General features: G+C 36.4%; 3 protein-coding genes and 1 long non-coding RNA gene across 4 annotated transcripts; 3 read left to right on the top strand and 1 right to left on the bottom strand.

Moving 5' to 3' along the window:
- The first annotated feature begins 6805 nt into the window (after positions 1-6805).
- LOC132144757 (uncharacterized) lies at positions 6806-9721 on the top strand. The gene is made up of 4 exons (XR_009434399.1): positions 6806-6838; positions 9092-9393; positions 9477-9493; positions 9588-9721. It is a non-coding gene; the product is annotated as an uncharacterized LOC132144757 (long non-coding RNA).
- A 16651-nt stretch (positions 9722-26372) lies between these two features.
- LOC132144756 (iroquois-class homeodomain protein irx-4-A-like) lies at positions 26373-30339 on the top strand. Its single transcript, XM_059555328.1, has 5 exons — positions 26373-26869; positions 27811-28050; positions 28195-28307; positions 28420-28739; positions 29395-30339. The coding sequence occupies exons 1-5, from the start codon at positions 26753-26755 to the stop codon at positions 30003-30005; spliced, it is 1401 nt and encodes a 466-aa protein (XP_059411311.1). The 5' UTR covers positions 26373-26752; the 3' UTR covers positions 30006-30339.
- A 4252-nt stretch (positions 30340-34591) lies between these two features.
- Positions 34592-37935, bottom strand: ndufs6 (NADH:ubiquinone oxidoreductase subunit S6). The gene is made up of 4 exons (XM_059555327.1): positions 37746-37935; positions 37508-37561; positions 36565-36687; positions 34592-34755 (listed from the first exon to the last, which is right to left on the bottom strand). The coding sequence occupies exons 1-4, from the start codon at positions 37887-37889 to the stop codon at positions 34687-34689; spliced, it is 390 nt and encodes a 129-aa protein (XP_059411310.1). The 5' UTR covers positions 37890-37935; the 3' UTR covers positions 34592-34686.
- A 3619-nt stretch (positions 37936-41554) lies between these two features.
- Positions 41555-66780, top strand: LOC132145549 (lysophosphatidylcholine acyltransferase 1-like). The gene is made up of 14 exons (XM_059556656.1): positions 41555-41772; positions 50089-50228; positions 53623-53837; positions 54558-54670; positions 54815-54875; positions 59449-59507; positions 59781-59815; positions 60025-60079; positions 60344-60426; positions 60614-60739; positions 65192-65345; positions 65476-65568; positions 65770-65911; positions 66302-66780. Exons 1-14 carry the CDS (start codon positions 41650-41652, stop codon positions 66496-66498), a joined length of 1596 nt encoding a protein of 531 aa, XP_059412639.1. The 5' UTR covers positions 41555-41649; the 3' UTR covers positions 66499-66780.
- The last annotated feature ends 2852 nt before the right edge of the window (positions 66781-69632 follow it).

The following is a 69632-nucleotide window of genomic DNA, read 5'->3' as shown; positions in this document are numbered from 1 at the left end:
ACTCTCCCATTCATTGCTCTTGAAGTTAACCCATATCTAACTTCCAATGCTGAAAAACCCGGAAATGTGAAAAAGGTCTATAGCAACATATGAAGTCACTGTCAAAACAAATGCATGAATTCTTATTTAAAGGGGTCCTATTATGCATTTTCACTTTTTCCACTTTGGTTAGTCTGTAATGTCGCTGTTTGAGCATAAAAAAGACCTGCAAAGTTACAAAGCTCAAAGTCCACTTCAAAAGGAGATATTTTATTTAACAGAAACCACTTTTCAAAAACTACAACAAACTACACATTTGGACTAGGCTACGATGCCTATTTTCCGGAATTTGTGATATCACAAATAGCGACGAATGGGACGAGACCTGGTTGAGCTGCACTAGAGAAGGCAATGAGTGTTACTATATCGGAAACGCTAGCTTTCACAAGACAGACGAACTTAGAGTGGCTACAATCATCTGGATTTTAAATCGCACTCAAATTGATTTGATAAGTATAGGTGGTTATTGTAAGAGGCATGACATTTCCTGACGAGGCACCAAGTGGAGCCAATCACAACACATGCTAGCTCAGCTAACCAATAACAGCACATTTCGTATTTCAGAAGGCGGACCTTCATTTGATACATTTGAGCAGTCCAGGCCAGACTGGGAGAGAGGTGTTGTAAAACAGTGTTGCCAACTTAGCGACTTTGTCACTAGATTTAGCTACTTTTCAGACCCCCATAGCGACTTTTTTTTTTCCAAAAAAGCGACTAGTGACAAATCTAGCGACTTTTTTTGACTTGTTTAGTTTCTGAGACTCACCGGTACTGCCGCACGAGCACGAGCTCTCTCTCTCTCTGCATCTGCTCTGTTCAGCGAGCGCAGAGAGGAGCAGCACTTTCAGTTAAAAAATATATATTCTGTTGCTTCTAACTCTATTTTACATGGAAGTATAGCCGAAATCACAGTACAACCATTGCCTTAATCTTGTGTGTATTTGATTTCATTAGACAATGTCGTGAATAGGATTTTAGTGCAGAGATTAACATCTTTGAGAGCTGGTTATGTAGTCTTAAAGGGATAGTTCACCCAAAAATCAAAATTATGTCATTAATAACCCTCATGTCGTTCCAAACCAGTGAGACCAGTGAGTTTATCTTCGTAACACAGTTTAAGATATTTTAGATTTAGTCAGAGAGCTCTCAGTCCCTCCATTGAAACTGTGTGTACGGTCTACTGTCCATGTCCAGAAAGGTAAGAAAAACATCAAAGTAGTCCATGTGACATCAGAGGATCAGTTAGAATTTTTTGAATCATCGCAAATACATTTTGGTCCAAAAATAACAAAAACTATGACTTTATTCAGCATTGTCTTCTCTTCCGTGTCTGTTGTGAGAGAGTTCAAAACAAAGCAGTTTGTCATATCCGGTTCACGAACGAATCATTCAATGTAACCGGATCTTTTTGAACTAGTTCACCAAATCGAACTGAATCGTTTTAAACGGTTCGCGTCTCCAAAACGCATTAATGAACTGAAGATGAACACCGAGCCGAGCCAGATAACAATATATATAATAATAAAAAAAGTTTTATTGAGAATTTGGCTGCATTAAAATGCAGTACATGAGCACAGAAAGGGCAAGATAATACGAAGCACTTATGTCATGAATATGCTAATTAGCATATGCTGTCATCTAGCTACATTTAGAGACTTTTCGGGAAGGGTTTAGCTACTTTCCATTGTAAAAATTTGACAACACTGATTTAAAATAATTAAAAATAATAATGTGTTTTTCAAATGAAGTAGTATGAGAGCCTGTTATGATACACCCCCAAAACTAAATCAAGACTTTGTAAAAGAGCGTAATAGCAGCCCCTTTAAATGATTTCGCCCGCGAAAATTCCTGGCGCGTGATGCCTTTGTGAAGTGGAACGAGCACGTCAAGCATGCTCTGATATGCTAATTACCATCTACGGAATTTCAAATTCAACTCAGTATTGCCATTTCTGACATATTTATCAGTAATTATTCCAAATAAAAAATGGTTGAAGATGCACCATCTGAATCTATTTGATCGCGTGTGCATTATTGTTAAATGTGCGACTTCAAAAATAAAAATCACACCCACACGATGCAGACAAAGCTAACAGCGAGTCGCTCGGTGGCATTCGATTCATTTCCGCACTCCTAACTCTCCCGCGCAGACACAGGGCCTCTTATAAACGCACAAGCGCCTTTGTTCTTCCTTTGAAAAAAAAATGTGGCAAGAAAAAGGGGAAATATTTATAAAGCTCAGAACGATTGTGTGTGTGTGTGTACCACCGCTCGTCCCTGAAGATCGCCACAGAGACGAGGGTGATTATAGGAAATAAAAACAGCGGCGGCAGGCTCATTAGCATAATGATTTCCCCTCGCGCTCCAGTGCGCCAGAGAAGAGGAGGAGAGAGAGAGAGAGAGAGAGAGAGAGTACTGTGAGAGAGACTCCCAGCGCTCCTTAAGCATTTGAAGCATGTTCATAACCATTAAGTGTTTAGAGTAGAGAGGAGGAGAAAAGAAATCTGCGAGGGTTGACTGGTTGCTTCACCTGGGCTGGACCAAATTAACCTCTCACTTCCTTTTCCGCCTTGTTGCCGTCCCGCTGCCATGAGGGACCTATTAGCGCATGCTTTTAGCTGGGAGAATGTTAGTGCTACCCTGCTATTGGCTGTGGCCATCAATGGCAGCTATTGCTTTTAATATAGCCTAACTAACGCTGCCTCTCTCTCTCTTTGGAGATGCTAATGGCCTATCCTGGGAGATTAGATAAAACAGTACAGAAATCAGCTCATTAGCAGACACAGATGCTAAAGAGTGTGGTGTGGCATATCAACACTGTGCATGACACCCATGTCCTGTTACTAGTCCCGCCAACCTAGCATTCGTCTCTGTCTCAGCTTTGAGAGTTGCACACAAGGTTTATTAGTTTGTACATTTATTTTTATGTGACAGAATTGATCAGTTTTCAGTTTAATTTTGTATCTGACCCTTCTTATTAAGTTGTGGACTGGTTTAACGGTGCGTAACGTACAGTAGTGGCTGGCAAAAATCAATTAGACTTTGATAATCGGATACGATTTCTCATTCCCAGCAATTATGGTGGGTTTCATTTTGCATTATGGATAAGCAGCTGTTCATAATTTCCATGGCAACGACCCTGCTGGTTACCATTTGACCTTCATGTCTCTGGGCCAATTTAAATTGGCTCTTGTATCAAATTAAACGGCTGTGACAAACTAACCGTAGCCAGACGAATCAACACATGAGATGTTCGTGTATATTGGAACCAGTGGCTCAAACCATTCAACATGAAACCCAACATTTTTCATCTATCCAGGGAAATGTTGAAGTTTTTTGAAGTTTGGAAACACAGGAAGGAAATAGCTTGGCTTATAGTAGGTATTTGCAAGTGTTGTATTTTGAGTATTTAGGCACCGACTTCACAGACACAACACTGCCATAAATATGATTATTTTTATATGTGTGTATAGCTTTCCTCTTTGTTAAAACTCAAGGATCAGGCCTCAGTTAAAAAAAAGAAATAAAAATAAGAGGAAAGCCCCATACCTAATGTGCTTTTCCCCCTCAGCATATAACCAATCATATTCAAATGATGGAGTCCGACCCACATGAGCTTCTCTGTGACGGTAATGAAAAATCTCACTCTCATTTCCAAGTCAAACTCCTTTCAATCTGTCTTCCCTGATATTCATTTCCATATCTGTATAGTAAATATGGATGCAGATATGAACTGTATTTTGCTGTTTTTGTCTGTGGAAAGGCAATGATCGGTCTTATTCTTTCTAGCAGGCAGGGAAAGACTAGTTTCAGTGCAGACTCCCACATGTGACAGTTTAAATTAAGTTAAAATACAGAATATTAAACACAGGCCTCCCTTATGTGTTAATCTCAGCAAAATATGACCAGATGATATTTAATTAAAAAATTTAATTAAAAACAGTATATATATATAATCTGAATTACGTAATCAGATTTGTAATTAGATTTAATTATACACTTACTAAATTACAGTTACTTTTTTATTAATTACTTGATTACATATTATTCATAACAAATAATGCAAAATAGACTCAATACAATTCTAAATACATAGGCTAAATATATTTCCTGGCATTCATCCCTTACTTTTTATTTATTTGATTACATTTTATAAAATTTTTTAAAGCTAAAAACAATGTTTAATTAACGAGAGTTATATGCAGAGAGTTATATCAGGTGTTTAATGTTTTTTTTCATCTATAAACACACTGTCACACACATTAACAGTCAGACTTTCAGAACGGCTTAGGCATGCCTTTCATTGAGATTCATGTATCATTCAACCTGAGGGTCTCCATCTGACATTCCCTTTCCTGAGCATCTCCCCAGCATCCCTCTTTCTCTCTCAGAGCTCAGCAGTGGGGACTGAGATTAGCCTAACCAGATTAGAGTGCTCTAATGCATTATTCCTCAACCCTTCCCTCCACTGCAAACCCACTCATGTGAAAATAATACACATCCCTGTGTCAGTCACTCTGGCCTGACCCCACTGTGCCCAAAGTAACCTCAGCACCACTCCACAGTCATTACTAACTATAACAAATGCGACCTCTGTAAACAGGGATGAATTCGGAAAAACTTCGAGGAGCGTTGTGCACAGTCATTTGGGGTAATGAAATTGGCTGTATATTTAATGCCAAAGGATGTTGAAATTCTGCCATGCAGCACAGAGATCTACTGACATGAGGTTGCCATGGAAATTAAGTGATGCCATATTTTGCCATGATAATGTCCTGCACTGGCTGTCTGACTTGGGGTTCAGAGAGGGGGATAATCTATTCCTTCCCTTTGAGATGCTGGCCCGGGGGGTGGGGGAGAGGAGCGTCAGGAGAGCTCTTCTGTCTTCAATCATATCAGAGGAAAGCTCCTCCATTAGAGGCAGAAAGACATCTGAAGTCCGAGAGAGCGCAGAGGTCTCCTCTTATTTCCTGTGTAATGTATTCTGGGAAAGCGTCTGGATTTATTCCTCCTGCAGAAGTCAGGAACCTGCGTGGGTCTGCTAGAGTCACTGCGTGAACATTGATATTGACACATTTGGACACATAACCTGGCTGTTTGTTATACTTTAGCACACACACGCACACACACCTGTATGGACCCCACAACCGACCGCTGTGTAAAGACATTAATTATAGATAAGAGACAGATGAAAGATTGATGACTGGTCAATAAAGTGTGTGCCGTTCCCGTCGGCTCTGTAAAGACATCAGGAAGGAGTCCTGACTGCTTGACAAGACGGTCCAGAGGGAGCAACAGCCATAGGTGATGACATTTAGCACATACATCTTCTGCTTTCCTGTCTGCAGGAATCAACCTAACAGCTGATGAATATAAAGGCTTCGTAGTTTCTTAGAATACATGATAATATGCTTTTATTTATTTTTAATGTTTGTTTTTTCAGTAAAATTAATTGTTTGACAGAAAAAGTCGATGTGAGGTAAAAATTTTACCTATTTACTTTTGGAAATTCTAAAGTTTACAAAACAATTCAGGATTCTTGTAGTAGGCTTAAATATAAATGTTTTAAAACAACAGTCATACAAAAAAAAAAAGTTCAGAATTCTGTCTTTCACTCACTCTCATGTCTTTCCAAGCCTGGACTTTCTTTTTTCTGTGGAACCAAAAATAAAATATTTAGAAAAATAAATTTTTTTTTTCATTCAGTGGAAGTCAATGGTCACCAAAATTGTTTAACTGCCAAAATCTTCTAAATATATTCTTTTTTGTTCCACAGAAAGTCATTCATGTTCAGAAAAGCAAACGGGGGAAAATAATGACAGAATGTTTTTTTTTTTTTTTTGGAGGTGAACTACCTTTAAGAACTAACTAACTAAATAAATAAAATTGATACTGTCATAAACTCAAAGTTAAATATTATCAAGGAGTTAAATACAAAACTAACCACATAAACACTGTTTATTACCCAGTTTCACTCATCTCATGTTGATTCTTTGCTTCTTTTAATATGACACTTTAGATTAGAACACGAAGTGTAATTAACAGAATGAAAAATAATTAAATACCTTTTCTATAGCATAATTAAACCCCATGACAGTTCTCACTGAAGCAAGAAAATTATCACCTGTTTACAAAAATGTGCTTTTGTTTTAAAGAGACAATCACTTAACTCTCAGTGTTTTGCTCTCCCCAAATATTGCATGACACATGGGAATCATTTTAACTTTATCTTTGGTTTTAAGTGTGAGTGTATACAAAATTGTCTTCCATCAGCAACAGAATAAGCGAATGTTTATTTATTTATTTATGTAGGCCTATATTACAGTGTGTGTGTGTGTGTGTGTGTGTGTGTGTGTGTGTGTGTGTGTGTGTAATATATATATGAATATCAGGATAGGCTTTCACACAAACCAAAACAGGTTTTCACTCTTTTCTGTCATCCTATTACAGGCAAGGAAAACCCTTCTGAAGACTTCACACATTCAATTACAAAACCTGTTTACTCTGAGCCTCCCAAAGTCCCACAACTCTGACGTATTAACACAGTTGTTTTGCTCTTCATGAGGAAAAAACGTGTCATGAAAATTATTTATATATTTAAAAAACAAGAAATCAATGTCATTTTTTAAAATATGCATTTACTTAAAAACATAAAAACAGCTTCCAGATTATTAGCAGCACTTTGTTGTGGTAATGAGGAGCAGTGAGCAGCGTTTATTGATTGTGCCATAATTGCATAATCCTAAGTGAGACTCGGCAGAGAGGATCATGGGAAGGGAAGTTATTTCACGCGGGCATAGGTGAGCAGCTTTCCTGGACAAACATCTGTACAAGGCTCGTTTTGTTCGTTACAAAACCAGAACATTCAGAGCTTTATTGCTATCCTGATTAAATGAAAACAGGCCCTAATCCGGCGGCGTCTGCTGTATCGGTTTGCCCACACGTCTCTGTTAGACATTTGTAACCTAATTCTGTTTTGTTTCAACTGCAAGCTTAGCTGCAGGGTGTCTTGGCCAGGTTAAGCTAACATGACGTATTGCCAGGAATAGCTGCAAGGTGTGATACTGTATATATTGAAATTCACTCTACTGACATGAAGCTTTAATTAACTTGCGAAGAAAACAAGTCGGAAAGTTTTAACTCTTCCCAAACTTTGTTTGGTTGACATTTAGCATAATTTGTAATGTAACAATCATTAATACTCATTTAAAATAATTGCTTTTAATTAATACGTTTTATTTTATTGAATAACTAAGCTGTCATATATAGAATTACTATTCAAAACCTATTCGTCATCAATCCACATCCGCAGAGTTTGCATGGAAAAATGTATTTGTCAGGATGTAGGCTATTTAAAGAAAGTCCATATTGTAAACAGCTTGAAAAGGTGCAGTCATTGACTCGTCCATCGATTAGCTGCTGAGGAGAGCTCAGTGTGCTGCGACATCAGACTCCTCCTCTCAAAGAGAAGATCTGATGCTCCTTTATAGACACATCTCATGTGGGGATGACGGCAAATGCTATTCCTCAATTATTTACACTGCTTAAATGGCAGCCACTGCAGGGTTTCCATTACATGTGTGTGTTTGAATGAGAGATTTTTATATTTGAGATTTTTTTCTTTTCTTTTTCTTTTTTTGCCGAAAATAAAAATGTTAGACCTAATCACTTCAGATATGGGTAAAGATAAATTAGTAACCAATGTTTCAAAAAATATATGCAGTTGCTATTTGCATGCATTGTCGTGGTTTCTAATTGTTTACTTGTTTGTTTGAGGAAGGGATATTTTTCATGAACATAGAAATAGTAGCCTACACGTAAGAATTATTTAAAAATGAACGCATGTACATTGTATTTAATAATACTGGGCATGTTTTATGTTTGACGATGGACAGTTTGACAGATCGCTTACCACCTGACTGTTCTTGTCGCAAGGCTGCCCTCTATCTTTCAATTTTGGAAATGCATAGTTTCTAATTCTGTATGAGGTTTAGAGACTTTTACCCGAATAATTACAAATTACCCCCTAAATTTTACTAAATTTACTACATTTTGAATGTTAGAGAAAATAGATAGACATACATTAAATTGTATGGTGGAATTGACAGTTATATTATAGCCAATTGGCTGTGCTGTTTGACAGCTTGCTTGTGTAATAGCATGCAAACATTGTCATTATGGATATGAACTGAAATTCCAAAGCTGTAATGTAATTGAAGGCTTTAGACGCTGTTATGAATGTAGAGAGTGTGATCTGAGTGAGATGTTAACAGAGAATCTCCACATGGTGGAGGTCTGGTGCTTAATGATTGTAATAAAGACAGTTCAGAAATGAATTAGCTGAAAATGACTGGATTCACTCAAACACAATGAAAGATTTCCATAGCTTATTAGAGTAATATGTTCTCATAACTTTGGCTAACATTCTATTATTCTAGCAATGTTCTCTCAAACAACTGGAAGAACAAACATTCAGATAACATTAATGGAATGTTCATTTAGAATGATCTGGTCTTTTGTAATGCCTTCAAAATGAAAGAACAAATAAAAAAAAGAACATTTCATTTTTGAAAAGTTTTAGTCAGACTGCTTTCAAAAAGTTTAGAGTACATTCAAAAGTAATGTGTCCATCATTTTTGCGAAGTGAAAGAAAACGTTCCCTTAATGATCACATAAACAAAAGTTTTTAAAACTTAAAAAAAAAAACTAGAATTTTTTAACATTTAGACAACACATATTTGACATGAGATATATTTTAATATATTTATAACTAAAATATATAAGATATATTTATTTAGTTAGTTAATAGATTGAATAGGATATACTTAATATGGACATAAGCAAAACTTTCTTAGAAAATATTTTTGTCAGCTACATCTAAGATTTAACAGCGAAATATATTTAATTTAAAATACTGATTTATACTGATATATGTCTATCAATGGTTGGCTTAAGAGAAGACAATTAATTTAAAATATGCATAATATAGGCCTACTGTACATTAATAATATAATATAACAATTTAATGCCCGGATTGTGTTTTACATGTAAAGCTGCCAGCGACACTGATTGATTACTCCACACCTAATTTCTCATCTGGAGTAACTACATCTGGAGCTGAGTGCACACACTTCGGAGGCCGTCACCTGTCAATCATTCCTATAATTGATGATTCGGCCAATCCTGTGTCTGCTCAACCCCCTGCGAAGGAAACTTGTACTGTATCCACTCAGAACAGCCAGCTGCCAGTCAAAGCTTGTCACACACAGTCTTTTCCCCTGCTAGACAAAATCAGTCAATCCTCATCTCACAGTTCGTCCATATGGAATCAGCCCTTCTGTCAATCAGACAGCAGGTCAGTACAGCCCGAAGATCTCAGCAGATTGAACCAGCCAATTCCTGTTTTTCTCTCTCTCTCTTTCTCTCTGTCTCTCTAAGATGACTGAATCTATAAGGTAGTGTCTTTTACTACACCTCCAGGCTGTTTAATCCTTTTTGAAGATGATCGAATCAAATCACGATAGTGATGGTACTGATGTAATGTTACAGAATGAAGGCTGAGGTTGCTAGCGCAGCAAGACCGAGGCGTCCCTGAAGATCCTGGACTCTTAATTATGGTGAAATAATCGGTGTGTGCAGCGTAGCCTCGGGCTGCCAGCACCAGAGGTGAGCTCTACACAGACACATGGAGAACACGAAAACATGAAAACGCTGTGTAGTTCAGCCAAAGCAGACAGGTTTAGATACATCTGTGACAAAGGTATTAATGATCTGGTTTTAAAATGTCATTATAAAACACAACATAACTGATAGGTTTGCATTCATATGAAAATTTTTTTTGGGATTTTTTTGTTCTGTTTTTTGTCAGAGGAAAATATTCATAGTTATTGTGATGAATTACACCTGTAGTTATTCTGTTAGGACATCTGTGTGAACTGACCTCATACATTCACCAAAAATCACTGTGGTATCAGTACTTGAAGACGTTGCCAATGCCATTTGGTTTGATATCATATTAACATGTAGTGCAGTGACAGTGAGACGTTCACTGTCATTTGTCGGAAAACCTATAATCCCATCCCAAATTCACACTTTTCAAGAAAATCAAATACAAAAGTTTTACTTCTTGTGGTACCTGAAGTGGGGAAAAAAAATAATTTTAAAATAAAATTCTGTCATTGTTTAAACACCTTGTGTCGCTACAAACGGGACAACAAAGATGATTTGATGTTGGAAACCAAAAGTTTTTGTGACCTTTGACTTCCACTGAATGAATAATAATAACAATAATAATAACTGCTAAATCAATCAATCAATCAACTACTTTTGTGTTCTGTGGAAGAAAAAGTAACTTGTGACAGAATTTTCATTTTTGAGTAAAGCCATACTATTAACGACAGCAACAACAAAAATATAAATATTATCTTTAAACTGAAAACCACCAAAAAAGTATCATAATAGTTTTTCATATGCTAATTTGGGGTCTTCAGAAGTCCTATGACAGCTTTTCCCTGCAGTTTGTCATCATTCACTTCCACTGTATGGAAAAGAGCAGATTTGATATTTTGTATATAACTCTCTTCTGTGGGACACTCTTCTTTCGGACTGGCTGATTTCAGTAAACTGGACAAACAAGTTACTGAATCCAAACACACTTTCAGATGTGCCTGACAGTCACTCTGACTCTAAATCAGCCAATATACCACACTATATGATCCTATGATGCATAATTTACTTAAAGGGATAGTTCACCCAAAAATGAAAATTCTGTCATTAATTACTCACCCTCATGTCGTTCCAAACCCTCCATGGACAGCAATGCAACTGACACATTCAAGGCCCAGAAAAGTAGTAAGTCCATGTGACATGAGTGATTCAACCATAATTTTATGAAGCTATGCGAATGATTTTTGTGTGCAAAGAAAACAAAAATATTGACTTTATTCAACAATTTATTTTCTTTGTGTCAGTCTTTGACACGCATTCACAAGAGTACTACGACGCATACGTGTGATGCTGCTGACGCTGGAGCTGACACAGTGAAGAAATTGGTGAATAAAGTTTTTATTTCCTTTGCACAAACAGTATTCTTGTAGCTTCTTAAAAATAAGATTGAACCACTGTTGTCACATGGACTATTTTAACGATGTCTTTACTACCTTTCTGGGCCTTGAACATGGTAGTTCCCTTCTTGTCTATGGAGGGTCAGAAAGCTCTTGGATTTCATCAAAAAATATCTTAATTTGTGTTCCGAAGATGAGTTTTGCCCCGATTTTCCACTGATTTACATTCTGGAGAAAGTCACAGCAAGTCAACTTCAGACTATGATTCCATCCAGTCAGAGCATGTCAAACATGTTTGATATTTTCAGCCGATTTTAGAATTTTTTTCATATGTCACATGTCTCCTAGCAACAAGTCACACATTTCTGCTTGTGTTGGTTGTAATTGGAACAACTTTAAAGTCTGGTAGTGTATGATCCTCAGTCATAGTCTATGATGGCTAGTGTTTTCTAAGTAACTGTTTACAAAGTCAGTAAGTGTATGATACCTAGTGTTTTAAAATCTGTTCGGATTTTAAAAATCATGTGTTGTATTCCAGCCTTACACCAATAGTTCACTAAACCGAGAACAGTTTCTTTTGAAAATGTCCATGTTTCTGATGTACAGTATTTGCTAAAAAGCTATACATAAAAGTTTAACAAATAAAACGCAATTTTTTATAAGCAACAGTTCTTGAATATATTGATTATAAATAAATCCAAGAGTCGGTAAATGGTTACAAAAGTTCAAAGAGAATTTGAAAAGAGATTGAATTGTCCACGGAGAAGCGATGGGCTGCTGATGCGATCATAAACCAGTTCCTTGAAACAAACTGTCTGAAAGATCCAGTTCGTAGAAAAGAATCAGACTTCCCATCACTAATGAGGGTGACTAAATGACAGATTATTCATTTTTGAGCGATCCGTACCTTTAAATGTGCAATATTGCTATCAAGCCCAATTGAGAGGGGGAAGTCAATGGAAGCCCATTGTGCAAACCTCTTCATTTTAATGAGCACTGAGTTCCAGAGGTCTTTCCCATTCACCAGCATGAAGATCACCCCCCCCCCCCCACACACACACACATATTATCTTCTGATTATTGTGTTCCAGCCCGTGTCTTGAGATTAGGATTTAGTGATAACAGATCTCCCCCTTTGAAAGTATGTGAAAAGCTGCCTAAACATCCAATCTACATGCATTCATCCCCATGACTAATCTGCAGGCCTCTAATACTGTATGTCTGCCCTGGAAACAGAGGTGCACCGAGGACAAACATCTACTGCTGCTCCCAAAGCCCAAATGAAAGCAGATTAGCGGGGGCTTTATCTGAGATTGGGCTCTCCTGTTGCTCTTTTCTATCCCAGATCCCTTCCTTCACATGCACAAAAAGAGGAGATTTCGGCCTTTTGGCTGCGGGTGTTTTTTGCTGCATTTGAGGACGTTTCGCCAGTCATGGCATCCAGAGCTTTTCAGCACTTGTGCCGAACAATGGTCACGGCCTCCATCCCCCAACTTAACTGAGCCACGGCGGACAGAGAGTCACCCCTGCTCGTATGAATGGGTTTGGTAAAGGCCCCTGCTGGATGGGAGAGGGCAAGGCCTGACAGCCTGGTCCTCATGTTCCACGATAGCCCAATTGGAGGTGCCCAACGGGGGGCCCACCTCCCCCCGGCCTCCGTCACGCTGAGATAATCAGGTTTGTGTGAGGAGTATGTGCTCTTTTGACAGTCATCATCCCCTCATTGATCCATTACTCCCAAGCCTCCATTGTTGCCTAAAAAGTGTTTGAAATGCCTATTGGAGGAGAGGGGAGGAGCCGGCTTTTCTCAGTCCTGTCAATCAAGACGGACATTTTTCTCACTGTTGCCATAGCCGGGGGTGAGAGGTCAGGAAAACACTGAATGTGAGTTGACGAAGCGATAATAATAGTGTATTTGGGACGTCCTTTTCAACTGGGAATTCCGCGAACACACTAACACACAGTGAGTAAATGAAGACATGTTTGGATACCACAGCCCCGCTGTGAGACTGAGGGGGAGACAGCGGTGTTTGAAAACTAAATAGGCTTAGGAGATTTTTACCCATGAGTCTTAAGGAGAAGCCCCCTTTGAATCGGTGACCCTGCCGAGGCTCTTTATTTCTGCTCTCCTAGGCTCTGCTGAGGAGCTGCCAGTGATCGGGCTGAATTGACTCCGGCTGAGAGCTTGTTGTCTTAGCTGTGATTCGACTTGACGACTGCATAGCTTATTTGAGAAAGGTGAAAGGGATTTTAGTATAAATGGCAAAAAAATACTTTGAAATGAGTATGCAAGTTTTTTGCAAAACTTGTGAAAAAAAAAAAAACCCTGGTGTTGTCCACAAGAAAGAAAATATTTCCCTTTTTTTGTCATGGAGAACAAAATATATTATATTTGCTTTGTTAGAGTAACAACTCTGCTAAAAAAAATAAAATAATAATAATTTGTCATTTAATTATCCATTTTATGTATTTCTTACACTTTTATTTTAATGTATTGTACATTATTATGTATTTATTCGTAGGGCTATAATAACATGCTATTGCTGAAATAATGATTAATTATTTGTTTGCTTATTTATTTAACATTTTGTTGCTGAATTTAGTGATTAAGCATAAATATACAGTTTATATTTTATCTATTTAAAATAACATGTTATTGCTGCAATTAATGATTAAGCATTAATATGCACTTTATTTATATATTTATTAGGCCTACATTTTTTACAGAAATTAATAACCAATAATAAACTCTAAAAATAAACTGTGTTTTTATTTAGTTTACTTATTTATTTTGTTTTATAACATTTTATTGTTGTAATGAATTAATATACATAAGTAATATACACTATGCATTTATGCATTCTTTTATTTAAAGGCCTGTAACATTTTATTGCTGAATTGATTAGGCGTTAATATATCACAATAGTTATCACAATAACTAGAATAATTTATTTTACAATAAAATGCCAGCCTCCAAGGCTAAATGATGCTCTATAGTCCCAGCTGAATTAATAAGACCAACTTTAGCCATTCTTTTACATTTCACCATTGTACAAACCAAGGCAACTCAATGTCCCCATCGAAGATAATGACTGCACTGACTTATTTGAGTTCATAGGATCCCCTTTATAGCCATGTCAAAAAGAGGCCTGTAGTTGATTTATGACCCCAAAACATGGCCCTGGCCTCACAGAAGGATGATACAATTACCCCAATATGAGTCTTTTTACTTTTAGCCAAGTGTCATGCTTGAGACGGAGGCTCTGTGGAGTCTGTTGTCTGGCTGGGCTATTTAAACCAGCGTTTATTACTCCTCCCCTTATAAATCAGTGTAGACAGTCCTGCTGTGGCCGGAGAGAGCTTGACTCGGTCCCACAGAGCACTTTGATATAGCTTCAGTTGTTGGTTTGTTTGCGTGACCCATCCATCTTTGCTGTGACACGCGGACCAATCAAGCTGCAACTAGGTGGCAAAGAAAGTAAAAATAAAACAAACAAAAGATCTACATTCAACGCTAACAAGGCTGGTGAGATCCTAATCCTCGTCCCCTGTGCAGCATGTGGTTGAGTTTGTGCCATACTTCTAGGGTTTCTCTGGCAATGCTGCTGTGAATCTGAGGCTGAACTCCCACCACAGGATTCAGTTTGAACAGTAAAGATTCCACCAAATAAAGTTGACCACAGTTTTACTATAAACTACTTTATAGAACTCTACTACAGCAGAAAAAAATGTACAAAACTGTACACACACACACACACACACACACACATATATATACATATATACACACACATGTACAAACATTATCACAACAAAGACCTCAAATATGAAGATTCCCATTCTAAAATGTAAAAGTAAAATGATATTATCTTCTATAAAGAACTGTGTAAGAAAAAGTAGGAAAATATTCTGAACAAAATTGACAAATATAGGAAAAAGGCTACTATTTTCAGAAAAAATACCATAGTTATTATTATTAATATTATTTAACTGTATACTATTTTAAAATTCTAACTGCATTTGTTAAACCATTTAATAATGATTGCTCCAAATATGATGAATCTACATTGTAAAGTAGAGGATATATTCTTGTATAAATTACTGGTTATACTGTGTGAGAAAAAAAATTGAATATTAATTAAATTAAAATTTATTTTAAATTACATTTATTAAAACAAAACAGTAGGCTTTTATATTGTAACTGAAGCCAAAGTAAATCATTAAATTGTTACAAAATATTGAATTGAATTAAGTTTGTAATCTTTTTACCCACTAGTAATGTTTGAGAATATAGATGTACTGAGAAACATTTTTAATTAATTCAATTGGAATTTTTTTTAATAGATCTTGTATCAATAAATGTTATTCTTTGCAGCCCCCTTGCACATTTTCACTGTATAGTGCTTATCACGTAGATGTTTAAATCATTAATGTGGGAATAAAGTGGAAAAATAAATGTCTGTTAAACATAATGTCTTTAAGATGAATGTACCTCCAGTTTGATGCTTCTGAAATGCAGAATAAATTTTTCCCTGAGGCTGCAGAAACTCCTCACTGTGTGGTAACTGCAATTGCATGAAACAAGGTTAGTAAAGAGGACTTGGATGAATTCATTAGTGTGTGTGTGTGTGTGTGTGTGTGTGTGTGTGTTTGGGAGTAAGTGTTTGCATATGCATGTTTTATGCTTCAGGAGGCAAAAAGAAAATTAACCAGCAATTGACCTTCTGTGTCTTCCACTGTAGAAGATGGAGACTTCGCCTTAGCATAATTACTAGGCTTTTACCTATATAAGTGTGTGTGTGTGTAAGACTATATATATTTAAATGTATGTTTTGGTGTGTGGGAGGTGTTTGTGTGTGTTTGTTATCATGTTGGCCAATAATACACCTCATTACCAGCTTGACTGCAAAATGATTACACTTGATAATGGGATACACACACACACACACACACACACACACACACACACATTATACTTTTCGCTCTCCGTCTCTCTCGCACACACAGAGTCTGGCGGGGGTCTCAGTAATGGAGTCATTATAGGCTTCAGTGGTTTGAGGACTTATCACAGGATACAGGAAGTCTGCTGGGAGAAAAAAATCAAATGAGTTCAGCCAAGCGCACAAAAGACCATTTCATTAAGCTCTGCCCCTATCAGCAGAAGATGGGTGCACCCTCGCCACCCCCACACCGTACAGGAATAGGTCATTTATTAAAGGGAGACTAATGGGATTGTGCTTTAATATAAACGGCACTCATCTGTTTGGGTTCGGTGTTTAAACCAGCCATTATTCTGCTCATTACAAAGAGAGGGTGGGAATTATCTGACTGCTGTCAGTATGTCCATCTGTGAGGGAGCCGTCACAAAGCTCGCTGACCACAAAGACTGTGATTACTCTTAGATGTGTTCTGGGTGTTCATCAGCCTTATTAATCAATTGGTGTTACTATTCATAAGCATTTTTCTTATGTGAGATACTTTTATGTGGATGTGATGGACAGATGGATTTCTATTTGACATCAAAGTTATATAAAAAGACTAAACATTTGGCCATGCGTCTTGTCCAAATTATTACTTCTAATGAGACAAGGTTGTTTCATCCATGTAACTCCATCCATCATGTTATTGTATTGAATGAGCACTTGTACGTCTTAAAATTGTATATATATATATATGTGTGTGTTTGTGTGTGTAAAACTATACTTGTAGATGTTATAATAATCAAATAAAAGGTAAATCAAGCGTAATTAAAGAGAGTATGCTTTCATTACTTATTTAATATTTTATTAAAATAACGATTTAACACTGAAGTACAATTTTAAAAAGTAATAATATGAAATTAAATTTTTATTTTAAAGTACATTTTAAATAATTGTTTTATTAATCTTTTGTTGTGCTTGAAAGTTTTATTTAATTTTTTATTTTGACTTATTTAGCGTTGACTAACATACTAAAGTACATATGAAATACTTGATTATAATTATAGCTCATTTAAACTCTTATTCAATACTATTAATTTAGTTAACATATGTACTAATGTGGAATTATAAATATATTTAAATAGAGAAGTTACACTTTATTTTAAAGTGTCCTTGTTACAGTATAATTATACATTTAAATACTGAGTAATATTAATTAGCTATATGATTAGGATTAGGGTTTGGTTTAGGGTTACTCCATGTAATTATGCTAAATGTATTGTTATAATAGTAAATACATGTAATGTGTGTAACAAGGACACCTTAAAATAAAGTGTTACCCAAGTTTCAATAGTATGTTTTAGTTTACAATAAATTCTTGTTAATATGTTGGTGGTATGCTTAAGTATGAAATTACATATAAATATACTTAAATCCTACTTAACTGGATCAAAAAGCACTGATGTTTGGAGAACTGAATTTAATATACATTATGTTAAATAGTATTTCCATAAGTATTTCCATAACTACACGTATTTGTTTTTAATAAATAAGTCAGGTAATCTAAAAATTGTGCTTCATTTGGTAAATGCCCTTATTTTATTTATTTATTTTACTACAATAACTACTACATTCTACTACAATAGTTTATACTAACATTTCTCATACAAATGGCACAGGAAATGCTATTACTTTGTTTTTTTTAAATGTGTTAGCATGTTGTTAAGCTAAATGTGTACAAATTCTAATTAAAACGACAACAGCATGAATAAAGGTTGGGTAAAGAGCCCACTTTTATTTAGATTGATCTATTTTGTGGCTGAATTTCAAATAACTGAATTTAAATTTTGCAGTTTAAATGTTTCTTCTTCTTTCTTTTTTTGAGCTGAGTTTCCATTGTGGTATTGCCTATAAATAGGATCATCTTATGCTACCTTTTGGAGCAGATTTTGTGTTGGGAGTGCACATATGATGCCTTAAAATGCAGCTTTCTCTAGGTTCTGGAGTGAAAGAGTGTCATTTGATCATCCTTTCATCCCTTCCCCAGTCAGTGCTTTATGTAATTGAGTCAAGTGGGCCATATTAACCCCGGCCAGCTTGTGACTGGCCCAGCCACTGGTCACATAAACAGTTGGCGGGTGTCCTGTTTCTCTTTCGCCTCAATCTCTATGTGCTCTAGGGCTGGAATGGATAAAGAATCCTATAGATATCAGCTCATTCTCAGAGGAACACTACTCTCGAATCATAGTGACCCTCCTGGGAATAGAGAGAAGTGGAGCGGTATTGACTGCTGTCAGTCTCTGAGGGAGGTCAATAGACAAACACCAGGTAATTTATCCACCCATCAGTGGCTCAGTACTGCGTTAAAAAAAAGAAAAAGCACTGCAGAACTCACCGCTGCCACAAGGTTACAGTCCATTTCTTATCACAGGCTAACAGATGTGTAACTGGACGGTCTAAAAGCATTGCTGGGATCAGATGGTGTGCTGACAAGCTGTCCGCTATTTATCCAAATCATTTGAGAATCATTAGTGTCATGAGATACCCCATCAGTGAGGAGAAGGATGACCAAATGGAGGCTGAAGCATTGAGAGTGTGTGGGACGGATGTCAAGACTTTGGTGGTCTGTGTCTGGGGGAGTCTTATATGTATGTCAGTGCCCTCTACAGCATCTGTAGTATTACTGTGCTTAAATGTGCTCAGGAAGTTCATCACTATCAATGATAGATTGATTGCGATTAAAATTAGTGTATGAGTCTAAAGTGATAGTTTAATTTATGGAGGCCCAGTATCCTCTGGTATGTTTATATAATTATACTAATATAATTCATATTAGTCTATTCTAGGCCTGTATGGATAGTTATGGTTACAGTCTAACAGCTGTAATAACTGTTGTTTAAATGTGCAGGTAATAGGAAATCAGTTTTGTTTAAATAAAGTCGAAAACAATAAAATCTAAAAGAGTGTTTATTGTTTTGCTTTTGTTAATTATGTACAGCCATAATTTGTTAGGATTTCAATTAAAGATCATTGATTTAAACAATGCATGGTTGATTTGTTTAAACTTTGCAAATCATATCCTAGTGAAGATAAACACGTTCAATAAACAATAAATATGGTACATAAGGTGCACATCAGTGAATGCTTTCTGAAAACAATCCAGCATTCAATCTTCGGGACAAAAAACAAACAAAAGAACACTACAGAATAATAATGCCATATGTCACTGTGACATATACTGACAGTACCTGTGTGTGTGTGTGTGTGTGTGTGTGTGTGTGTGTGTGTGTGTGTGTGCTGGAGAGAGGGAAAGTGAGAGTCTGTGGTTCACTGATTACGGTGTAGATGCAGACTATTAGAGGTCTATTGATCATACGCCATGCTACAATCACACATTAGTTCTTCAATGTGGCTGCTCTCTCTTCTATAGACCGAGGTTGTTTTCCTCTGCCCGACTCAAGCTGTCATTACAAGTTTCCTCTCCATCACTGCAAACCACCCGTGGCACCTCACACACTCTGCCTCTTTCTCTTCGATTTTGTTTTTTTGATCAGATTACATGTGTAAACTAAAGCACACATTATAAGGACAGAAATTCAACACTGCGTAATATTGTCAGGCGTTCTTAAAATTAAGATGTTCGATTAAGATTGTTCCTCTGTATCACCTCTGCCATATTTAGTTACTCATAAGGATGCTCATTTGATAGCAATATGATTAACTGTCTAACCTGTTTAACCTGTAATCATATTAAACCGTTAATGACAGGGAGGTCAAACGGTGTCGATTATCATCTCTAATATTCTGATCTCGTATTTCAAGTATTGTCCAGACGGTGGCGCTTGAATTCAACATGTGATATTTTACTCTTTCCACCTCTTCCCATCCACAACTCAAGGAAACTCGTTAAATTTTCTGGTTAAGATGTGCTTAACAGTAAAGTGCCAGCAGCTGTACTGCAAACAACATTTGTTTTCATGTAAAGGCATGATTCAGAAGAGACCACTGCGTATTGGCAGAATTTTCATTCTTGGTTAAAATAAATAGCTCTATAGTGGACTAAAATTCAAAGAAAGGTCAATGGTTAATGCTGCACAAAATTTCACAGATTATGTTTATTCATGAGGTTTGTTTTGATGTTGTGCCAAATAAATACAGCAGGTGGCACAAGTTAAACATTTTATTGAAAAAAAAAATCTGAAATGTATATGATCTGATATTTATATTTGTCAGATTTTTATGATTCATTTCATGTAATTTAACCATTTTTGAAATCTTTTACAATAGCTTTCACATTTAGAAAACAAATAATGGTATATAAATGTTTATTCTTATCGATATCAGCATATTAATGTCATCTTAAAAGAATGAATGAGACCAAGTTTGAATCATAAGTTAATTATATCTACCAACCAACACCGGCCTATTCCACCAGTTTTTTATCATTTCTATTTTGAACTGAAAAAGAAACTGTAGTGTTATATGGTTTTTGGACTGGCGGAAATATAAAGAAATACAGAGAAGTCAAGAAATAGAGAGAGAGCGAGAGAACCCGGGACAGACTTTAGATAGTAAAAGAGGCTAAAACGTTTTTCAGCTAACATTGGTCCCAGTGGAGGATGGATTGACTGTGGGTGAATAATACATGGCTGGTGAGGGAGTAATGAAGTGGAAGTGATGGGGAGGAATATGCTGCTCTCAGTGGGATGGGGAAATGCATACTTTAAAGAGCTCTTGCTCTCTCCGTGGCACTGGCCTGGAAAACAAGCCAAGCAGACGCACATACTCTTCCCACAGCCGTTCCTCAACTCCACACAGCTGTCCAGATTGTGTTTGTAACTTCACTCAGACATCCGCTGCTCGTATACTGTTTCACCATCAGTCTTGGTGCTGCTGTGCTGGTCTTCAGCATTCAGTGAGCATCACCTTGACACTGTGCTCATAATGAAACTAAACAACTGTGATGTAGATTTAGGCACTGACAAATATACATAGATCTAGACATGCGCATAACTCTGATAAGTGCGTTTGAGTGCATTGCCAGATCAACCGGTAGATTTTTACCTCAGATCAATGTATTTAATGCTTTCTGGCTGACATTTTGGAGACTTAAACTTCATGGTAATATATGAAATAGACTATGCAATATATGGGTAGTACTATACCATAGTACTGAATGATTATGGGATGTTCATAGTGTTCCAAGGTACTTTAGAGATTACCAAAGTAATACCATATACAACATTCTTAACACTCCCTTACTAAATGAAATCCACAAAAAAAGTTCTACGGTCTCTAGACTGTATAGGTTTGGGAATTACAGTCTCCAGACCCTGTGTAGAGAAGACTAAAAGCTTTATCCGTGCTTTTGCAATTTTGAGCTCTTGGATTACCCCATATTAGACTTCCTGTAGTGGAAACAACATGATTCCATTATCATTTAGACAATAATTGTCTATTAATAGTATGATCTTTAAGTTCCCTATAGGCCCCTCACTGCTAGCAGCCTGCTATTTTTCTATTTTTAGGGTTTTTCCAAGAATTGGAAACTCCTGACCTATTCCATTCAGCTGAAAAAAAAAAAATAAATACATAAAATTAAATTAAAATGCCCTAAATTGAAGTTTTATGTATTTGAATTGCATATAAAATTTCCATTCATTTCAATTACACGGTTTTGACATCCACTAATAAACGTAACATGATGCATATGTGTCAGTCCTACACAGCAAAAGAAAAAAAGTTTATTATTAATAATTTGCATAAATGTTTATTTATATAATCCTATTTCAAAATGCATTCATTCAAATAGCTTAGAATGAACATACATTTGTTAAATGACCTGTTGATGATAAATATATAAACCTGGTTATTTAAAAAACAATTAGTTTATTATAACCACTATAAAAATCTTACCTGGTTCTTATTATTAAGTTTATTATTTTATCTAAAACTGTGTAATTCAAATGGATGAAAATGTATATGCAATTGAATATTATATAAATCTTACATTTAGGCCTTAATATTTGGTTAGTTTGAGTGTTTGAGCAAACTAAATGCTTATGGACAGTTAGCAGATGCTCAAAAACAGATCCATTCCTTATCACGCTATCAAGACAACAGATCAAAAGATAATGGTGATAAACACAAGGCTGGGTCATTCTTCATACTTTTATTTGTGGCAACACACAAAAGAACTGTAAAAACAAAACACAATCAACATCACTGTGGCAACGGAAGTAAATAGATGTATTCTTGTAATGTAAATATATAAGTATGACGTGTTATTGGAATCAGCATCCTGGACCAACATTACTCCAATATAATCAGAGGCCTAACCTGAGCCTAATACCAGCTTCTTTCTAAAACCAGAGGGAAATTGCTGGTTGATAAGAGTATTAAGCCCCTAACCCTAAATCTGATGGGTTGATTGGAAGGTTTTTGCAGCAATTAGATATATGTTGATCTAAGAACAAGTCTTATATGGGTAAATCACGTTAAGCCAATGTTAAAACAGAAACCAAGGCCCAGAACAAATAGTTTTGGTCTTGAATGATAAAAAAACAGACTCTGCAAGTCCAGTCCTCTTAAATAAAAGCCCAACAATGATTTTTTTCTTAAACATCCAATGATATAATTTACATTGAAGACATAGTGATGAACTAGACTGCAAGTGTTAGCATTATTGTTATGCCAGAGACAGGACTATTTTGGATGAAGCAATTTAGTGAAATAAATCAAACTTTCCAGCACAATATACTATATGAGAGAGAGCCATTCAGAATGAACCGATTCAGAACAATGAACTAAACTTTACAGAGCTACATGATAGAGAGAGTTGTTTATGGCAAACCAGTTCATTAGAATTAATACAAAATTCTAGCACTATGAGAGTGAAATAGCTGTTTATTACAAACTGATTAATTAGCATTAATCAGACTTTCCATGGCTACAAATGATAGAGAGATGCATTTTTTGACAAACTGATTGACTAGAATCAATCTGACTTTCCAGCTCTACATATAAGAGAAGATAGAGGTTCTTCTAATGAAAATATTCAGTAAAACAAATCAAACTTTTCAGCACTATATAATACAGAGAGCTGTTTATGATGAACTGATTCACTAACATGAACTGAACTTTCCAGGCTTTCCCTGACAAAGAGAGACACATTTATGATGAACTGATAGATTTTAGTAACCTTAATTTAATTAATCATTAGAATGAATCAGTCTTTCTAGTTTTGGATATGACAGAGACCCTTTTAGGATGAACTGATAGATTTTAGTAACCTTTAGTCAGTTAATCTAAAGCAACACTTTCCATATTTAGATGTTTTGTAAGAGGTTTAGAAATGTAAAAGTCCTCTGTTGACCTCACAAAGACCTTTTAGATGTTACAGAGCTTGCAGCTCTATGAGGTCTTCTCTTGGAGCAGTGTTTCTATGCCAAACTGTGCTTAGACCCCAGCAATAAGTCGAGTTCTTCCCTGCTCATGTCTGTCAGAGAGGGTTCCTGTGTAGAGAGGGAATGAAGTGTCAGAGATCACTTGACAGTGGTCCCCGAGGTGCAGCTCTTCAGGGCTAAAGTGTGTGAGAAGAGAGTCAACTCCCACTCCATTTCCTGTCCTCCCCCTCCAAACCCTCAATTTTCTGCCTGGATGAACCAATAGTCTGCCTGAGAGCTTGCAGTAGGTCCCACCTGGACCATCCGGACCAAAAAAGCACAAGAGCAAGGAGGACAGAGATGGAGAAGGGAAAGAGGGAAGGTTTTGGAAACTGCTAAGTGTTCTAAGAACTGAACGATGAAATGAAGTGACAGGAGGTTGAAGGTTGATCGTATGGAGATTCATACCTTTCTTGTTTTGAAGGTAAGTCAGTTTTAGACAGCAGAGCCCCACTGTCACCATCTCTGGAGACTGAAGAAAGAGTGTTCACTCACATGAATGACATTTAATTTGTTTCATGAAAAGAGTGCTCATATATTGAACAAGCACTGTTGTCTGTGTTTGGAGTTTGGAATGGAAATAAAGCTTTTGCTCATGTGCCGCTTCTTCAGTCCAACAAAAAACCTGTCAGTCAAAGGACTGGCAATTTGTGTTTGCCTGTAACAATGAATGATGGTCTCTTCATCTATGTAAACACATCCGTTTCCACACATTCCTCTTACACTGCTTCAATCACTGAGACAAACATATCAGTAGATTATGATGTAACTCTATCAAGCAGCTGTCCATCCAGGAGCTCCATTTAAACACCAGCAGTGGTGGGACGTCCCACAGTTTGTTGTTTTCATTCTGATCTGCATCAGACAGAGACTGAGAGAGATCCAAACATGTTTTGTCAACTCAATGTCCTTCTTGTGTATTAACACTTTTGGTTGTGAAACATGAAGATTTCCTTGGAAGTTTGAGGTGCATTTGAAGTAAATATCTCAGCTAACACATCAGATTTATTTTATTTTCTTTATTTCATATTTGTATAAAATGTATGCATATTGTTTAATAAAATATTTTGTTATAGTAATAGTTGTACAATATATTGTTGTAGTCCTTACCAGTATTACAACTAAAAGATATTACATATTTACCTATATATATATATATATGTGTGTGTGTGTGTGTGTGTGTGTGTGTGTGTGTGTGTGTGTGTGTGTGTGTGTGTGTGTGTTTGTGTTTGTGTATCTAACATGAGCATAGCATTCAGCCTAGTATATCGCTACATTTTTTTATGAATTCACTATTAATGTTTTGTTTAGTTGTTGCTTGCTTTCTCTTGGATTAGAAATGCTTTCTTTCTTTCTTTCTTTCTTTCTCCATTACTGAGTAGAAAAGTCAGAACATAAAATAAATGACAGTTGAATCACAATCTTGTAAAACAACACAGTTGTGTTGCATGTGCTGTGAGTCCGAACAATAAATTAGGTTGTTACAGTACTTTCAAACTGGGGATGTCTATCAGTGTTTCAATCTCTAATGAAGAGACTTCTGGACAGCAGGAACAAAGTGTTAAGTAAATGCACTGAAGTGCTCTCATGCATTATACATATTAAATGAACTCTAGCAGGCCAAACCTCTGCACCACTATAAAGAGAGAGTCCAGAGGTGGCTGAGAGACACATTTAAGGTACTGTATGTGATAAAGGATTGATGTCCAAAAATATATATGGTTCAACATGCGACTATATCTTCACAGTGTCTTTAAAAAGACTTATTAAATGAAGATCTTTACCAAAAGAGATTAAATGCATCCCTAAGAAAAGACCTCCATCAAACTCCAGTAAAGAACTCACCCTTAAAATGTTTTGTTATTGTTGTTTATGTCAGAATTCATATTTTTAAGGTTATCAAACAAAACACGTTAACATTGTTCATTTTACAGTGTCCTTGTTATACAAGTTACATGTATATTCTCCCTGTGTCAGTGTGGGTTTACTCTGGTTTCCTCCCACAGCCCAAAGACATGCACCCCGACTTGTATATAACAGACTTGTGTATGGATCACCTGGTTCCCGCCATGATTATAGACATCGATGCTAGAATGGTGTTAAGAAGAAAACAAACAAACAATCAAACACACACACACACACACACACACACACACACACACACACACACACACACACACACACACAAACATGTACTTACTATAGTATTAACAGTAAATTGGGCCTAATTAGATGCAATAATCCTGAAACAAATCCTAATCCTAAATATGTTGTTAACCACTATTACTGTACCTAATCACTGTAACAAGGACATTTAAAATAAAGTTTTGTTGTCACCCTTATATTTCAATGAAAGTCAATTCTAAAGAATTTTAAAGAACACATAAAATATTGTTTTAAGCAACACAGTTTTTTTTTTTTTTTACTTTAAGGTTTTGTTGTTTCAGATTCAGTTTTCTGTGGAAACACATTGTCTGGTTTTGAGAGAACTTCATTCTGAGATGACACATGAATCTCTTTGTTATTATTCAAAAGTAAAGATAATATTACCAAACATTTCCACAGGTCTCACTGCCTAGTTTAGTCTTTAATATTTTCTCATATTCACTAGATTTTTCTTTTTTACATCCACAGCAAATGTTACTGTAATTACCAAGTCTGTCACTGTTTGTGTAGGCCAGAATTTAATAGAATTTGAAAGATATCGATCTAAGACTGATTATTTATTTATTTATTTATTTAGTAGCTAATTCAAGAGATTTTTTCAACCAATTCAATGTTATTTAATGGTACAAGTGTTTGATAACTACATAGAAAGGCAATTATGGTAATGGTTTCTGCGCGGTCATCAATCACGCGCCATCGAGCTGTCTGTGCTGGAGTCAGATGTGTGATTGGCTGCTGGAGGGCAGGGAAACTGAACACGTCCTCGTTCATGTGAGGGAGACCCCGCGGGCTCCTCGAGAGGATGCACGCGCATCGTTTGACTCTGAAGTTACACAACGGCTATAGAAAATGTTCTGCTCACTGAACAACAAGTTTTGCGTGATTCGCGACAATACGCGTTTGTTTTCTGGACCTTTAGATCTGATGCTGTGACGTCAGCGTCACCAGTGTTTAAAACAACGTGCAACTGAGCCAACATTTGTTATGATTTTTTATTTTTACTTTTTACTTCAACTACAGCGCTGCACCACGCTGAATCATACTGCAGATTTTGGCTATTTGTATTGAAGATTAGTTTAAGAGACGAGCTGAAAGAAGAACGGGACGTGTAGCTCCAGTCGATGGTAGATGTTACTGATGAACTGATGACCCGCAGCGGGACCGCAGCCTCCTCTGGACTTGACACACTCATCATGTCATTTACACAGTTTGGTTATTCATATCCTGCAGCACCACAGGTAACCTATTTTTTATTTTTATTTTTTGAACAGTTACACACTTCACTTTACAATGCCTGATGTTAATATGATGAATTAATTAAATGCAGCTGAGTGATTCTTCACTTAGGGGAAGTGTTATGACCTGGTGATTTTAAAGAAATTATGTAATATGCTTTAATAATATAGATTACAATAGCTTTATTTATTTATTTATTTATTTATTTATTTATTCATTTATTTTTACTTACTTTTTTAGTGTTGAAAGGTTACACCTGCCAGAACTGATCTGTTTTGGACTTCTCCTTCACTTAGATCTGTGAACTTTACCTTTAGAATGAATTTATAAAAAAAAGTGTTAAAATCCGGGAAATGTACTGTACACACACACACACACACACACACACACACACACACACACACACACACACACACACACACACACACATATATATATATATATATATATATATATATATATATATATATATATATATATATATATATATATATATATATATATATATATACATATATCTTTATGATGAAAATGAGAGGTGACATGGAAGCATATTTTTTGCCAATACAGCAGATAATAAAGATAATAAATATAGCCTAATTCATTCAGAGATTTAATGAAGTTCTTAAATTAGCTTTAGTACACATCATTACCAAACTCATCAGTAATCTATTTGACATCTTAATTTATAAACAATATAAATTTGGTTTTGTTTCTTTAATAATAATAAAAAGGAAAAAAAAAGAAACATTTAATTTATGGCTAAGCTAACATGTTAACTTAGCTAGTCGAAGACATTTGTCAAAACAGATAAAAATGACACTACATTCATTACCCTTATATAGAATTCCACACCATCTCATGTTATTCCAAATAATAGTCTAAATGCAGAAATAGCTGTGTAAACTATTCTGCTAAAGCCTCTTTGTCATTTCTTTGGCAGATTTTAATGTCTTCTAATGCTCTGAGCACCTGCTATGAGTCTAGTGGTTCACTACTGGACTCTGGAGTGGCGGCTTCTCCTCAAAACCTGCTTTATTGCCCGGTATATGAAAGTAGGCTTGTGGCCTCCAGCCGGCATGACCTGATCCCTACTGCTGCCTACGGCAACTCCTGCTCAAAGACTCTCGGTTATGATACTTGCAGCACTTATGGTCCAGATTCAGCCTCATATTATCCACTGGTATGCATTTCATTGGTTTGTTTCAATAAAAATATATACTATTTCTTAGGGGTCAAACATTAACTGCACTGTCCAGAATGTTTTCCCACCATTGATACAGATCATCACTCAGCTGTTTTGTAATTATTGAATTTTTAATATTAGGGTAAAGTTAGTGACAAAGATGGAGTGGCAGCAGGACAATCAAGAGTCAGCCAAAGCTCTACATACTACCCTTACGACTACCCAATTGGACAATACCAGTATGACAGATATGGGTAAGAATTATCACCCCTTTATTGTTATTTTGTTTGCATCAATGGGCTATTTTCACAACAGTAATTCTGCATACAACTTTCAATTAAACAGACTACTTGTCATGCTATTTAGGTATGGATCTGGAGATGTGGGCACAAGAAGAAAAAATGCTACCAGAGAGACCACCAGCACACTGAAAGCATGGCTGCAGGAGCATAAAAAGAACCCCTATCCCACCAAGGGTGAGAAGATCATGCTGGCCATCATCACAAAGATGACCCTTACACAGGTGTCCACCTGGTTCGCCAACGCGCGCCGGAGACTCAAGAAGGAAAACAAGATGACATGGTCACCACGCAACAAGACCTCAGATGAGAAAGAGGGTCATGACGAACAAGAAGATATGGACGAATCGGAGGGGCAACCAATAAAAACCCAACAAGAATTCAATGGTTTGTTGAAAGCTTATTGATACTACTCTTGGTTTGAAATGAAGATATTGTTCATATAGCCTATACCGCTACACAGAACTTAGACAAACTGTTGTTGATTCCACAAATGCCAAATGCCACTTCTGTATGGTCTACAGTTACAGTTTAACATTTCATGCCTGTTAACTCCAAGTACGATAACTTTTTTAATTCTCTATTATCAACAAATAGCATGTACAAGAACATAGGCATAACACAAGACATTTCACATGCAAATCAACACAATGGCAACAGTAATAAAAAGAAGAAGACACAGAAGAAGAAAGAATGATAACTATAAAGACAACAATAGCTATATTAGCGTTCTCACGGTCGCACATTAACGTTCTATATATTATAAACACACTGTCTGCCGCTTTAAATGCTCCAGCTCTGCATTCTGATTGGCTGTCATGTTTAATCATTCATCGGCTGGAAAATAAAGTTCTGAATGTGATTCCTCCTTGTGTCGGAAATCGTGAACTTTCCTATTATTACAGAATATTATCATAGAGTGCACAATTATTAAAACTTTATAATTATAATATTATAGTTAAACATCATTTGAATTAACTTTTAACGTTATATTGTTTTATACATGTTTTTATATTATGTATAAAAATATTTGTTTTAAAAGCTCCAGACAGCCATGGAAAGGATGATGCGGATCAACTTCCCAGCGATCTGGAAGACTTCGATCTAGTGGGATCAGATGGCTCAGAGTGTGAATCGAAACCATCCTTTGTCATGTGTGTTTGTTCAGAGACCAGCGAATGTCCAGATAACCGTTTTAAAGAGGACTTTCACGAATCCGTTTCCAAGCTCCTGATAGATGTCCATGAATTTAATGAAGACCAATTAAGACTTACCTCCGAAGACAACCAGACAGCAAAGTTCTACCTTCAACAAGACCAAAAGGCCACTGAGACCAAGCCAAAAATCTGGTCGCTTGCACAGACTGCTACGTCCTTAAACCAAGCCGATTACTCATCATGCATGCTTAAAGGAACTTTGTGCTCTTCTTCAAATTGTGACTCAGACTTAGACATAACAAAGAGGAAACAAGAGTCTCCAATGGCCACGCTTACAAACTGGGTTGACGGTGTGTTTCACGATCCTTTATTCATGCACACCAACTTAAACCAAACTTTCAACAACTCCACAGAGTTATGGACAGAAGGTATTTCCTTGCAGAATAAGTACCATGAAGACTCAAGACCTATTACTGCTTTTCAACATACATCATAACTGTGACACTGTTTTTTTTTAAATATACTTTCTGGTTGCACCAAACTGAATAGTTAATCCATCAAAAAAGCCACACTCTAGGTTTGGAATAAAATTGTACTTATGTCTTAATTATTAGTTTCATTTTGTAAGCTGATGTCATATAAGACCTCCTGAAAGTCTGATGAACTATATTTAGAGCTTAACAACACAACAACATAGATTTGGAAAGATTGGTACAGTTTCACTTAAGAAAAAAATAAATGAATCTGGTTCTGTCTGTGTTAAAGAAAGTTATCACTACTGTATAATAGCACGGTACACAGATTTCCCACAGTCTGAAGTCTCAGTTGCTGATCTCACGTCCATATAAATAAAGTCATTTTGTGGGAGGGGAAAACCATGTTCGCTATCCGTGGTGCTGAAATTCTCCCATATGCATGTTGGCTACTAGGGTTGTTTTATTTGGTTGCATTTATTGTTTAAATTATGTTTTTCCAAGTGTAATCACACAACATGATTTTACATACATCAGTTACTTGAACCCAGTGTCTTTTAGCCCTGTAGGCTAGTTATAATCATTCAGTCGTGACAAATATAAATACTCAAGGGGTCTTTCTGCTAAAGTGTTAACTCAGTGGTACTCCTAAAAGTCGTAGTCAGTGAAACATTTCATTAAGTGACTGATATGGCAAGCTTTTTTTTAACATTTATCCTTTAAAACTAACTAGCGTCTTAATATAAGCAGTATTTTTTACTAGTTAATATAAGTAGAGTTTTTATTAGTAGGCTATTAGTTTTATTAGCATTTTTCATAACCAGTAAGTAATCCAGTAGTGAGTAGTATATTTTTTTATGTCACAAATAGGTACTTATTAGACGCTTACCTATTAATGAAATATAAATCCTAATTATTACAAGCAACATTTCTCATCACACTATTTACATTTAATGGCAAATTCATAGTTATTGTAAAAATCTTGTCAGTAAGATTTAAATGTTGCTTCAAAAAATCAGTACACATCTAATAATTAGGCAATAATGAAGTTTCAATGAGTTTTAAAATAAAAATGCAATAGACTATCTATTTGCATAAAGAATAAGTATTTAATGGATAATAGTTTTTAATGAATAGCTATAGTAAAACTGGAATAGGTACCAGGTACCAGAATGAGCAAACTCAGCCTGTGCTAACTTTTTTTAAAACCAACTAGGAATAAAGACAAATTGCGTTTGACAGTCTAATCCTAACACCTAGAGAGAGAAGTGAAATAACTTATGATGTAACAAATCCTGAATGAAGTAGACAGAGTGTCCGCTCACTCTTTTATCTTTGATCATTTGAAATCCCCATGGTCCAGATAAGTGGCAGACATTGATGTCACTCCATCATTAAATGTATTCGGCAGAATATTATCTGGGGAGGAATTGTCTCGAGTCGATTTATCAAGATAGAATATAGGTATAAAATATGTACAGAAATTAATTTGTTTGCATTAATGGCTTATTTGGCATTTTTAAAGAGTGCGGTTATAATAAACCATCTGCCTATTCCGCATAACTGTAAAATCGCGTTAAAGTTTAAGCGATTGGCTGCTGTGTGTTAACTGCGCGTTTGAAGATTGCCTCGATATATTTATTTTTTGTTCATTCTTTCCAGTTTGAAGCTCGGGATGATGATGATAAAGTATTCATTAGAACAGAGGAGAAACCTGCCACAACCGTGTATGGGATTAACGATTTTAAGATGAATAATTCAGGATGAATTCATCAGAGAATTCCTTTCTTTTTCGGCTTTATAAATAACTTACATTCAAGGTAATAAATAATGACACTCAGGCGTTCAGTAAAGAAACTTCCCGCACACCATATAAATGGGACGTCCTATTTCGTATTTACAGCTAAAGGAGAATTCAATTAGCCTGTTGGAGATATTTTGAAGAGTGGATTTTTTTTAACGTCCAGCTCAGTGGGAATCACAACCAATTGCATTTTGCATAATGTAATTACGTCGCGTTAGTTATTCACAATTTTACAAGATTAGGATGTATTGTGATTTTGTGTTAAACACAGGAGGTCAAGTAAAACACAAACACTGCATGCTGTAAACTTCATGGTGTCAGAAGCAGATCAGAAGCACGTACAGCTTTGTTAGCGATTTGTCTCATTCAAAGCCATTATTTTACAACTGAAAATAATAAAACAACACAAACGTGATGAAAAGTTTTCTAAAAGTTAACAAAACAACAACTTTTCTCATATGGTGGATCTCAGACCTAAATCTTAAGGTACGCACACACAAACTCTCTCTCGGCAATAGTTGGAAGAGTCTGTACTAGCTTTGAGAAACATGACACAGTCTCCTGAGTAAAGGTCACGACTCTAGTACATGGGGAAGAAGGGAATTAATACAGACAATTAGGTGAAGTTATCGGTCATATCACAGAGCACTACAGCGTCTTTTTGACAGTTTGGAAGAGTAGCCTAATTATAAAGAGAAGCAGCCAATTCATTCATAGGGGAAGACAGTTCTAAAAAAAATGCATAAATAACCCTAAAATATTCTAAAGGCTTGTTCACTCTGGGAACTAGAGCTATATTAGCATCCACACCAACGTTCAGCTCAGGCTGCTTCAAACTTTTGCGCGCTTTGAAGTAGATTCTGATTGGCTGTCTCTGATTTTATTGTTCCTCGGCTGGAAGCAAAAAACGCTCTGAAAGTGACTCAGTTTAATTCAAATCAAGATTTGATCAAACAAAGCATCATTTGTATCAAGAATGAAATCTGGGTTTAAATGGAATAAAAGAACAGATATGTTGCTGTGGAAAGAAATGGTGATCACATTGAAATGTCAAACAGTGTTGCGGAGCAATTTAAACTTTGAAAGACAGCGTTTTCTGAGAACCTGCCACATCCTTCTCTATCTCTACTGGCTCCATTTTAGCTTCATAAATAATAGAGCGCACTTTTCTATGCAGCAAAATTCATGCTCAGTTTCACCCCAAGATTTTGCTCGGAGCAATGTTTAAACTAGCCAACCACCTGCAATTTAGACGCCTCCTGATAAAGAGGAAAATCCACAGCCCATAACAATGAAGCCTTTCTCTTACCTATCACACATATTGGACAGGACACAGCACAGATGAGGGTTAATTGGCATCATGCTGTCTCTTGCCTTCTGTCACCAGCCCCAATTATAGCAGCATGGCTGCCTTTCTCTCAACCTGAGGGGCCTCCAGCCGGGAAACTGAGTTCCACTGCATGCACCTCTAGAGACCGGGCTTCCTCCACACTGCCACTAGCCCAATTTGCCATGGCCGCGCCGGCAGAGAATACTCTTGATGAAATATATATATATGATCTTCCTCATACATGTATTGTTCCGCACTAGTGCTTCTTATCAGACTAAATCCCCCTTGTCATTCTCCAAACTTAGCAGGAACGCAGCTCACCAGTGCTTAAAGATGCAGGTTGCTCTTTTCTTTTACACTTTGCTCCTTTTCATGTCATCCTGCCTAGAAGTGCTTCAGAAACATCGCTGAAAGTAAAACGACCACTCTAGGTTATCTATCCTATAGTCAGTCGGAGTAGGAAAATGTCAATTTGTGTAAGTGAGCCTGTAGCTGACCGGTCTCATAAGGTCTTCTTTCAGAGCAAGAGGACCAGAGCGGAGTTTCTGATTATACATGAGACATGTCAGATCATTTAGGCGTTAACCTTCTCTCAAGGTATTGCACATATATATCTCACATAACCTGACTGAACGAGAACTGAAAGGACCTTTTGTAGAATTGTTATATGAATTTGTCATGCTAAGAAAAAATATTTTAATATATGTCTACTGAAAGGTTCTCTCTGCCAAAATAAATAAATAAAGCTAAAAACCAGCCCAAGCAGGTTAGCTGGTCCCAGCTGGAAATAGCTGGTCTCAAGGTCAGACCATCTAGGAAAACAAAAACAAAAAAGTGGTCAAACCCCTCTAAAACCTGCCTGCAAACCAGCAAAAACCAGTAAACCAGCTTATTCTGGTTTCAGCTTTTGTTTTTTTCTGAATGTCAAAATGGTTCTTCTTCTTCCATCTCTAGCTATATACAAATGATAAAATGTAATTTTCAAAGTAGTTAAAAAAGTAAATAATTAATAATTTATGCATTTAGCAGACGCAGCTAACAGTGCATTCAGTTTATCAATTTTTTTCATATCATGTGTTCCCGGGGAATCCAAGCCTCCAACCTTGCGCTTAATAAGGCAGTGCTCTACCAATTGAGTTACAGAAACACTTTATGTAGATTAATTGAGTATGTTATATACATTTAAATTAATTCACATTTCAGTTTTGCTTGCTGTTTCTTTGTCATTATTTGTTAAATATATTCAACAAGCAATTTCTGAGCACAAAACTGACAGTAAAGTAAATCCAAACATATTTTAATGCGTAAGGTAACATCAAAAACATATTTAAAGATGTAAAAAAAGACCATGTGCGCCCTCTGTCTGTCAGTGGGGGATCGAACCATGTGCACCTACATTGAAATCACACAGAGCATGATATAGCACCCTTGAGACACTTCCTTGGAAAAGTGCAAAAGACACAAAATCATAACAATTTTAAGTTATAGTAATGTTTAATTGTACAGAGCAAAGAATTCTATATCTTTAAAGGTGAATAATGAATAGCCCGAACAGACAAAATACAGTTCGTCAGTGATGATGCTTCTGCTTAAACTGAAGCCCACAGTATCCACACGTGCCAATTTTGGTTTCCTTGTCCTGTGAAAAGATTGAATTAATTAATGCATGATGCTATAATATACAAACACATGTATATATGTAATGTTTCTTGCAACAAGTAAACAGACATTTACTACAGATTTGATTAGTCCAACTGAATCAAGCACTCCAAAACTGTCAAGAGGTTGTTGAATCATGCTTTATTCCAGGGGTGTCCAAACCTGTTCCCGGAGGGCCACTGACTATCCTACAGAGCTTAGCTCCAACCGTAATAGAGTGCGGAAGTTATGACGTCACTTTGCAGGCCAAAACGCGGAAGTGAGTTAGCATTTTAGCACTTCCGGTTCCCTCGCCCTAAAGTCTATGGGTTTTTTGAATGGGTTTTTGCTAAATCGCCTGAAATAAGGTCTGTGGTTAACAAAGCCTCTAAATATTTTCACCTTTTGATCTATGACATAAAACACACCAGTTATATCCTGCTTGTGATTTTTTTTTTACTTTATTGTGTCTTAAAAACGGTGGTTGCTAACAAGTTGCTAAAAGGGACTACATCCTTTGGCGGGGACTTTAGACGTCATCATGACAAACATGAAATCTCTCACTAGCCCGCGTTTCAGCCTCACGTTCTTAGAAGTTTACCTCAGTTAATATACATAATGTTATATATTTAGTCTTTTCAAATTGTAGTTTTTCCAAATATTATTGTACACAGAATTCTGTGATATTAAGGTAACCGATTACCAGTTCTTTATTTCTGTGGAGAGACTGTAGTTCGACAATGGTGTTTTGTTTTGTCCCGAGATGCAAACACAAGTCGTCGAATGAAAGATGCTTGTTTTCCATCCGATGTTACCCATCGGAGACTCTGGGTTCGTGCCGTAAAGTAAGCTCACACAACGATGATTTCCAGTTGAACACCGTATTTACTGCCTTAATGTGGCCACGGCGAAACTTTAATGGTGCATATTGCTTAACACGCTAATGTTACTTTGACAGTCAGATGGAGTTAAAACGGCTAGCAAGAATAAATGTTTTTCATAACCAAATCAACAGCCAAAATACCTTTGTCTTTCTTTTAAAATATCTAAATGCTTGTTTACTTTGCCACAGTTTAATAGATTAGATTAAATCCGCTGCAGTTTTATTAATGGCTAATGTTACGTCGAGAAATGTGTTTAATTAAAATATTTAAAATAATACCTGGTTTATTGATTATTGTAGCTTGCTTGGATATAATTATAGAAAGGGTGGGTCCTGCACCCTGATATTTGTGAAATTTTTGAGTAATTTGGAGTAATTTGTAAAGATTATCTTGATAGACAAAACGTGTAAGGATCATAACTCTATGTTGAACACGGATCTTATTTTTTGCGATTTTCCAAAAGTCTATGGGGAAAATGCATGGCTTTTCGATCGAGGGAACCCATGCACCGCTAACTTACGGGTTGTCCTACAAAGTGACGTCATAACTTCGGCACTCTATTAAACACAACCCAAGCAGCTAATTGAGGTCTTCGGATTCACTAGAATCTTCCCTACAATTGTGTTTGAGCTGAAGCTAAACTCTGCAGGACGTCTGCCTTCTAGAAGTATGATTGTACGCCCCTGCTTTAGGCACTGTTAAAGGGTTTAGGGATTCGATGGTCACTTAGACAAAACAGTTTTACCATTTATGATCATCATTATTTTCGAAAACTTTGTTAATTTATTTAGGATGCTTCCTGGAATTAAAACCCAATGGGAAATATTTTCCTTAATCCTTATTATGAATGTCTGCTGCCGTGTTAAAAGGTAACATTTTCATCCATTCTCTTTTAGAAAGTGTTCTTAAATAAAAGACTTGTTTACCAAGTTGATGTAAACTTTGGGGTGGCCGAGAGCCCCTCCGCCTCCATCACAGGACACCACTCTGGACTCTATGTGCGTCACTGGTTCCTCAGCAACCAAGTTGATTGCAAAGTTCTCATTCACCTGTATCAAAGATTACAAGACCCATAAATGAACTAACTATGGTAATACTTTATATTTGTTTATATAATGTTATCTTCAGTGTTGGGTAGTAACTAGTTCCAGTAATATTACTTTCTGCAGTTACTTTTCATAATTTTCACAACTTGCACAGGCACATGAAGTCACCAGTGCAGCAGGCAAGCTTGGAATATGGAAAAGTTACGTTCAGTGGATGGACATGTAGTCATTACATTGATTATACATCAGGAGAAAAGATGATCTGAACACTGATGTATAAGTTGTGGCACTGGTTTACTCTGGCTTTACATGGCTTGCCCACCCACATACCTCTGATCCTAATATAAACTTTATATTTTTAGACAACGAAACATTTTCTTATGAACTTACATGATTTATTTTGATAAAATACATTGTGGTATATAATCACATAAGGGGAAGAGAGAAAATAGAGCTACAATTAGCTTCAAGCAAAACATGACTGTTAATGAGATTATTACAACATTTTTACGTAAACGCTCATATTAATCATTATTGAGTGTTTGTAATAACTTCTGACTGCGATCCATGCAGATTTTGGTCAAATGATGATGTAGATATATATTGTTAGTAACATTTTAAGCAGATCTATAAGCAGTGTAACTAAATCCTGTTGTCAGAAAGTATTAAGTAATAATCATATTAATTTTGAAAGGAGTAACTTGTAATGAAAAATATATTCAATTTTTAGAGTAACTAACCCCAACACTGGTTCATATTTTCAGAGTAATACAATGCTGAAAACATTTAGAGAGCCTGTAAATCGATCTCCCTTTAACGTTACCTCTTTTTGCCTACCGATGAATCTAGCTCTTCTCACATCGGTTTCGTCATAAACCTGCAACAAAAACAAGCAGTGAACGGATCCATCAACACAGTCCATCGTGATACCACAGAGACACAGCACCGTTCAGTTGCCTCTAAATGCTCAAATTACTGCAGTACTGCTGTTAATTCGGATTAATTCCAGATTACCCGAGTCACAACCGTGAGAAACAGACGTGCATGAAACTGAGCCTCACCTGTCCCGTGTGAGTAATTGTTTCTCCATAGTTAGAAACCTGAACGCTGTATTGTTGGGCTGGAGCTGCAGATAACCTCAAGCCACTGAGCAAAGCCTTCGTATTTTTACCGAAGGACAAGATCCTTGGAAGGAAGGCTGCCATGTTTGCCCTCTGATTATTACCCAACAGCCTTTGCTTTGCTTTGCTGTGTGTATGAAAACGCGTCTCTGCTGGCCTCTGCTGGTCGAGAACAACTGAATTCATTTATATTTCCTTTATTTGTGCGTTCAAACATTTTAGATTTACAGTAGAGTATGCAACTTTATTTAAAACACCCATTCGTTATTTTATGTAACAGAAAAGCCATCTATATGTGAAAGTTTGAGTAAAGGTTTCAGTGATTTTACTGCGCATGCGTGCGTTATGACTTTCGTCAAAGTCATTTCGTCACAGGAAGTCGAAGAATTTCCGTCGATCAGAAGCATGATGCCTTCAAATTGATAGTTTTGGATTAAATCATTTGCTTATATACGCGTTTCTGTTGGGATTTTTAGACAGGTATGGGGTGCATTTTTTTGTCTGTATGTCTGACTGTAATAATAGTTTTGAAACGAACACATTCATGTGCACATGAAGAGAATTTATACAGCTGACGGTTAGCTGGCGCCACAAGAAGCATGAAGTTTGAATGTATATGGCCATTATGTTGTAATGAAGCTTTCTACGTAGACTCACTAAATCCATTTTTGTGGAAAATGAGATTAGTTTGTATTGTATTGTAGCATGCAGCTCTGAAAACGAACTAGAATAAAAATTACTGTTAGTCGTGATCTAGCACTGATACCTTAGACATGGGACAACATATTTAACGTTAACGTTACCTGCTATTCGTTTTTAAAATAACAGATTAATCAGGAACGAGCACCAGAATGTTTAAATGCTTATTTATTGTGGAAATTGTCTCTAAAAGAAAACTATAACTCGTTAGATTAAAATAGGAAAATACAGGCCTGTAAAAATAATAAAATAGAAAATGTATGTATTTTAAACAGTACTACTGTTTTTTTCCTGTACAATTTAAAGGTTTTATAGATCAGCTATACTAAATATTACTTGTTTGTCCAGCTACAATGAATAAGTTAGTGGACTAAGCTCATACACCTGAATGTTGTATGTTTTTTTCCACTAGGTGTTGACAGCATGGCACCCCTGCTGCTCCCGTGTCTTGTTGGTTCCTTGAGTCGCCAGTTGGCCAGAGTTGCCAGATGTGCAGCTTTTGGCTCCTTACCTGCAGTAGGTACACAGAGATGCATCTGCACCATCCCAGCCATAGCGGCGCGATTCAGAGCCATGGTCAACCCAGTGTACGAGCCACACACGGCGTTCCTCTCACCGCTGCTTGGACGATGCCAGCAGCTCCTGTGCATTCAACCGTCCGCTGGCATGAAGACTAAAACTGCTCTCAAAAGACGCTGTAAAGATTGCTTTTTTGTCCGCCGCCGTGGAAGGTTGTTTGTTTTTTGCAAATCCCACCCCAGACACAAGCAGCGGCAGGGGTGAATGAATTGAGACTTTAATGTGTGCTGTCACGTCACTGACTGTTTCTCAAAGAAGACATGAGAATCGCTTGAATGGTGTACCAAGCATGTCAAGATCATTGAGTTTCTAATGAATAAACATCCTCATCTGAAAAGATGCATAAAGATTTTGAGAATTATTCACATCTGTTTCATATATTTTCATATATGTGACCCTGGACCACATAACCAGTCATAAGGGTACATCTTAAGCTGAATAAATAAGCTTTCCATTGATATATGGTTTGTTTGGACAATATTTGGCCGAGATACAACTATTTAAAAATCTGGAATCTGAGGGTGCAAAAAAATAAATAAAATCAAAATATTGAGAAAATTGACTTTAAAGTTGTCCAAATTACGTTCTTAGCAATGCATATTAATATTCAAAAATTAAGTTTTGATAGATTTATGGTTGAAAATTTACAAAATATCTCCTTGGAACATGATCTTAAGTTAAAGCTGCAGTCGGTAACTTGTTTTTGGTTAAATGATCTGAAATCAATATTTGAGCAAGTACATAACCAGCCAGTGTTATAAACTATCAACTTACTTTTCACAACGGCCCAATTCACAACGGTGACCTTATGATAATGTTTTCTAATTTGAGTGGTACAGGTAGGTTTTCATGGGCCTTTTCTCACAGCAGCTGGAATAATTACATTTATCATTTTGATGGCGATAATCCAGAAAGTATTCACATAAGATTATGTGTTCATGAAACGTGAATGAAATTAAGTTATATTCCAGTTTTAAAATTTCATTTTATTTTCATATATGTCACACTGAATTAAAATGGAATATTAGTGAATAGGCCATATTGGATCATCTTCATGCTTTCTGTGTGTAGCTTTTTTAACCTACTGTTGTTAAATTACAATTTAAGATGAAACTGACCGAGTGCAGTTTGCGCTGATAATATAAATAAATGAAAATAGTAAAAATAGCATATCTATAATTCCCAGGGATGTCACAGTTTCTGAACAAAGGAATTCTTGGTCAAAAGCTGAATTGAGTGGGCTTTTTTTATGTTTTCTTCCAGAAACATTAATAGAATATTAATTTGGTGTTTTTCTAAGGTAATTGGTCTATAATATTCTCAAAGTGTTAGCAAAAAAACTATATCATTCAAGGAACCTTTATTTTATGTGAATTTTTTTAATTGGATGTTTATATAACGTTTAAAATATGTTACTACTTGTTTCAGAATGATCAGAGAAGTAGCATTGCTTCCAAAATTACCAAATTAAGAACATTTAGAAACAATGTTTTCATATATTAATATATATATATATATATATATATATATATATATATATATATATATATATATATATATATATATATATATTGTTTTTAGGTACTTATTAAAAATAGAAAATTGTTATTGCAAGCAAGGTTTAAGGAATATTTAGTTAATGAAATGTCAGTCGGAGAAGAGCATAAAATTATGTAGAAAAATATGTATTGGCTTTTTTCCACAACAGTACATAACGCTTGTTTGTTTGTACAGAAGGGGGCGATGCTGCACTGCCGAGAGTTCATGCGTGCTGTCGATACTTTAACCTAAAGCCTTTTATACTTGTCTTTTCTTATTGTGAATATATAAAGGCTGTTATAACATGAACCACTATTTCAATTTTCATATACAATGAATGCAACTGGTTTGAAAACGTGCATTTTTAAAAAGGGAAAACTGTGCTTAAGCTTTAAATTAGCTCATATATCTAGGTAGAGTTAATCGGATTCTTACTGAAAGTATTTATGCGAGTAGTGTTCCCTAGCACTGAACACAGCTCGTCGTTAACAAAACTCGTCACCTGTGGCCTGCTGTGGAAAGTTGTTATGTTTACAAGATCCCAGCGGTTTAAGCACGTGCGCGTTAATAGGCATGTAAGGAATTCTCCAGGCAATCGTCAAAAGCACCAATAGTTCACAGCTGTTTTTACATGTTTGTCTAAACTGGTTTTGTCAGTCAACAACAGACTAAATATAGCCTACAACATACAATAGTTTGAATTAGCATACTTAACTTTAGAAAATAAATAAATAAATCATTAGATTAATCAAATTCCATAGCATTACAAAATGCGCAATTTGGTTATAATACACCTCTGATGTGATGTAAAGAACCTGTGTTGATCACGCATGCGCACAATGAAAACGCGCAAGACGCGGATCACTCGGTAAAGAGAACAGCGTCAAAAGCGCTGCCAAACCCGACTGGAAGCGCGTGTAAGATCAGCGACTCTGAAAGGTTCTGTAGAGTGTAAGAGGTGCACCACGTGGACGCCTTTGCTGGAGACTTTTGCTTCTTTTTAAACTCTTATGTTTACTCTTTCAGTATGAGGTTCCCTAACAGAAAACTTCACACGGCGGTGGATGGAGAAGAAGACGCGGGCGTTTCTGCACATTTCAGAAATCCTTTCGTGCACGAGTTGAGATTTACTCCTCTGCAGAAACTCAAGGTAAAGCAACTTCGCCGCTGTGTTTAGTTTCACACCCCCCTCTTCGCGGAACACATGGAAGAGTGAAACATTAGCACAAGTTATTGTTGCTGTTTCACGTTACAGCAGGGTTCAGTAGGGACACGTCTTGCGTCATCTGCCAAAAATATGCAGAAAATCTTAACGTCTGTTCTTGAATCAGCAGCTTCAAATGTTTGAGCAGGTGTAGACGGTTTGATTCTATTAGGTATTAGTGATAGTAGTAGTAGTAGTAGTAGTTGTTGATGTTTTACCTGCATCACGTCCTAGTAAAGCCTGTACCTGCATGTTTATTTGTTTGTTTTACATTTCTGAAATACAGGCTATATAATTTTTGGAGTCCGAAGCACCTGGTCATGTTTTATGGGGTGTGACGCCAATTCGAAGTGAACTGAAAAGCAGCGGACTAGCCTTTGTTTAAAATACAGATGTATAGCCTCATTTTGTCAATATTTTAACACTGTTCAAATGCATTTTAAGTAGTGTTGCTGTTGTTATGGTATGAAGGCTATAGTAAGTTTGGGTCCGCAACAAGATTAGACATTAACAAGGGATCAGGGAGGCATTTCCTGGGAACTTAAGTGAAATATTAAAGTAAAATAAACATCTTTGTAATCTAAATGTCATGTAGAGCAGTGGCAATGATTACAATCTTGAAAGGCCATGGAAAAACAATTTCTTCAGCTAGAAATGACCTGTATTCAATATTTTTATTATTATTATATGTTGTATGTAGTTATCACAAATGATCTCAAATGACGTTTTGGAAAATTAACAAAAATGTAGAATCCTGAATTGCAGAACAGTGATAAAATCAGTTTGTAGGCTATTTAATATATCACGGTAATATTCTGGTATAGAGAACCTGCAGAATTTCTCCTAAAGCAACTGTTAGAAACTGTATGGCTCAGCTGAAGGATGATTATGGGATGTGTATCCATGCAGTTCCATGAGTGATTAGTGAAGGGGTTGTCACTTTAAACTTTTGAGATTATTTAGATCCATTCAAATCAATATCTTTAAAGGTTTATAGGAAACTTGCAATATACTGTATGTGGGCTGCAACATTAAACCAAAAGTTCTCACTCACTATATATATGTCATCTCCTATATATGAGTAAGCTGAGTTTCCAAGTCATACTCTCCCTGTTTAACTGTCATCTCAATCTTCTCAGCCTTTCCTGCTGTTTGTGGCAAATGGAAAGCAAAGACATCTGTTGTTAACAGGCTGGAAATCCACAAGAGCCACTGTTCTGATAATAGTTTAATCTCACATTTCAGCAGGTAGAGAAACCCTTTTTCACTTTTCGTGAATCAGATAAGGTCAGATAATTGTTTACTTGGAAATAGGCAAGTGTCTCTTCTTTTTTTTCTTCTTTTTTTTTGGCTCCATTAGCCTACTGGTATTTTCTAATGAAGTGTTCTTTCAACATCAGTGTGAAAGGTATAAGATAGGCTGTGATGAGTCACCTGATTTCCATATGCATCAGATTCCAAGATAAATGGCCCTTTGTGGTATTATGCAAGATCTTTTTAATATATTCAGGCCTGCGGGTTACATTCTAAACGCTATGAAGAAGCACAACATTCTCATTTGAACCTATTTGGAAATCCTAAGGAGTAGGTGATTCATTTTCTTTGCAATCTCTTGTAAATAGTAGGGCAATTCTTAAAGAAATTCTTAATTTATTAGCCCTCAGGCCATTCAAGAGTTTGTTTCTTCATCAATACATAGTAGGAGAAATTTAGCATTACATCAGTTGCTCACTAAAAGATGCTCTGCAGTGAATGGTTGCCATTAAAATGAAAGTCCAAACGGTGATGATAAAAACATCACAATAATCCACAAGTAATCCACATGACTCCAGTCCATCAGTTAACATCATCTGAAATGAAAAGCTGTGCATTTGTAAGAAATAATTTAAATCAAGGCATTTTAACTTGAAACTGATACTTCTGGCCAAAATAAGAGTCCTCCTTCCTGTGTAAAAGTCCATCCCCTGTTGTCCTCTCACATCAAAATCCAGCAACATAATTGTTTAGAATGGTTTTCACTTATAAGGGGTGCTTGATCTGTGCAGATTTCTCTCCTGATTCAGACGAGATGACTTTATCTCTGGAAAAAGCAATATTTTGGACCGAGGACTCGTATCTTAGCTGGTTTGAAGTTAAAAACTTATTGATAGAATTGTTTCTTACCAACACAACTTTTCTTTTCTTAAGATATTAACAGATGGACTGGAGTGGTGTGGATTACTTGTAGAGTATTGTCATGTTTTTATCAGCTGTTTGGACTCTCAATCTGACTGCACCCATTCACTGCAGAGGATCCATTGTTAAACAAGAAATGCTGTGCTAAATTTCTCCAAATCTTTTCAGATGAAGAAACAAACTAATTTACATTTCGATAACCTTGAGGGTGAATACATCTTAAGCAAATTTTCATTTTTGGGTTAACTATTCTTAAAGACTTAGTCTCTTAGCACTAAAATGTCATCAGCCTTGCTCACAGTCAAGTGGCAAGATCAGTGAACACCAATGGAGAGATCATGAGTAGGCTTGGAAATTCCAAACATTTGCATGAAAGCTTCATCACGGAAAACCACTCTTGCTCACTCTGGTTTCTGTTGTTCTTCATGACAACGTGTCGCAACAAGAGACCCTTTAGTGCTTTTTACAGTTACGTAACATCTTTGAGAAACTATGGCAAAGCAAGCAGAATTCCTCAAATTCTCTGTACTGTAACTGCTCTCTAGGCCATGAGCAGTAACATGAGCGCAGTCACATCACGCTGTCTGGAGGCACTGTAAGTCTTGGCGTGTTCCCTGTAGTGGAAAGGAAAAGTGGAGTGAGCAAGAGCTGGAGGATCTCCTCAGCTGTGCAAGGCTGTGAAGTGCTCTCAGTGAGAATTGCTCTTAGCTGATGTTCAACAGAAGATTGGAGTCATTTGCCTTGTAAACATGCATGATTGAGATGACTGTGACATGGCAAACAGTGTATCTTATGGATGGCCAAGACTGATCCAACAGCTTCCTGCTGTCTTCTCTCTGCACACATTTTTTGATTGGTTTAATGTGACTATATACAAAGTAGATTTGGGTTCAGGATTCACTAAATGATCATCTGGTATACAGTGAGATTTATTTTTGAAGGATCCACAATGCTAAATCTTGTCTTCAGCATACATTTTCATATTATCTACGGTAGTCTGACATGTTGGTTGACATGAATGCTGATGATCAGGTTAAGTATTCTGTACCTTGCAAAGTCTCACAGCAGTTCATTTGGCTGTGCTTCTAGTAAAATTCATTTGTTCTCAGCATTCATTACACCAGAATGAAGATAAATTTAGTTTTATGTCAGATTCTGATCTATATTTAGACTACAATGTGTGCATTTCTCTGATAATAATGGTTCTGTGTCATTTTGTTTTTGATGTAAGATATTTTAAAGAAATGAATACTGTATTCCGCAAGGACACATTAAATTGATCAGTTGGTTGTGGTCACTAAAGTGACAGTAAATAATTTAAGGTGTTACTAAATATATCTATTTTTAAATTTATGCTATTCTTTTAAACTTTTTATTCATTAAAGAACTCTGAAAAAAAATTATCTCAGTTTACACAAAAATATTAAGCAGCACAACGGTTTTCAAAATTGATACTAATAAATGTTTCTTAAGCAGCAAATCAGCATATTAGAATGATTTCTGAAGGATCATGTGACACTGGAGACTGGAGGAATGATGCTGAAAATTCAGCTTCGCATCAAATCATTATTTTGAGGTAATTTTAAATTATAATAACAGTCTTTAGTTTTTGAATATTTTTGAAAATAGTTTTTTTTTCTCCTCCCCATTTGGTCCCTCCATCTATTTTTGGAATCAGCACCCCAAAAATTGTAAGAATCAAAAATTAAATTTCATTCAACAAATATGATGCAGGGTGGTGTAATATTTTACAATATTATAGTTTTTACAGTATTAATTGTGATCATATACTAGGCTACAGTGGAGATCAAAGTTAGAGAATAAACTATAATTTTCTAAATTTCAAGGTCACCTTTTAGTCCTTATAGAAGTCATCCTAACAGAAGAAGAAGGGCAGTTTTTAAGCATATTTCATAAATTATTGTATTTTGAAGCATAGTATAAAAAAGCGTGAATGAGATATTTGATTAAAAAAAAACCCTAATCAAAATTAGATAACACTTACAGATACCTTTAAGTTATTGGTGTAAATCTGGCGCTAATTTCCTCAATTATCTGACAAACGCTATTTAACTGGCAGCATTCCTCCAGTTTTATTGAGATATCGAAAACCTGTGACAGGAGGTTGTCCAGATGGAGGCCAAAGGGATGATCCTTTTAGCAACTGCAAGAGAAGTTGGTTATTCCAAATCTGTGATTTCTCAAATATTGCAGCTTTGCAATGACACTAATTCATTCAAGTCCCCCAAAAAGGCTGTTTGTCCACCCTAGACAAATGCACAAGAAGAATAATGCAGAGAATCTCAATGAAGAATCGGTTCAACACTGAGGCTGGAATTGCTTGCCAGTTCAATGCTGAATGTGGTAAGGATCTGTCTCCGCATATTTAAGAGATATCGACTGAAAGTGCACTCTGGAGTGACCAGAGTCCTGATCTAAACCCGACTGAAAATCTCTAGAAAATTCTTGGAAAGTTATGGCCAAGTAAAAAACACACTACAGTCACCGAACTGTGAAATAGACTAGAAGAAGACTGGACCAAGATCACACCTACGCAATCTGAGAAACTAGTGATGTGCTGAAGTCATTCAAAGCAAGGGCCTTTACACTTCCTATTAATTTCTGACAGCTGCACCCTCCAACATTTTTGTTGTAATCTTCTTTCGTGCTACGTAGGTTACTGTTATAATTTTTTCCACAAAACAAAGGATTTTGTTGAAATGCCCTGGCATTTTTTGCAACGTAATATACCCAGAGCTAATATTCCTTCACATTTTAAACGAAGAAGATTAACAATATTTCAGAAAAAATCAAGTATTCTTAGATTCTCTAATTTGGATCTCCACTGTAAATGCAACCTTGGTTATTACTGCAGTAATGAAATTTACATCATGTTCACGGTGCACATACCCTAACATACACATAAAAAAACAAAACAAAACAAAAAACACCTAAAGGTTTTAAGGGTAGTCTCAGGCAGTTAGAAACCTCTCATAACACCATGGAAAAGCCATATCAACCCTGAGGTCAGGCTCTTGTGGGGGCTTCGTTGTAACCCCAAAGCCTCTTTTACCGCACTTCTAAAAGATTCAGATGCAGCTTTGACTACAGAAGCTCCTTCTTAACCCGCACATCCCCCTCATCCTCCTTCAGGCTGAAGCAGATGGAGACTAAGCAGCATGGGGGGGGTGCTGTTAACGGGACCCCATAGGCTGGGATCAAGGCTGTGCCTCTCGCTCCCGGGACATTATACAGTGTGTTGGGGTGGGGAAGGTCAAGACCAGGTTATAATTCATGTTCTCAGCAAATGATTTTAGCTCCTTCGTCTTAGTTCAAAAAGCATGAGAGATGTTGTTGTTTTATTATTATTAATTTTTTTTAAGTCTCGTTGGGAATAAGTGCTTTTATATGTAGTCTTTCACTCTTAATACATTTTACACTAGCGCTACCCCTCCTTCTAGCTCTCTCTCGCCCCCTCCCTTTCCCAAGAGAGCCATCGCCTCAGCCTCTAGATCAGTTGAATCTTTCTGCCAGGGCAGACCGCAGTTGTTGACAGCGGCAGTAGATAAATAAATAAACACGCCACACATCTCCACCCACAGTTCATCTCCTCCTAATGGAGCCGTCGGGTGAGCCCATCCACATTTAATCACCTCACTCAGGGAGACGCTCTTCTCCAGCTCTGATCTCACCACGACAGCCTTAACCAGTGTTACAGCTAACAGCCAGTAAATTTAACAAGACTGGTGTCAATCCAGTCAAACGAGTCATTTGTGAATGAGAAACTTGGAGGACTAACCTTATTCTAGGCTCAACAAATGCAGCATTGGATAAGAAACTTGTGTTGTGAAACTTTTCTTGGAAATTGGAAGCACATACTCTTAGGCAGATTAATTATTCATGAACCATTCTGGGCTTTAATGTGAGCTCGTTCCATTCTTCTGCTTTGTCGTTCGTTCTTGTGAAACACTATCCACAAATCTCCATTAGCCTTTTGGTGGGATCAGCAAAGTTTAACTCTTATATTGTTGTTGCTGTAAGCATTAACAAAATTTTTTACATATCCAGACTAATTTAGCCCTCTAATTAATTATGTATTATGTGTTCTCACATCTAGAGGTTGGTGAAGCCTTGCACCAATGATCTGTAAGAAGAATTTGAGATCTTATTTAGAATTTTTATTTTTGAAGTAAAGCGAACAACATAAGAAAAATGCTCTTATTCCCAGAATAAAAAATACAAAATAAATATAATATATACGTGTGTGTGTGTTTGTGTGTGTGTTATCACTATTACATTATTATTGAACACATTCAACTACATTTTGAAGCAGGAAGACTAAAATAGTATTTTCTTGTAAAAAGTACTCCAATAATCTTTTTAAATTTGAAAAATCATTATTTAACCATAAGTTCAAACAATGTAGGTTCATACACTAGCAGTACACTGTTTGCCAGTTGTTTTATAACATACCACCCCCCGCCTCCCAATATATATATATATATATATAAATATAAATTTTTTTTTTTTTTTTTTTTTTACAATGTACTTAAGCTTGAGGCAAGTGATCCTCAAACTGCAGTCACATTTCTTTTCAGGATAATAATGAATTTCAAAGCATTTTCAAAATTTCAAATTTTTTCAATTTCAAAACATTTTTCGTGGTTCAGCAACTGCAAGAGTTATTATTATTGGTTGTTGTTATTACTATTATTATTATTATTACATAAACAGCATTCCAGTCTGTGGGATCCCAAATGTTGCATGGAATCAACAGTAAATTAGGGTTAAGTCACAACATCCAGCTTAACAGTGTGACCTGAAGTCTGTAGACATAAACCATTGATGGAAAAATTAGAAATTTATGGCAAAGAGGTCATCAGAGATATGCTGATGCAAACCTGGTCTTTCCCCTTCGAAGATTTATCACATGAGTAACTGGTGTACAATTGAGACATATCTGGTATACTGGAGTTGCATGTGATTAAATGAAGAAATTGCGGAAATTCTGAATGGAGTTTGTTAACCATATATTTTGCAGGAGAAAACTGTTGTATGTAAAGTCCATATCCGATACGATAAGCAGTCCTTCTGCTTTTAGAAAAAAGAGAGGCATCTAACATAAGTTGACTTTTTTTTTTCTCTCTTCCTCATTTCCTGTTCCCTCTTATGTGACCCACTTATGTGATCTTGTTTTTCCTGAATTGCATATAAAAGCATGACATGTGACGTCCTTGTGCTCTGAGTAGATGGCTCTCTTAGTTCAGTAACGAATGGCTCGCTGTATGTATCTAATTCTGACAACGCTGAAGCACAATTGGATTTTATTTTGCAGTAACCAGAGGCATTATTACAAAATGTAAATTGCTAAAATATTTGTGCTATTTATAAAGTGTCTGTAAGCACAATTTATTTTTCTATATTTTTGTTTTGAAAGACAGGAGCAGGTTAGGGCCCTATGATGCAAGTTCAAATTGTAACAGTAATTAGGCCCTAGGAAATGTTTGTATTTTTTGGTCTAAATTCAGTTTGAACTTTTCTGGATTGTATGTTGTATAATAGAATACAAATTCATCAAAACTCTGATCAAAACTGTTCATACATTTCATAAAATGCTTATAAATGAAGTTCTTCATTCTTTATAGTCAGCTTTGAAGTAAACTATAAAGATATTTTTTAATCTCTCTAAAACTGAAATCTTGATACTCTTCTCAAGAGTTCAAACACTAAGCAAACAGACTTTTAGTTAAATCTTGATGGTTCTGCTTAGAAGAGCCGAATTTGAGTTTGGATCTTTTGGCCTGTGTAGAAGTTAACTAGGACTGAGTAATGTAAATGTTAATGTTCCTCAGGCCTGTCTCTTTCAGTCTTTGAGTATTGCGCAGCATAGCAAAATATAATGTGGTCCCACTGCATATTTTTGTTTCCCTCACATCACTATCCATATAATGACCTTCATACCTCGCATGCTTTTCTGTGTTCTCCAGCCCCACGGCACTGCTATTCTGGCAAACTCTGTATTAACGTGAGCATATTTGGGATTTTAACCTCTGGTCACCTCTAACACACACTTTCTGTCTCTCATAGATAGCAGTGATGACTGTGACACTGTTCCCTGTCCGTCTGCTCTTTGCTGCATTCATGATGTTGCTGGCCTGGCCCTTTGCATTCATGGCCACTGTTGGCCGTTCTGAGGACGCAGTTGAACCTCTGTCCTGGTGGAGGTGGTGAGTGACACATCAGAAATGAGAGTTTGGGAACATTAAGCTGCATCTTTGCATGATGAGATAACACCACTAACACAGACCAACAGAGCCAGTCAGACTACAGTTTGCAACAATGAAGTAACTAAGTCATTCATTTTCAAGTTCAAGATTTAAGGCAACATAAGCTATAGTGAACATTGCAAATAAGTATAGATAAGTAGTCAATGTGCAGCACCTGTGTGATCAGCTTCCTGATACAGTTTGAAACTGCAATCGAGGTGCATCAACATCTACTTGCAAGTAAGGCGAACATGAAAATGTTTCACCCAAAAATTAAAATTCTGTCATTAGTTACTCTCCCTCAGTTACTCATCTGTAAGACCTTTGTTCAGCATTCTCATCCTGCATAAACCGCAATTGAACTACCACGTTCAGGCTCATTCTCTGTGTGAATTTTTTTTTTTTTTTTTGTGTGTGTATGTGTGTGCAACTGCAAAGAAAACAAAAATAACTACATTTTTATTCAACAATGCATCATGTCACTCTTGTTAATGGCGGAGGATGGTGAGACAGAATAATTATTAATTAATAATGTCCTTATGTTTCTGGGCCTTGAATGTGGTAGTTCTGTTGCTGTCTATGGAGGGTCAGAAAGCTCTCGGATTTCACCAAAAATATCTTTGTTTGTGTTCTGAAGATTAAGAAATGTCTTATGGGTTTGGAATGACATGAGGGTGAGTAATTAATAATGACATAATTTTAATTTTTGGGTGAACTATCCCTTAAAGATCTCAACTCTCAGAAATAAAGGCACAAAAGCTGTCACTGGGACGGTACCTTTTCAAAAGGTACACTTTTGTACCTATCGGGTTCTAATTTGTACACTTTAAGATACAGATATGTACATTTCGAAAAGGTACTACTTCAGTGACAGCTTTTGCACCTTAATTTCTGAGTGTGGTCAAAATTATTTTTTAAATTTGTGGTATTGACAAATTTCACAAAACCGTTTGCTTTAGATTTTTGATTCAGTTAGATTCCAATTACATTTCGATTCAATATCAATTTATTTGAATACATATCAAGTAAAGTACATCACAATTTTTCTTAAAGAACGCAATCTCTTAAATAATACAGGGGAAGCATGTCATTTGGTATATTATAGGGGTGTAACAGTACGTGTATTCGTACCGGACCGTTTCGGTACAGGACTTTCGGTACGGTGCACGTGTGTACCGAATGACCGAATGCAGTATTTTGTGTGCGGAACATAGGTACATTTTCGTGTTTCCAAATTAAAATATTAAGTGGTGGAAGTCTCCGCGTTCAGCGCAAATCCCGCCCTGCACCCGATTCTAAGGCCGGTGACACACTGGCTGCGTGGTGTGAGCGTGGCGTTTCTGCTGCGTGTCAGTTGCGTGACAGCTGCTTCGCGTTTTCTGTGTCTTTACATACCAGAATCGTGCCTGACGCGGCGCTGGCGCGCTGCTGCTACTGTAATATGACACAGAGGGAGACCGCCGACAGACCAGGATCTTGTCTTCACGACAACAATATCTATACTTCATGTTGAGCATAAATATAAAGCCTACTGATAAAGGACACCGTCAACAGTATTGACGGCAAAATAGACTACGTTTGACAGGTGCAATATACCAGTGTGTCACCGGCCTAAGGTTTTCAAAAGGCATCACGCGAGTGTGAACATCACTACAACTAGGAAAAAAACGATTGTAATTCAAACGCAGCTCACGTCGGCATTTAAACAGACCTTTGCTCTTAATTCTGATCGGGCCAACGCAATAACGAAATCTGAGCAGGTCTAAAAACTGAAACTGTTGATGCTGCTTTTTACACTTTGGAAAAGTTATATATATATTTTTAATATGAGCAGGCCTACAAGCTGGGATTGGTAATGCTGCACTGTAATCATAGTTATTTATTTATATTTTTCATTATATTTTATTATGATATTGGTTTGAGACTGAGAGTATTTTATTTAGTCGAGAACTTTGCAGCAGTATTTTATTTCTTATTCTTTTTTATTTTATATATATTTTAAGTATTTTAAAAAAAGTGTAAACAAATTGTAAAAAAAAGTTTATAGTAATAACCTGCAGTTTAATGTTTGCATTTCTTTCCCTTACTGTACCGAAAATGAACCGAACCGTGACTTTAAAACCGAGGTACGTACTGAACCGTGATTTTTGCTTAACGTTACACCCCTACTACATCATTAAAGTTTAAAATGAACAGTCCAAATTTATTTTTAGTTATGATGAACACTCAAATTAAATCTCACAATCACATTTCTGTCAAATTTAATGATATAATTAAGTTTATACTTCAATTCATCAATACAATATAAACATTTACATGGTGGTTATCATTAAAAACTTTTTTATAAATCTGTTTTCATGACCTTTTTAAAGTGAATTTTTCTGGCTAACTGTCGAAGTTATGAACATTTCCTGAGGTAACATGTCTGTGACATCATTATCAAAGCTGTCTCATTGTGGTTGAAACGGAGCAATTACATTTCAGTAAGTTGTACTGTTACTTTCAGCATGCATTCTGAATGCCAAAAAATTTGTGATAAAATTGTCATTTGAAAAGCTGAACCTTTACTCAGATAGGACACATACATCTGCAAGATGTCTGGTAAAGATCGCTTCATCTAAATATTATCAGATATAGGAGAGCTCTCATTATCGCTATTTTACCCTGCTAAAAATAAGAGCACTGTATTGTGTGTCTGTCGTATGTGTGGCACACCTTCCACACACACACACACACACACACACACACACACACACACTGAGTCACATCACTGCTCCATTCACACCGTCTCCATTCCACTATCACCTGATCGCTTCCAGCAGGGCTTTTCATATTCTCTCACTGTGTGTCTTTCTGTATCCCATTGTGCACGAGTTTATTCATGTGAGGGTGGAGAGGAGAGGTTTTTGTCTTTATCCACAGTGTAAGTTTGAACAGATATGCTCGGTTACCAACACTGGAGGGGCACAGGTCACCAAACTACTTTTCTTTTGCTACTGTGCGTGTTTGAGAGGGTGTTTCAGTGAGTGAGCATGAGCCAGCAGTGTAAAAAAAAAAAAAAAACTTTTTTCTAGTGCAGTTAATATTTAGCACATGAAGTCCATGTAGAAAGCTAAGATTTAACTAGTTCAGTGCTTAATTTGAAGCATTTTCCCAAGACTTTCTCAATGACATTTTAACAATTACCTAGTCTCTGAATACAAATGCCATAGATACATGGTAAAATCGACTTCATAGAGATACATTATTTATACATCATGCTAGTGAAGTTTAATGTTGACTTGAAATGCTGTCTAAAATGGACCAACATTTTCTTTCTAACTCTGTCTCTGTTTCTCTGTTTCTGTCTCTCCAGGCTGGTAGATCTGGTACTAAAGGCCATAATGAGAGCCATGTGGTTTTCTGGAGGGTTTCACTGGGTCCGTGTGAAGGGCCGGCCGGCGCTGCCCAGTGAAGCACCCATCCTCACAATGGCCCCTCACTCATCTTACTTTGACGCCATCCCTGTCACCATGACCATGACCTCTATAGTGATGAAGGCTGAGAGTAAAGACATTCCAGTTTGGGGCAGTGAGTTTTTATAAATATATAAACATTTATATATTGCTTTTAGTTCAACTTTGAGCTACTTTGTCTTTGATAAATTGAGCTGTGGTAACAGATTTATTTATTTTTTAAGGGCTTTTTTGTTCTGGCCTACATCGTTGTTCAAAAGTGTTTTTTTTTTTTTTAAGTGGTCTCTTATGAAGAGAACAGAAATACAGTATAAAGAGTAATATTGTGGAATAACAGTTGTCTAACATTGTCCTAAATAATTGTATTTATTAAGGATGCCTTAAACTGATCAAAAGTGAAAGGACAAGTAATAATCTCTTTTAATAAAATCTAACTTATCTCAAACGTTTTAAAAAATTTTTAAGGAGTAAATCTAGTTTGTCTTTTGAATGTATGTTCATTGCTGTGTGGTCATAAAAAATGCATCATACTCATCCACTGGCCCATGCTGAATAAAGTTGATGATCTGTTATATTTCTCCCAGTTCCATGAGAGGAGCTTAACTGGCATCAAGAGGAGGTTTATTTGTCATTTGAATAAGAAAACTTGGATTTGTTTGTGCAGATGACATGTTAATTATAATAATTGTTTATTATAGAACATCTCAATTTATACTCCAAGCATTTTGTCAGATTTGACGGTACTAAAGCTATTAATGTCTCATTTCAAAATGAGTTTTTCCATCCCTCTCAATTCTCTCTCTTACCTCACCCTTCACTCTTTCTCCGTTTGTAGCTCTTGTCAAATTCATCCGGCCCGTGTTTGTGTCCCGCTCGGATCAGGACTCTCGGAGGAAGACCGTCGAGGAGATCAAACGCAGAGCTTGTTCTGATGGCAAGTGGCCTCAGGTACCACATACACACACACACACAGACTTCTTATATTTCACATGTAATGTAATAACATTCATAGGTTTCCAAATGCATATTTAAGCTACTTTGTGTCATGAGTGCAGTGCTGAGGTATTTCCTCTGACTGTGGCCTGTTTTCAGATCATGATATTCCCGGAGGGCACATGCACCAATAGATCCAGTCTCATCGCATTTAAGCCCGGTATGTGCCCACCTCTGATATCTGCCGACTAACCATGCTTCCCATGCCCAGAACCTGTTTATGGGCCTTTTTATTTTTTTGAGTCTGTCTTAGGAAACTTCGAGTAAAGTTTTGTATTTTGTATGTGTGTGCTTTGGTGTTTGCTCTCTCTTTGTACCCTCTCTAATCTGCGTCCCATCATGGTTCACAGCGCTGAGAGATCTGGTGATTGGCTTCCTCTTCCTGTGTACTCTGTGGATTGTGATGGTCTTTTCTGCTTAAATCCCCCTCTCCTCTGTCAGTCACTGAATCGGCTCTGTTCCTCTAATCCTCACCCCTCCTCTCTCCATCGTCTGCGTGCTTTTTTATTTTCTGGCTATCTCACTTTTCGCTCTACAACCTTTAATACTGGAGCTCTCACTGTCCCAAACAACATTAGATGTGGTGGTGTGCAGCCAGATAGCTCTTCCAAACAAAAACCAAGCCAGATGCTGAGTTTGGATGTGTATGGAAAGTTCTGGTGCTTTTTGAGCATGTTCTCTAATGTTTATAGGCAAGACCTAAAATGAAAACTCCTAATCACACCAAATGCAGGTTAAAATTAGCATTGGTGAAATTATGAAACTGCTGGCCAGAAACTGCTTTTTTTAAATGAACAATGCCTGAGAATGCAATATGGTTAAAAGACAGACTTGTATACATCTGTATATAGACTGGTTTATAAATCTGTTGTGAGCAAAAGAGAAGCATTTAAAAATAATACTCCCTGCGGTTTTCCACCAAAATAAAAGCTTTATTCTTTAAACGTACAGTATGGGATGTTTGGCCACCAGGGGTCACTCAATCAAAATAATAACATAAGACGTACTTTGATGATGTCGGGAAAGAGCGTAGGCTCATGGGAGTTGTTGTTCATTGGAACACGCGCTCTGTCGCTCCCCACATTCCTCACTCATTTTAACTGAGGCCGGCGACACACTGGATGCGTGGCGCAAGCGTCTCAGCTGCGTGGCATGTCAGTTTTTAATTCGGCTCCCATTGTCAAACATAGTCTATTTTGCCGTCAATACTGTTGACGGTGTCCTTTATCAGTAGGCTTTATATTTATGTTCAACATGAAGTATAGATATTGTTGTCATGAAGACAAGAGCCTGGTCTGTCAGCGGTCTCCCTCTGTGTCACCTACAGCAACAGCAGCTCGCCTCGCCGCGTCAGGCACGATTCTGGTGTTTAAAGACACAGAAAACGCGAGGCAGCCGCCACGCTTCTGGCACGCAGCAGAGACGCCACGCAGCCAGTGTGTCACCGGCCTTAGTATTTTGACAATCACGTATTTTCGAACGGAGAGATTATCAGACCCCTATCAAATCAATATTCCATCTAGCTAGTAGTAATATATGTTAAAAAACACGGTTGCCTTTCGTTAATAATTATAATTACGTTTATACTATGATATCGAACAAGATAGTGAACTGCATTTGAAGCTACTTTATCCAGCTAGATATGGAACACATGTAGATTTACATTATACTCTACATGAGAGCTAGTCCGTCTGCGTTTTACACAAGACATCATCGTTTCACAAAATATACGGATAGATACAGTTAGCTGAATGGATGCATACCTGTTTATTAGAATGCAAGCATCTCTCTGTAGTTTCAGCTTGTCACGAAGCTCTCTCTTATCTTGGAAATGCAACTCCAATATTTACCCGTGTCTCGTTTCTTCTTCGTCCCAAAACCTTCTCAGGTCATTTATTTCACCCGTATGTTTGCGCTTCACAGAACGTGCAGGCAAAGCATAATCATGATCCATAACTAAGTTATTGATTGAGGTATAAATACTAATATAAACAATATAAATATAAAATATAATAGTCTCGATCAAGGCTAGCTACTACTTTTTCTTCTTCGTCTCGTCTTTGCTTCTGTTCACCTTTGTATTTGGCGGTTCCGCAGGAAGTTAGATAAACTAGAGGGGTCAAAGTTTATATGACGCCATAGACGGGCGACAAAACGGAAATAAAGAAACGTGCCGTGTCTTCCAATTAAACTATAATTTTCTCCGGATTTGAAAGTTCGTGGAAACTGTCGGGATAATGTAAGTACACAACTAAAAAATATATATAACATAGATATAGTGATATCTGCTATTTTTAAAGCAGAAAAATTACATATTGCGCCTTTAACCTTTGAAAGCAAAAAATATAAAAAAATTTTTACCTTTTATATAATAATAATAATAATAATATATTACATATTTTACAGGTTAATAGTATTGTAGTGATATTTTGTTTGATTTTTTCCCCCAATATTTTATAAATGATGATTATGATTATTAATAAATATTTTACAGTCCAATAGTGTTATGAAATATTTCATAGTTAAATAGTACTATAGGGATATTTCCTTATTGATTTAATTATTATAATTACATTTTAACCATAATAATAACAATAATAATTACAATTAGATAGTTTCCCCAATTTGTTCTGCCTGTGTTTTTTTTTTATTATTAAATAATGCACATACAGTTTCATGGCTTGTAAAAACTCAAGTCAGTGGCCTTTGGAAGGTGTTTCAAAAAAAAAAAAATAGCATTTTTCTTGAATGGACTTTAAGCAAATGATGTCATACTTGCATTCCATTTTCATATTTCATGGCTTCCATTGATTTATTATATAGTTTATATATACTATTGATATATACTATTAAATTGATAACTAGAAGGGCATTATAGCCCACAGGAAACACTTAAAAAAATGTTCTTGTGATTTTGGTGTGTTCTATTATACCCATAATAAAGCCTTAAATGATTATTACTGTAGTAGTAGTAATAATAATATTACAGTCTAATAGGTTATGCACACTGGTTATTAGTTAAGAGAATAAGTAGAGAACAAGACAATAAAAAGCAGTATCTGCACTTACTCTGGTTCTAAATTGTGACCCTGGACAACAAATCCTTCTTCAGAGTAAATTTTTCAAAATTGAGATTAATACATCATTTGAAAGCTGAATTCCATTGATGTATGATGTATGGTTTGTTAGGATAAGACAATATTTTGCCGAGATACAACTATTTGAAAATCTGGAATCTGAGCGTGCAAAAAAAACTAAATATTGAGAAAATTGTCTTTAAAGTTGTCCAAATGAAGTCCTTAGCAATGCATATCACTAAACAAAAATGAAGTTTATATATATTTACAGTAGGAAATGTACTAAATATCTTCATAGAACATGACCTTTACTTGATATCCTAATGATTTTTGGTATAAAAGAAAAATCGATAATTATGACCCATACAATGTATTTTTGGGTATTGCTACAAATATACCCCAGTGACTGAAAATATGGTTTTGTTGGGTCACAAATGCACAAAAGCACTGCACTTGTAAAATAATTGTATGAATTCAAATTACATTTAATAATAATAATCAAATGGCATAATAATAATAATAATAATAAACAACTTTTTATTTTGCTCTTTATAAAATAACCAAATTTTTTTTTGTCATACACTTGAGTGTATTAAAAGACAGAAGACCTGTGTGTGCAAAACTGTGGTGCATTTAGCATTTATTTACAGTAGTTCTGCTCTGCTTAAAAAGTACAGGCACACCTCGTCTCATGTGGACACAAGCTTTAGTCGCGTACAGTAGCAGCTCCGAACCTCAATGGTGAAAGATGCAAATGGATGATTTGTGTATTTGCATTAGATGACTTGCTCTGTTTAAAACCTGGGTTGAGTTTGTCCACAGTGAGTGAGTTCTATTAGTTTCTATTAGCAGCATGTAATAAGGAGCTGTTTGTAAGCTGAAGGGCAGCACTCGTCTCTATACACCTTCCCAGAAGTGATGAGATCTGACTGGCACAGAGTGAAAATGAAGCTCAAAATATAGAGAAAAAGAGACTGCAGATGTTTTCTGAACTGTTACAAGCTCTGATAAGGGATAGTTTCATATATATTGATAAATGATTGCAAATATTCTGGCTTAAAGATATTCTACTGCTGTTCAGAATATTTCCACCAAGGCTGGAGTTATTTTTACTGTACAAAATACAGTAAAACCAATAATATTGTATTGTAATTATTATAAATTATATTATATGAAGTGTATATGCACTGCATGTACAGTTTTTTTTATTTCAGAAGTTGTTCCAGATATGTAAAAAGTCTTAGAAAAAAAGAAATATTAAACAAAATAAGCTATCCACCACCTCAAAAGAAAGTGTCAAGTGTAAAAAGTTCTTGAAAGGAATATTCAGCTCATCATAAAGTTGTGTATTGACAGAAACTGTGTTCTAGTCCTCTAACTGATGTAATATTATTAATTTTATTATTCTGCGTCGTCTTGTGAAGCTTGAGTGTTATGCTAGTTTTTGGTTTGCCGTTAAATCTGAATATGAAAAACAATGAAGCTACATGAGGTCAGTGGATTTGGATACTTAAGCTCACACCCACATTCAAACAGAGGGCTCATGTTTCAGCACAGGCTATAGATTTTAATGCCACACCTGGCCCTCCAAGTGGAACGAGGTCAAAGCACAAGTTCTCACTGGTTTACTGTCCCTTTGTCCCTCCTTTCCTGCAGGTGCGTTTATCCCTGGAGTTCCCGTGCAGCCTGTGTTGTTGCGGTATCCTAATGAGATGGTAAGAATAAGCTCTACGCCCAAACAGGGAGTGTCTTACACTCGTACTTAAAGTCTGCAGCTGTGCGTTATGTGTGCGCAGCAATCTCTTACAGCACTTACAGCCAAGGTTGTGCTCTAGGAGAAGCAAGTTCAAGTGGTTAGGTGTGTGTGTGTGTGTGTGTGTGCAGGATAGTAAGGTGTTTAGGAGGATACTGCCAGTATAACACTTGTGTTTTTGTTTGAGATGCCAAGCCTATCCATTGCCATCATTCTCTTCTCACTTCCCTGACAGGATACAATCTCATGGACGTGGCAAGGGCCTGGAGCGTGAGTTCACTTAAAGGGATAGTAGCCCAAAAAAAAAACAAAAATCATTATTTTGTCCCCCACATGCACCTATATGCATTTCTTTCAGTTTTCAATTACTTGCATTGTTTTTTTGTTTTTTTTGGTCCATACAATGAAGGGGGTGTAGATTAAGGTCAAGTAATATGCAAGATATGTGCTCGTTTCTATTTGTAAATGATCTTTTTCAGGTTTAAGATTCTGTGGCTCACATTATGTCAGCTACATAACTCTGTAGAAATTGAGGTGAGAACTCACATTGTGGTATAAATATCATGTTGTTTTAGTATTATTCATAAATTATTACAAATAATATTATACTTTTATATTATTTTGAAGCTTATTTATTTTCATTTATTTTTATTTAATTTTACTCTCAAATTTAGTCATTTTAATTATTTTTATACACTTCACTTTTCCATCTAATTTTGATCATCTAATAATTTCATTTAATTAGATTTTTTTTTTTGCCTAATTTTTATTGATGATACATGATAAATTTCTGTCCAGTATCTCCCTACATACACTCCGTCAGAGGAGGAGAAGAAGGATCCAGCCCTGTTCGCCAACAATGTGAGACGTATCATGGCCAAGTGAGTGGATTTTAAAGAACAAAGTGTTTTTGTTGTGACCAATTTTATTAACCCTTTATTTCATACTGATACAAATAAATTTGACGTCTGTTTGTTTGGCTTTCCATTTCTTCCTCTTAAAAGGCCGAAGTGTCCTGTTATCAGTATTGTGTGTGTGTGTGTGTGTGTGTGTGTGTTTTCTCCATAGGGCGCTTGGGTTGCGCATTATCGATTACTCCTTTGAGGACTGCCAGCTTGCTATGGCCAAAGGGCCTCTGCGATTGCCCAAACACACCTGTTTGCTGGAGTTTGCCAGACTGGTACGATGTTTAGGGTGAGTAGAGCAGTAGTTTTAAGCGGGTCGTCACATCCACGATAACGTACACTACTGTTAACATTGAAAGCAAAGCAGAAAATGCAATACGAACAGCCCAGTACCTTGTAAACACAACTTAACAATAACACAACGTACGTTTTTTTTATCTGTTATCATGAGGATGTCCTGAGCTGGTGAGTGACTAAGGAATGTCCATTGATCAGGCAAGGCTTCATTTCGAGAACAACAGGAAGACCGTCAGTGGAAAGTTTTCCTGTGGTTTCTGGAAGTTGCTTAAAGTCAGTCTAATGTCAGATGAGAGCTTGTTGGCCCGAGGGAGTTCTTGCTCTTTGTCTGTGCAGTGTGCTATAGATGATCCCTGTAGCATGGATTTAGGGTAGTCTGTGGGTGTCATGCAGACCTTGAAATGGCAGACTTTATCTCAGTTCTCAAAGAATCAGAAAGAGAATCTGAGAAAGAATCTGTTCTCATGTTTTATTGGGCAGCTGAGTTAAGTAGATTGTAAGAGTGAAGGATGTCTCAGGGTCATGAGGTGTTGGTTTTGAATCAGTCCTCCAGCCTATCAATCAATCAATCAATCCATCAGCACTGCTCACCACTACATATCATAGTATTGATCTTTGAAACTTCAGTAGAACCACACCATAAAGAATCATAACGTTCAGCAATACGAGCAGCCCAGTGCTGACTGATGCCCTCTGTCTGCCAGCGTCTGTTTGCTTTGGATTAGAAGTTGAGGATTGATTTTACACTGGTGCTAAAGCATTGAGCTGGTTTGTACTGATGAAGTTCATCTGGTAGTGAACACGGTGCCCTCTAGTGAATATAATGAAGAAATACAATCAACAAAGGTTTGAAAGATGGCTAGCTGTAATTAAAGTTGAAATCAGAGTATATAACATTCAGTAAGCAATGCATCAAATGTGTAAAAAGAATGGCTTTGTCATGTACAGTAAATAGAATCATTACATTTTATTTTTTAAGGAGTGCTATATAATGCATGTGATTCTATGATTTGAAGCCTAACTTTTAATTTTTTATTTTAGTTTAATTATAATTTTTTTTATCTAAGGCAAGTAAAGTCAGCAAATAAAACCCAAGACATACACTACTTTAAAAGTTTCGATTCACTTTAAAAATGTGTTTTAAAGATCCTAAAACTTGAAATTTTCAAAAAGTTGAAAGGGAACTTAATGGATCCTGATACTTTTTATGGGTAATGTGGAAATGTTCAGGATTCTTTTAGTTTAAGACCAGTCACTACAAGTGACGTTTTTAATTGTGTATATATATAAAAAAAAAAGTAAATAAGGCACAAGGGATTGATAATATTCCTGCAAAATCTTTAGAGACTGTGTAAATGTATCATTTGACCATGGAACATTACCAGTTTAAAGTATTCGAGTTATACCCTTATATTTAAAGCAATGTAAGTTAGCCTGTTTCTGTCTTAGGTGTATAGATAATGAAAAAAAAGGAATGTTTATGAACAGAATGAAAAATATATTAATAAAGACAATATTTTGTATGACTCTGTAGACCACACCATTTCATTGTATAAATAAATGGTAGTTGGGTTTGAGAAGCCAGAGAGTCGATATTAAAGGGATAGTTCACCAAAAAATGAAAATGATGTCACTAATGACTCACCCTCATACCGTTCCAAACCCGTAACCCATCCTCGGAACACAGTTTAAGATATTTTAGATTTAGTCTCGAACGAATCATTCGATGTAACCGGTTCTTCTTGAAACAGTTCACCAAACCGAACTGAATCGTTTTAAACTGTTCGCGTCTCCAATACGCATTAATCCACAAATGACTTTAGCTGTTAACTTTTTTAATGTGGCTGACACTCCCTCTGAGTTCAAACAAACCAATATCCTGGAGTAATTCATTTACTCAAACAGTACACTGACTGTTTATCCTCAACAGTTTTTTTTTAAATAAATTTTAAATTCAAATAAATTTCAATTCAATTCACCTTGGATGCATTAAATTACAGTGATACATACACTACTAAAGTTTAGAGCCTGTAATGTTTTATAAATGTTTTTGAAAGAAGTATCTCATGCTTTGTAAAAACATTTTAACAATTTAAATCGATTAATTTATCAAAGTCAAATATCTTTTTTATTTTTTTTTTAATCCTGTGATTTGTAGGCTACAGCTACGGAAGTTCTAAGCGGCCATGCATTGTAATTTTTTTTTTTCATTTTGTTTTCTCGTTATAACGACTTAATTTTCTCGTTATCTCGACATAACAAAAGTTGTTTTCTCTTTATAACGACATGACAGTTTTACTGTTGCTATACGAACTCAACTTTGACAGGCATCTGATGGACCACCATGCAGGCGCTCTTACTGTAGCTTCAGCAAATTTTGCTTCGCCTAGGTAATAATGTCTACAATACTGTACATAAATAAAGGCTGATCAATCACTGTTGATTTTTCCAGAGACAGTACACCAAACGTTTTGTTTTTGTAATTAACATGTTTAAATGGCAACACCGCGAACACAGACGGAGTGCCTTCAGAAGGATGCAGAACTATTCTAAGATCTTGAGCTGCTTGGATTAAACTCACTTTTAATTTTCCCTTTATTTGAAATAAAATTAGCATATAATGACTAATAAAAATTACAAATTATATATGTGGCAGATATCATGTGCGTTACAAGCTTCTGTTTGAAAAGATCGTTCATGTGCAGTGTATGTGTGCAGAAAAAAGCGATTACAACATTATAGAACAAAACTGAATTAAATTAGCCTATGCATTTTACATATACATCACATTTCTCATCAATATGGTTAACAATAAAGATTAATAATAAGGAAAAAAAGCACATCACAAATAGCCTACATCCTTAAATCCTGTCCTACTGTAGATACACAGAACATTTCCGCTTATTAACTACCTAATCATGTGCCTAAAAGAAGCACAAATAAAGATATAGGTGCAAACAGAATACAGTGACGTCAATCTTGGTTTTGATAAGCAGTTATTTTATGACCCAGAACGTGTTGGTGAAACTCATGCATCTAGCAAGAACTTAATACACAAAATGACCATGTTGATTAAAGCATTTAACATTTATGCATTAATTAAATGTCAGTAATGAACAAGACTGCACAAATTATAGCGATCACGACACGAGGAAGGTCCGCGTACAGTAAAGTGGACAGTTATACTCAGGTCTATAGTGCCACCTGCTGGCGCAGTTTTGTAACTTATTAGAGAAAGTTAAGTCGTTATAACTAGAAAACGACTTTCGTTATGTCGAGATAACGAGAAAATGACTTTCGTTATGTCGAGATAACGAGAAAATTCAGTCGTTATAACGAGAAAACGACTTTCATTATGTCGAGATAACGAGAAAACAAAAAGGAAAAAAATTATAAAGCATGGCCGCTTAGAACTTCCGTAGTACAGCTGCGATTTCAGCATCATTACTCCAGTCTTCAGTGTCACATGATCCTTCAGAAATCATTCTGTTATGATGTGTGTTGCTCATGAAACCTTTCTTATCAATTTTGGAAAAAAAGGATTCTTTGAAATCTAGCATTCTTTGATGAATAGAAAGTTGAAAAACAGCATTTATTTGAAATGGAACCCTTTTGTAACATAAATGTCTTTACTGTCACTTTTGATCATCGTTACTAAATAAAAATATTAATTAATAATGGTTAAAATTATATTATGGACCCCAATCATTTAACTCAGAAGAATCCTTGCATGTAGCAGTGCCATCTCAACAGACCTTAGTTTCAGTTTCGGAGGTTCAGCTGATGATTTATCATGTGCTCTGCAGTGTTTCCCGTGTTAGTCTGTAGGATGCTTCTTCAAACTGATCCCACAGCAGCTCAACATCTCAAACGTCGATTCATCCATCTATAACTCTCTTTTGTAGTCTTGTACCATCCAGTCCTTGTTATTTGTGCCCATCTTGCTCCTTTTTTTTTTTGTTGGCAGTGTCAGATGTGACTTTTTTTTTTTTTTTTAACTCTCAAAAAGCACAGCATCTCAGAGTCGTCTCTGCGCTGTTGGTGATGAAACCGCTGTTTAGTGTGTACTGTTCAATGCAGCTGCCAGCTGAGCTCCAGTCAGGGGTCTGGTTCTCAAACTACAGCAGACCCTGATGTTCTCGTCCTCTTGTTATTCTGGGCCGTCCACCTCTCTCCCTGTGCTGGTTAGATCCAGTTTGCTTTCTTCTTTCAAGACCGTAAATCACTACACAACCTTCATCTCTCAAAACTTCATCTCTCAAAAATCCAAGAAATGCAAGTGTTCTCAATGCAGCACTGTTCATTGGGCAACACAAGCATTTTCAAAGTTTTCTCTGAATGCCAAATTCTTCATTTTATTATTTTCTCCAGGCACTTGCACATTTGGCAAAAAAAAATTTAATAAAATTAAAATACTGGTGGATTTGATTGTCTTGCCTGTCAGGCTGAAGACGGGGGTCACTGATGAAGTCCTGCATGAGGAAGCCTCTCGGGCTCGTAAACTGTGTGGAAGCAAACTGGACGTGGAGGGATTTTCTCAGTACCTCAACCAACCCATGACAGAAGCAGTACAGGATGTCTTCTCACTTTTTGAGGAGGTTAAACATTTATCAAAACGTCTTTATTATTACATACTAAACAGAAAACAAATTAACTTTCAAACACATCAATTATGTGTTTCCATGATGTCTGTCTGCTTGTGATAACATTGGAATGACTTGTTTCCAGCACGGGAAGATGGATGTGAGAGAATATGTCATTGCCCTGTCTGTGGTCTGTAGACCTTTCAGATATCTGGAGAACATCAAACTGGCCTTCAGGGTGAGTTGGGTTTCTGCAAGCTCTCTTTGTTTCAAATAGACACACTTGAGTTTGTATGAGTCTGAATCTCACACATTCAATGAAAGTTTTTTTTCTGTTTAATAGATTATAGTTCTTAATTTTAATTTGAATATAATAAACTTTTTAGGTCTTGATGGTAAGGAAAGATGGTTGTTCTTTGAAATATTGTCTTCTGTCCAGATGTTTGAAGCACAAGAGGATGGAGCAGTTGTAGAAGATGAGTTGACCGTCATTCTGAAAACCGCTTTGGGGATCGGAGATTTTGTTGTTTGCGACCTTTTCAGGGCCATAGATTGTCAAGACAAAGGAAAGATCACATTTGGTAGGACCATTTACATTGGTTAACATGTTAAATGTGATTTAGCTGTGAGGTGAGCTGCCGTTTATTGTTGAGATTGCCTTCACTTCCTCATTGGTTTGTGGTCACACGAACCAAAATGAAAGTTATCGTGTTTTTTGTTTATTTATATAGTACTAAAAGAACCCCAAGGGTTGCCCACATTGCTTTACAAAAAAAAAAAGATCAAAGTTAACACTATAAAATTTTTTCGAATTAAACATTTAATTATTAATTTATAAAAAGTAATGTAGGAAATGGATACCTGATTACTATGAGTTTGCATCAGGTTGTAGTAATTAATTCTCTGAAAAATGAGTTCTCTGGTATCTTTGGTATTTGTAACTTCGTAAACATGCTGTGTGTTTGTGGCAGATGATTGTTGCCGGTTTCTGGAGAACTGTCCTGATTTGGTGGAGCAGTACCACTGTCTCAATGAGCCGATCCCTCAGCCCTCCAGGGAATCCACATCACCCTCAGAGTCTCAGCCTTCAACTAACGGCTTCTGTGCTGACTCCAGCCCTCCAGATCCCAGCACTCCCAGCGCTGCACACAGCAAGAAACAGAACTAAAAGCAGCTTTTACAATCACAGCCTGTCACCCTCGGTGTGTGAGGGTGTTCGTGTGTGCATGTGTGAACTTCTGTGTGCAGGAGAGGTGATGACAGACCATATCTTTAAGTTGAATTGGGATTTGCATCTGTGTACATTAACCCAGGGATTCTTCCGGAGTTCTGTTTAGAATCCTTCAGTTATTTATTTGTTTATGCCCCTGTCTTATGAATGGAAACAAAAGTGACTACATTTTTATCTTTTTTTTTTTTATGGTTTTCTATATAAAGTGCTGTTTGCTTTCTAACATGAGCGTGTGGTTTTAATATATGCAAAAAAAAAAAGTAATTGATGTTCTTCAGGGTGAGATCCAATATTAGCAATGATGCGGTATTGCAACATGTACCACATGCATAAGAAATATACAAGTATAAAGAAGATTTGAGTGAAAATGTAAGTCTCTGATTGGGTTTTTAATGAATGGAATTCTTTTAGCAGTAAATCCTGACTGACAAACCAATTCACACTATTTATTTGAGATGGATTGTGTTTAAGAACATGATAATAATAACAACACTGGTGGCCTGTCCTGTTTTAAATCACTAGTGTTATCGGAATTATTCAGTATATATCCAATTTTTTATGTACTGTATTTCATCCATAATGAACTCAACTCCTCCTTCCCTTGAAAACAAGAAGTGTTTAAAAGATATATTTTATGCAAAACTAAAAATTTTCCAATGCTTCAGAGATTTTTATTATATAATAAAGCATTTATTATAATATTAAAATAAAATTAAGATTTTTGATTCTTTTCTACAATGAGAAAATTGGTGTTTTTTCACCTCGTATAGGGGAAATAAATTATTATTGTTTGGTTAGTAATATATTAAAAGGTTAATATGCAATAGGCGACCTAAGTACTAACAGTTAAAAACTCACAAATAATGTCATTTCTACAATAAACTCTGCTGTAAATCTCAGTGTATTACTCCAGCACAAGAAGGCGCAGTGCAGCTACAGGAGTCAAGAGAGTGAACCTGAATCATCATGGGACATTACGATCGTATTTTAGAGAACGTTTCAGCTTCTGATCTTGTAGGATATTAAATTATATAAAAATAAAATAGACTTTATTGTATTGGACATGGTACCATGGGACTACCATAATATTTTATCTAAATGTAAATTCTACATCTCATAATGGCCGTCTTGGATGGGTAAGTAAATGTTAAATTTTTAACCTGACCTGAATTTGTTACTCTGTCCTCCAGTATCCTCATTATTCTCTAACTTGACTCTGTTTTGATTTTCAAATGTCGGTCTTTCATATTCCCTCAGACAGCTTCCCAATCTCTCTCTGTTTTATCCCCCTCACGCTCTATTTTTTTTCCTTCACCCACCTTTTCCCTTGTCTCCTCTGTGATGTGTCACCGATGTAAACACATGATGTCATTTGTTAGAGAAACTTGCATAAGAGTTTCTCTGCACCACAGGGTGGCGCTATAACATTTACAAAGCGCCCCAAATCATCTGCCTCTTCTGCGAGGGAAAAAAGCATTACATCACCCCTGCTGTAAAAAATAGACTAAGAATTGCTTCTTGGGCTCTTGAAAGTGGAGCATTTTGCCACCTGTGTCCAAGCTGTTAATAGATAATGACATCATCTGAAACGGCTCGCGGAAAGCAGGATTTGACATCCTGATGGACTGAATGGATGAAGTTGCTATGCAACCTGGTGATCCGAATTAGCCAAAGTGCCCTTGAAAATCTCCTCCAGAGTAATTCTTTGTCCTTCGCCTTGTTTTTACGTGAATGGAGGGAGCGGAGTCACGTTTGAATGCTCTGAATCGCGCAGAAAGCGTGTTTACTTAATCAGCTCCTTCATTGCATAGTCAGTGTAGAGCTAATACAATCTGGATTGAGATGCATGTGAGAATTCATGGCTGTTTAAAGCATTTGCACTCAGTTTCGCTGTCTTATGGTTCGCACGTGATGTTGATGCATTTTAAAATGTGAATTTGTATATCCATTTCCTTTCAAACTGTTGCATGCCCTGTGGAGAAAGTCACCCATTGATGGACCTGAAGATTAGAAACCAATAGCCTACATCAGGACTGAATAGGTCACTTCCCCCAAGACATGCCATCCTTATGGCGTGCATTAATATGATAATGACACAGAGGGTGATATTAGCAAAGCATGCTTTCATCTCGTCTGTCCGTCTGTCCTTCTCCGTGTATAATCACTCTCTGCCTGTGTTTGATGAGCAGGGAGAATTTCATTAAACCAGCGATATGGACTTGTCTCGTTCGCCGAGCCTCAGGCTTCCTCCGAGGATCTGCCAACATATATGTGTGAGCCTCTATTCATATATGCAAACATTTCTGTCAAATCTCTCAGCACCTGACAGCAGTGTGAACCCAATAAACCAGAGGCAGATAAGAGCTGGCGTCAGTAGGCAGAACTAATATTATTTGTGCAGTGGAAAGCGTTTATCTGTCACGGACTGAGAATTGATGGTTTTGTGTCACTTTTGTTTAATAATGATGTGGTAATCTCAATATGCCCACTGGCTCGGGCTCTATTAAAGTTCAAAAGATTATCCAAATTAAAATCTCATTTGAAATATTGCTTTTTCCCAATATTTTGACTGGAGGTGGATTCTATTGGATGCGATATTTCTCACTTAGCAATCCAATTAACGTTTTATGTTTGACAAACTGCAACGATGGCAAATAGGAACGGGGCAGCGAGAGTGTGAAATCTTATAATGGGGCTTTCAAAGATACTGAACTTGCGGCAATAAAACTTTTTTTAATTTCACGACAGACGAGATTTAAATATGGGCCGCGATGACTCGACTGCGGCTGTCAGAAAACAAAAGCCGAAAACAGTTTCCGTATCTTTGCGTTGACAGTGGATGTCAGGGTTCTTATTGTGAAGACAGATTTTCATTCATCGTTGCATAACACTGAATTAGCTCTAGTGATTGCTTGCCAGAACGTGTCTAGTTAGTGTGTGTCTGTATGTCACATCACGGGTGATCACAGCACACTGTGGCCTGCAGCATTGACTCAAATCAGGGACTTGATCACCTGTCAGTTGCTCTCTTATCAGTCTGCATATGCGTAATTTTATACATGTAAACCATA

This window comes from Carassius carassius, chromosome 8 (genome assembly GCF_963082965.1).
Source record: "Carassius carassius chromosome 8, fCarCar2.1, whole genome shotgun sequence".
Lineage (NCBI taxonomy): Eukaryota > Metazoa > Chordata > Actinopteri > Cypriniformes > Cyprinidae > Carassius > Carassius carassius.
This window is presented reverse-complemented; position numbering and strand designations above follow the sequence as displayed.

Excerpts from the sequence above, each read along its gene's own strand:
- LOC132145549 (XM_059556656.1), top strand. The coding sequence starts at position 41,650 with ATGAGGTTCCCTAACAGAAAACTTCACACGGCGGTGGATGGAGAAGAA. Across the intron at positions 54,671-54,814 it reads CTGATGGCAAGTGGCCTCAG|ATCATGATATTCCCGGAGGG; the intron begins GTACCACATACA and ends GCCTGTTTTCAG. Across the intron at positions 65,569-65,769 it reads ACATCAAACTGGCCTTCAGG|ATGTTTGAAGCACAAGAGGA; the intron begins GTGAGTTGGGTT and ends TCTTCTGTCCAG.
- ndufs6 (XM_059555327.1), bottom strand. The coding sequence starts at position 37,889 with ATGGCAGCCTTCCTTCCAAGGATCTTGTCCTTCGGTAAAAATACGAAG. Across the intron at positions 36,688-37,507 it reads TCATCGGTAGGCAAAAAGAG|GTGAATGAGAACTTTGCAAT; the intron begins GTAACGTTAAAG and ends TCTTTGATACAG. Across the intron at positions 34,756-36,564 it reads CCAAAGTTTACATCAACTTG|GACAAGGAAACCAAAATTGG; the intron begins GTAAACAAGTCT and ends ATCTTTTCACAG.
- LOC132144756 (XM_059555328.1), top strand. The coding sequence starts at position 26,753 with ATGGTAGATGTTACTGATGAACTGATGACCCGCAGCGGGACCGCAGCC. Across the intron at positions 28,051-28,194 it reads CAGCCTCATATTATCCACTG|GGTAAAGTTAGTGACAAAGA; the intron begins GTATGCATTTCA and ends TTTTAATATTAG. Across the intron at positions 28,308-28,419 it reads TACCAGTATGACAGATATGG|GTATGGATCTGGAGATGTGG; the intron begins GTAAGAATTATC and ends CATGCTATTTAG.